The following is a 67777-nucleotide window of genomic DNA, read 5'->3' on the forward strand; positions in this document are numbered from 1 at the left end:
AGAACGTTTATAGCGCCTTCAAGTATGTCTATAAGACGTATATTACTCTTCTAAAAGGCTTTAAGAGAAAGTTCATAAAGCCCTTACAAATTTTGGTACGTCTATGTGTTCTTGTCTTTAAGACGTCTACAAGACATGTATGGGACTACCTTAGGACATCTATAAGATGTCTATATAGGAATATATGAGAACATCTGATGACCTAACGTGCGGGTTCTCGTAAGATGTTTGCAATTTACAAACGCATCTGTCGAGCTGCATGGATGGCAACTGCCGTGGTCACAACTGAGTTTTATCTCCTTCTTCTCAATGCATTAGCGGCTGCGCGCGCTCTTTCGCGAGGACTACCTCATCGTGTTCGGCTTCTTCCACCGGGAGAGCCACGAGCACGACCACGCCTACACCGAGAACGCCATCCGCACCATCGTCAGGTGAGCAGCGTATACGGGCTTGAAAATTCGCGAGGCGAGATCAAACACTTTCCCTTCGTCCCACTTTACGTCATCGTCTGTCTTTACTCAAATGTGCCAGAACAATTGGAAGCGATATACTAGAGAATTAAGCGAAAATGGAACGAGCTGCTATAGTGCCCAATTGTTGCTAATTGTCCCCGAGATAAAGATGTAGCATTTGTGGTCAATGTCTATATGCCCCTATCGTAAGACCCTTGTAGAGACTGAAATGAATTGGTTAATTTAACTGTTTACCGAGTTACGTACGTGGTAGTACCTGGCATGTAGTGTTGTCAGTCTTAAAATGACCTGAGCATGGCCAGATTGAGCGAGTAGAGCTTGGCAGAAGCTGAAGTCCTATAATGTGCGCACAACAGGATGACTCCCTTTTCGCAATGTCAGCCTTTCTTTCTCTTTTCTTTTTGAGCAATCCGACCAAGCTGTAACGTAACGTTGTAGTCCTCCATCTGGACGAGTATCGTGTTCATCGTCCAATCGTCATTTGCGCTGAATGCGAAGTAAAACAATCTCAGTAATTCCTTCCGCCCACTTCCCTGTCGTTTTCCACTTCGAAACGCAGGCTGTGCAGCTTCACCGTGTTCGAGGCTCACGACGTGCGGCCACGGCCGTGCCGCTCCTTCGTGATGAACGCCCTGGACGAGTACCGGTACGCCATCTCCAACGCAACCATCGTGAGTGTGCTGCGGTCACTATTCTTGCCGTATATCTCTTTTTAGTTAATCAGTAGTATTACTTGCGAGTGTCATTCAACAGAAAAAGAAGACGATAAGATATGGCCGAGCGGCAATGCAAACATAAGCAAAGATATATGGATTCTTTTAACAAAGAATCTGCGAGTATGCCGTCGTATATGAACAAGCTGCCGTGAGCCTCGAGATATATCTCGTTGTTGCGCGGCCACGATTGCGTTCGCAGATGTCGTCGCTGGCCGTGATTCGACGTCTGGGCGTGCCACGTGACCAGACGTGCGTGTCCATGAGCCTGGCCGTGATGCGCTTCCTGCTGTACGACCAGCCGAGGCGCTTCGGTCAGGTCTGCCACAACTACTTCCCCGAGTCATACTCCATGGTGAGAACACGCTGACCGTTTCGGTCTCGAAGATACAGCTAATTAAAGGACAGTATCAGCGCAGCAAGAACATACTACTAGCTTAACTGGACGTATATCCGCGAGAGCCTCATCAGGACTGTCCTGTATGTGTAAGCGGAGGTAACGTTTGTGTAGCGCACGCAGTGCATGTAAACGCCTGCCAGAGGCTCTCGACCGTGGGCTCGAATCCCATTCTGGTCGCCATGGCGGCACCATGACTGCCGAGCGCGCAAGGAGGGGAGCGAACAACACAAGCAGAAGTTATCTGCGGGAACGAATGGGTGCAGCTTCATTGCTCGCACAAATGGGCGCTGGGGACATCGGGGCATATATGCATGGTGACAATAGCTACCCACTCTTGCAAATGAGAGGCTTAATTTCGAAATCGAAACCACGCCCTCATATAATAATTTATATTGCTTGGACATGAGCTCAATCCCCACGCAGGCGTCCCAATTCACATCTACTCTGTAATAAAAGAAATGGGTCACGGGAAGGTGTAGACTTCAATAATGTTAATAGTGGCGCGCGAGCAAGGAAAACATCAGCCTGCAGCCAACGTTACAAGGGTCTTCCCTCGATGATTAATGGGTGTTGCTCGAAAAAGATAACATACAGGGACGTATCTTCCCTGACGAGGACTTGTCCCCTTGTCGAAATGTTTGCCATCTGCGGCTTCCATTGCTCGCCTACACTGTTCAACAATGTGTTGACACACACGGTACTCCCGTAAGCACATCGTGGTCTTCGCGCGTGTGTGGGACCATTCTTCGCATTCAGCGACGTGCATACATGAGCCCAAGAAACGCGTTCTCTAATCGGGCAAGAATGACGCTGCAGTCGCTGCTTTCGGTCCCTGTACTACACACATCGCAGCACTGTCGCGAGTGGACCGAGATACGGTACGAGCGGGGCGCCGTGGCCAACACGGCGCTCGTGCATCGGCGTGCCGTGGCCGTCGCCGAGATCATGGACAGCTTCGACAACGAAACCACGCTCGCCCGCAAGGTACGCGACGCATGTGCAGGGTGTCCCACGTAACTTGAGCCAAACCTTATAAAATATGCGAATGCCACGTAGCTGGACGGGACCAAGGTAATGTTGTTGTTTGCCGTCGCTTGGATAGTACTCGACCTTTTTTTTTTTTTTGATTCCGCCTAATTACATCGTTAGTCTAATTAATGAACCTCCCAAATATTATAATTAGATTAAGCGTGTCAATGAGAGAATTGTAGAGCGACATGAAAAACTCCCAATACAGCTTTCTGTTGCTCGACACCTGCTACATAGAAACTGTTTTTTTTCGAGCGTTAGAAATTGCGTCCACTTTGGGCTACTCTACATAAACTATAACTACATAAACAAATGCACTCATTTTCATGTCAATTACGTGCAGCTGGCGTGCTTTCCTGTTCGCGCTTATGCTCGTATGGTACTCGCTGAAGAGACCGCCGTCGCAGGTAGCGGCGCTTGTCCGGAGTTCCGGCATCCCTTGCGTCGCCGTCTACAACGTCGAGCTGGACGACGCCACCGGCACCTGCGACTCCGAGACGCCCTACTCGAGGCTTACCGCGGTGGCCACCGCGTTGCGCGGCGCGACGATCGCGAAGCAGACCACCGCGGTGCCGAAATCCACGCCGCGCAAGGCCGTCGGGCCGTCGGAGACGACTGTGTCGAGGCACCGCCACAAAGTGCGCAAACGAGTCTTGGTGGCCGTTAAAAGGCGGCGCCACTAGCGCTGGGACCGCCGCGATGCCAGCGCCCACCAGATGACAATGCGCACCGAGACACGTCTGTTAGGGTTTGAATCGTTAGCGGTAGTGATGTGTTGTTAGTTTTCGTGCCATCGAGTGTGCTATTCGATATTACGCTATGTATTAGTAAGTTTATACGGCGAATACGGTCCTCATGTGCTTGCCTTCTCTGTAATCTTTCCAATCCCCGGGGTGTATTGCTGCTGTCTTATGGTGAGCTACTACACAGGCGGCCTCCGACGCAGCAACACAATCAAAAGCCACTTACTAGCTTGACTACGATCTATAGCGTGAAGATATAGGTCAGGCTGCACTTAGTGCAGTCAAATTATAGCAACCCCGTCAATTATTGTACATAATGTCACTATAATATTCCACCATCCACGCAGAATAGCAGACTATGAATGCACAGTACCTTCGGAGCCCAGGCTTATTCAGGCTTAGTAAATGTAATTTCCACACATCTCAGTTGAGCACATTATGCTACTACAGAATCACCAACATACGTTGTCAAATGGTGGGGGGTAGCCACTGGGAAACAGTGGCACCAATGTGTCGCATACAACCGGTTACAAAGACCATCTCCTCCATTTTTTTTCAGTGTACTATTCATTGATCGTAGCCTGAAAGCTACTTTGACTGTACATACATTTTTCACAAATGTGATGTTTGTGTGTAACAATATGTGCTACACTCTTGTATACACTGTTCCTTCATCTCGACTTCCTGGCATTAAAATGTCGCTGAAGTATTTGTAGTGTGCACTGCCATTTAATGTATTGAAATGAAAGCATTGTTTGGCACCAGTGAGATTATGAAGTTATTTGAGCATTTAAAATGTGGAGACCCATATTACGTATTGGCAAATAAAGGAATTGTTTGGCACTTGTGGGATTGATAACCAGGGCTTCTCCAAACAGTCTAATGCACCAATTCCATTTACTTCATATTTTCTTAAAGTTTTAAAGTGATGTATTACAATGCACTTTTTGGACACCCACACACAGAACACTGTTAGAACAAATGTACACCCTCTGGGTCATATCTTGCCACAGAACAATAATCATCTGCCTCGCTTGCGTTTCCTTCCTTTAACTTAACACTGCACTCTACTTTCCTATCGAGAATGCTGTGATGCTGATAACGCGCATGCCGTTCGTGACTTGGAAGTACCGAACTTGCAGCGCTAAAGGAAACACGGACAGGACACATGATTATTGTTGTGTCGCAAGATACGACCCAAAGGGTGCAATTTTGTTTAAGATTGTATAGGTATCATCATAAATGTCCAGTTATGTATTCATTACACATTAACACTTTCTTTACTGTGCTTGCCACCAATTTGCAATACCTTTAGCATTCCATAAATGCGAACTACTATTGTCCCAGGCTTTTCCCCAAAGCAGAGCAAATGGCTTTCACTTATCACTCCCACGTAACAAAGGGAGTGTTGGTTACTCCTTTTGCAAGTTCAAATGCACATCCCACATTTAGCTCCCCAAATGAGTGCATTCAACCTTACAATCCCTTTGCTCTGGCAAAACTCTGAACATGCTCCTGTGTTGGAGAGTATGCAAACTCTGCAAAGAGCGATATAAAAAAGTGTTTACTCTGGCAAAAGGTCACACCAGCCATCCCTTTGTTCTTGGAGCGGCGACATGCTGCTATACATCAAACGGCGCCCAAAGGGTCAGCACTTCACTGCTGGATGAAAGTGTGTGAATATTCAATGCCTGCCATGTGCATCAAAGATGGTGCAGGGCTCCTCATTCACACCCACTGCCACTGCGGTGCCGGTGTCAGGGACAGCATGCCCCTGTGCTACGTCCCTAAAACTCGCACAGGGCCGCGAAGCTAACATGTATATGTCATGCACTCCAAATCTCGGCCCTAGGAGAGTGACCAAAAGCAAGGTTGCAGCATGTATACATCCCGGGAAGTGCTGGTAATACGTAATGCCGCTTTCCTTGTAGGATCTGCATAACTACGCTGCACATATATGCAACGCCTGCTGTGTGTCCACACAGTCTTGCGGTGCAAACGGTCAGGAAAGAAAGTTCAGCAGCATGTTACACTCCTGTAACACGTGAAGGTAAAAGCCGGCTACATACATGGTAGTGCGTTAAGTTGTACAATCGGAGGGGTCAGACTACTTCCGATACAATGAGTCGCAGTGTGAAGTGAACGTGCGGCACTGCAAGTTGATCTCAATGACAAATGCGAGCACCTAATGCACCACATAAAGGTTCTTTCGTTCATTCTTTCTTTCATTCCTGAGCCACTGCAATGAGCCACTTGTCTTTCGCCTTAAAAAAACATACTCGAGTGACACGAAAATGCAACACGTACTTTCAGACAGCTGCAACTATTCAGGTGATCAATGGGTCAAGGCTGCCCTACACCCGCAGCGGAATCTCTAGCTTTTGATAGCTTGGTCACAAGCTTTAGTGTCATAGAAAAAGCGAGATTCAAATACCCTGTCACGCGGGAAAACTTAATGTCAAAGTAAACACAACAAGTGACATACTTATCTGCATGGAGCTGGGAGGAGATCCAAGCCAGACATGAATTTAAGATGTTTGCCACAATATGGCCACATGGACAATATTGCCACTGGGGGGGAGAGGGGGGAGGGCGTGAGCAGTAAACGACCAGGTAAAAGTGAAATGTATTGCAAGTTTGGATTCACATTCAAACGAGCTGCTTGGCCTCACATGCCCTAATAATGACGTTAAATATACTTACTTGCTGCAGCATACCAAGGACATTGAAGGTAAATGCCACATGACTTGACGCGAATTACACTAAATTTTTTTCGTTAGATGGCAACTTAGGTTTAAGCTGAGAGTCTTTCAGCAAGGTTCTTTAAATGCAACACTTGGGCTGGGTAAGTGCAGAGATGATACAACTGATCAGACCAGAGAAATCCGAGGACACCTTGAGTTGTGAATGAGAAAGCATTAATGTCCAATCGAACGCCACTGAGCGGTCCTTAAAGTTATGAACTCGTCGTGGGCAAGCGAGCGCATTGAGATGCTTGGCACATTTTGATTTGGCCTTACTGAGGCGCAATTAGAACACAGGCAAGAGCTTGTGCGGACAAGAACTCACAGGTAACAAGCTTCTGTGAGAGTGAGAGATATGCCATCACGGCGATGCCCTCTCCCCTCATGCAACCCTTGGTGCATTAGCACTTCAGCAGGTGTTCTTTTTTGCCCACGCTGCTCCGTCCAGGCGCAGCTCGTGACGTGGCATCACAGCCAATGGGATGTTTGGTGCTGGTTTGCTGCTACACAAGGTCCAGAAGAACTTCAGTTTGGCCTAGTTGGTGTTTACTGCATATCATAATGACCGCAAATAAACATGGGGACAGCAGAAGAGAACACAAAAACGACACGGGTGGAACACAGACAACACGGTTGTTTTTGTGTTCTCTTCAGCTGTCCCCGTCTTTATTTGCGGTCATTATGATATGCAGACTACAAGGTATTTTGAAGGTGAAAATTTCAGCGCAAAACCCAGGACAACCCACAAAGAGACGTGCTTGTCTCGTCTCTTCTTAGTGGGTTGTCCTGGGTTTTGTGCTGAAATTTTCACCTCCGAAATACCATGTACCAACTAGTCCCAACCGAAGTTTATTACAGACTACAAATGCTGGCTTTGTTGCTCAATGGCCATTTGAAGTTGCCGCACCAAAAGCAAGCACATTGGAAGATGTGTTAACGCACAGTGCCCTTACTTTTCACAAGATTCGCATACATATAATCCAGACAACTGCTACAGCCACATGAAGTAAGAATGAACAGAGAAACGAACAATTTATATCCATGGCACACGAAACTAAAATACTCAACCCCCCAAAGACCAACATATTTTTTATAGGCTGAATTTTATGTATAAATACTCTGATTCAAGCCTTGGAAATCCATTGTAGAGCCCACACTATCATTTTTTATATGCTAAAGAGAGTTCTCAGTTGTGGATAGGTCAACAAATTACTAATTACCATACCTAATTAATGCATAATCAATGATCATTTCATTTCCTTTGCACCAATACACTCTCCATGGTCAGAAACAAATGTCCACAAGTTGTTTAACTTTCTTTGATGTGAAATAAGGCTCAGGCTCAGTGGGGTAAAAAAAAACCCAAGTTAATGCTCTAAACTAGCAAGAGCCTACTTTTACCAAGGATGATGGCAGGGTTGCAGAATATATGCATGCCAGGCAACGCTGGCATTACATAATGCCTCTTTCCTTCAAGATATTCCATATCAGCACTGCACTGCAGATGTATGCAATGCCTACGTGTACGCATATGCATTGAACATGATCCAAATTTCTCATTTTTCCAGGTACTATTCATAAGCATGGGCCACATCATAATGAATGAAAAGGGAAAGCAACGTTTTATTTACATGGCGCGCGGAGATAAAATACTTAATAAAAATCTTCGTCGGCTGCGGTTTCTTGGACGGCTGCCTTTTTGTTCTTGATGTGGTCTTGCTTGTTGTACAAGTCTGCAACCTGCAACAATAAGAGCCGTGTTGGCATGATGGAGTTTGCAAATTTTTGTGTCTTAACAGGAACAAATATTTCTTTGTCCCTGCCAGTAATTTAAAAAGCTACCAATTGCTTCTCATATTGGCTCAGAACCCACATACTGCTTGGGTAGCAACCAGGCCCTCTTACAACAAAAACATAATATAGAAACAGCCATACATTTCTGGCCAAGTTGCAAGGCGTTTGAAACAGTCAGAAGAAGGCAACTACTTCATCTGCTAATCCTAATACACATGACACTAGACCATTGAGCCAAAGGAAAATATTTGCAACTCGGCAAGAACTGCCCAAACGTCGACACAATTGGGAGTCTGAAGTAACGAATTTTCCAGAAAACTTCTTTACAATTATTAGCCCCTTCACTGTGACATTGGTCATGACAGTTATTTGCTGATGCTTACAAATTGTGCGGAAGAAAACAGTGCTACGCATGCTTAGGAGTCTCCTAGCATTGCATAACAAGGAATGTAGCAAGCTATCAGTAACATAGGTACGTAGAAACTAAGATATACAGATATATAAATTATTATGCCAGCACTGATTGCAGCTCAGTTCCGGTATATGAAGATCTGGAAAATATGTTTTTTTGTCAATAGAATTTCTGTTGCACAAAATCAGCGCTTTTTCTTCCTCTGAAGCTAATGAATCAGTGACATTAATTTGTACTGAACATCAATGATGAGTTTTTCAGTTTAATACTGGACCTGTGGTTTGCAACAATTGTTTATTTACTGCATAAAAAGTTTTGCTTTCAAGTTTTTTCTCCAAAATGCAGGAGGTCTGTCACAACATTACAGCAGGTGGGTTATCATAAGACCAAGGTGCACGACAAACGAAATGACCGTGTATCACATGACTCGATACCCACTCCTGCGCATATACCTGCGCCGATGGTAAAAAGTAGCCGCTGTCCATGCAGTTTTATTGTCAGGTTCGGTGCGTGATTTGCGACCTGTCAATGATTCTGAAATTTAGATGGTCGCACCAAGCTCGCACCAAATCCTAACTTTGGTCACAGACACCCGTTGGAACAGTGCCGATTAGGCCTATTGGCCTAGGCAGTGCCATATTCAACACAAATTTCCCGCCGGCCAATGCTGTAACGGGCTGCAAGCCGTCGCAGAATGCTTGCTGCTGGTATGTTCGTACGGGTGGTTCATCAGCTGTGCTCGGTCTCGAGATCATGGGTGCAGGTTAGATTGATGGCTGTTGAAGCGGTGCAAAGTTCATCACCGCATATTCAACACGATCCGAGTGTTTATCGGCAGCTAATCGGCCCGATCTTGCCACATGCTTTTGCACTTTACCAAATACACTCTGCTGCTGTTGCCGCACCCTCTGTCCGCATCATGTTATCATTTCGATCGGTCCTGCTGACCCGGATGGACCTTTTACCTACAGAGGCGGCCCCTACCGACGCGGCGCCATTATGTGAATTGCGGCATTTGGGCGCTGTGTGTGCGATCCCGCATCGGGCCTATGTTGGCGAGCGCTCACAATGACTGAAGTTCGCTACCACGTCAGCCAGGCTAGGCCATCCACGGTGTGCTCAGTGCTCCAGTTGCATAGAAAATGAAGTGAAACGATAGCTTGGGCGGCATCAAGCATGAGGGGCTCCGCAACGTACGCGACACGTAGCACTGCGCATTCAGAAACTGGAATAGTAGATATTCTATTCGGAAATCAAATTATTGAAACGTTCACTATTCAGCTCAGTTCCATGATATTCGAGCATAGGCACACCCCTACTATTTTCCCTTTCATGAAGTTACCTCCACCTTGTGGGAGTGTGCAGAATTGCCAGCCCCATCAGTGTGGCCAACACGATTGGAAATCTAGTGACTATGGCAGGTTAAAATAAATGGGATGATGGCATCTGCAACACACACACACACATGAACAGCTGCACAATGTACCCTTTAAACGCTGTAAAAACAATATACAGTCAACAGCCAATTTTCCGGCCGCCCGATTTTTCGCCAATGCCCGATAATTCGCAGCGCCATCACATACCCCGTAGAGTCAATGCATAAGAATGAATGGACGCAAAAACCATTCACTGTCTGATTTTCTGGACTTTTTGCCATGAACACTGGTCCAAAAAGGCGTTATCAAAGCTACCACCGCCGCCATTTTGATTATCTCGCTTCCTCGAGCCAGCGCTCTAACCCGCAGATCCACTGGCAGCTGTAGCCACCACCGCAGCAACGCTAAGCCTAGCTGCTTCGACGTTCGCTACCAAGCTTCTTGCTGTTCGGTGCTGTGGTTTTCATTAAAACAATTCGCCGCTATTATCAATGACATCAACTCTGCCTTTGTAATTATCACCAATGGATTCGAAGCTCGGAATGCACGGCGCATTGCATAACACCGGTTCCCGAAAGTCAGCTTCGCCTCAATACAGCAATGTTACGCGGTGAAGCAACTATTGCGGTGAAGCATACCAAGAGAGGGAAGGGGTAATTGTCACGGGACACCATATATTTCCCTTAGTTATACACGCGTGCACCCGTCGTCTCCTATCATATTACGAGCACCGATATGCCTAATAAGTGTACTGGCAGGCCTTCAGAGCTGTTTCGGGCGTGCCTGTGGCGATTTGAGCCCTCTGTAGCAGGAAAAAGCATGCATTCATTTTTTCAGACGTTTTCATGGCCCCTAGGGAGTCCAACAAATTGGATGTTGACTGTATTCAGAAACCTCAATCAAGGTAAACGATCAAGTAATTCCACAAATTACCAGTCTCCACAAAAATATTTACTATTTCACGCACCTGTTGGGCAGAAGTGGCATCCTCTGGGTTCTTGTCATCTCGTATCCTGATGAACCGGGGAAATCGCAGAGAAATGCCCTTCTCAGGATCAACCTAAGCAAGGAAAGAACATATCAAGCTGATGTTACCTTTTGTCAAATAGTCTGGGCTACACCAGGAGTGAATCTTATTTCATGTGCATAAAGAAAATGTAGTCAGCTATTCGAGTTCAGTTCTTTGTTTTGATGCCATTAGGCATTCGACGCCCTCGTGAGCCACAGAAAGTGTTTTGAATTCTACCTAAGAGATGGTGCCACAACATTTATTGCGGGCAATGTGGAATGGCTTTCTCGCTGATGATGACGCCGTATTATTTCTAGATATAGTACACTCTGATTATAGATATAGATATAGCACACTCTCAAGGCATGTTTTCAACATTTGATGGTCATACGACAGCTGTTAATCAGATAATAGTGAACATTTGTTGCAACTTCCTTTCACGATTTCGGGTCCATGTGGTTGGCCTACACCGCGAAGTGACAGGGTCCGCCTATTGTGTCACTTGTGAATCATGTGCAGGTGGTTGCCCATTTAGGACTGCTACTTTGCAGGACAAATATACCCACCAGTCCGAGGGCCGCCTTGTGAACGGGTGAGACTGAGAGATCGGCACTTTTGATCTCCCACACCTGACAGGGCTCGAACCAGGCATCAGGAGCAAGGCTGCTGTCAAACCGGTAGTATGACTTGGGCGCCGGGATGACGTGCTCCTTGAAGAAGGCGGAGTGCTGGTCCAGCTGCTCTTCACTAAAACCAGTGCCAATCTAGACAAACACAGGCAACCCGGTCATGTGACATTCGCTACAGTTCTATTACAGCTCTGTGTCATGAGCAAATTGTGGTACCGGTCATCTACCATGCCAAAGCGTTCACAAAAAAAAATTGAACAGAACTGAGCATTCTTACTCTTTTACAATGGACATCATTTAGGATACAATCCTTTCAACGAAACAGTTCGACAACCTTTGCTAAGTTCAAGGCATATTATCTGTAGTAAGAACGTTCTGCACTATAAACCTGTGAATACAGTGTTTTCGTGGATGCATTGAATTTGTACTTCTTTGAAAAAATACCAACTGTTGCAGAAGAGGCAGAAGCCACAAAAAGTGAATGGCTCAAGATTTTTGTGGGTGTTACGTGAAATTTTTGAAACATCCCTTTTTCCCAGAGCAATCATTAACTGTTTCACTGCAGGCAATCCCAGTCATTACTGCTTTGCTTCTTCTCCCTTGCCTGCTAACTAATGTCTACTGGTGCACACATAGGCCCTCTTATTTTTTTCATTTGTGATAACTTCAAAATGTTTAAAAGGTGCCTACATATTTGTCAGAGATGAAAGCCCAGTGAAAAATCTCGTAACGGCAACAGCGCGTACCTTGCAGAGCGTCTGGAACTCCTCGTTATCAGGGTCGTAGCAGCCGAGCAGGAAGCAGCCAAACGTGCCCGTACGCTTCCCCTTGCCATGGTAGCCACCAAGGACCACGGCATCCACGCTGTCACCAACGCCATCTAGGTAGTCCTTCTTCAACTGCGCCCACAGAAAAGCCAGAGGAGGATACATCTCATTCAGGCGCCAACTAATTCTCTCCAATGAAAGTTCAGATTGAACACATTTTCTTTTACCTTAAATATCATTAAGGTAAGCAGAAAGCCGATGGTGAACAAATTTGCAATGCTGAAATTTTTCATAAAGTTTTACTGCATTCGTAAATATGGACTACATCCCTATTTATGAAAAATATATGAAGTGCAGGAATTTAATCGACTCTACAAGCTAATTGTATTTGGAAAACAGCAATCTTCATCAGCAATTTGCCTAGAGAACACCATTAGCGTCAAAGACAACAAAAGAACAAAACATTCGCATAGGAAAGCAAGCATACTAGTGCAGCAGCAAACGTGCAGCTGTGTCTTGTGACTTTCTTCAATACACACTTAGGGCACATTCCGTATTTTTCCGCATATAACCCTCACCCCTAATTACAACAGCCCAGAAAGAAAAGAAAACAACAAGAAAAGCCACGGCTTGTACTGCATAGAATGCTCAAATTTTGCAAGAACAGTCTCCATTTGATGATGCACGATTCGGCCAGTGACTCTGTTATCCACCTCTCCCTGGCGGTACTGATCCTTCAGCTTCTGCTGCGCTGTGTGCAGCTCATCATGTACAAGTTATAGCCTGCCAGCACCACGTGAACTATTAACTAACTACTACTAAACGCAAAATGGTGACCAAGGAAAACGAGAATGGGCAGCCATGAAGGCAGGGAGGTGGATGCTTTGACACGCAGGGGTGGGAAGAGGGTGAGGCTCTCTAGGAGATAAGGAAAATAAATGGCGAAAAACCTTGCCTTGAGTTGTGGCTTCAACGGAGCGCGGCCCGCACCGCCGTGAAGCCACATCACAAGGCAAAATTTGCATGCAGTAAACGTCTGTTATTTCGGCTCCATTTAATTCGATTTTTCGCTTAATTCGATTGCAGCCAAAGGTCCCAACTGGTGCCCACGAATGTTTGTGGACCCAAACTTTCGTTATTTCGATCTTAAATACAGCCCTCGCAGGTTAAGTTGAACTCGACCAGTCAGCCTGCATGTGTCTGAACCATTTGGTGACCACAATACCGACACCTTTAGCGGCAGTGTCTGTATCGGCAGAGCTTAGTGGACAGTGAATGCGTTGAGCACATGTCATCTCTTGTCGATGAATGCATATTTCTGGCTTGCCCTAGCAAGATTTTCCTGCAATAAGCGTAGCTCACAGTGTATGATTACGGTATTTACCTGATTTTAAGACTACCTTTCTTAAAAAGAAAATTTGGCTAAAAATTGCCCGGGCTTTGCAGTCGAACACGCAAAAAAAAAAAAAAATATCTTCGCAACGTTGACATGCTCTGCTGCATAACACGGCCGTATTACGGCAAAGCTGAATTTAAATAGACCATGTGGCGAAGCTCACTTTAGTAAAGTGGTCCGCCAATGTGGAACAATTTTTCTTGCTAAACAATTGGATGCACGCTAGATTTCTACTTTGTTTCAGAGCTTTACTGTCATTTTTACATTAGTTTACTACTTTGGACACATTAAAAAGTGGGCGCGTGTTTGATTCAGGGGCGCATTAAAATCAGAAAAATACTCCCAAATGAATCAGTGGTGTGTTTTGTCATTTTTTCTGCATCTTGTTCAATTCAATCCAATTCTATGAATTTTCTCGGTCGCATCAGGGTCGAATTAACAGAAGTAGACAATACAACCTGCACCTTGACTTCACTGTTTAAGATTTTTCATTTTTGCCATGAGACATACACGCAAAAATACGATTATATTACATTTTTAAGAACAGGTAGAATCAGAAATATCTTGCAAGTATCTCACGCATTCAACAAAAAAAATTATTTAAAAAGATTAGTTCTATTTCATAGGAGCTATCCAAGTGTGTACACACAGCACAAGAAGGGCATACTTAAGTTGACTCCTAGGGTTTTATGTTTGCGTCATGTACAAATAAATCTAACAGTAAGACATCTAGCTGCATGCTCATGCAATACTGGACATGCCCACATGTTAAAAAGACACTAAAAGGAAACACTAAACCCGTTAAGAATGGTTAAAGTATTCTTTCAACAATCTATCGTTTTTATTTCTGCAGTAATAGCTTGATCATTAGAAGAGAAAGTAATGATCAGTGCTGCAATATTTAAACTTTGCGCTGAAAGACCAGCGCCAGTACATCATTGTGGCATCATAGATTTCAAACTACAGTAAACCCTCGCTGTAATGAAATCGTTGGGGAAGGAAACTGACTTCGTTGTAAGAGGTATATTGTTATAACAGAAGAAGCTACAAGAGACTCACAGTAACCTGAGAACACAAAAAACTTCAAATAATGCGACATTTCAAACGATTTTGTTAAAATGAGGGTTTACTGTACTTTTTTTGTATTTGGGCCATTGTGGCTTAGCAGGTAGGGTCTCGAAACCTGACAAGTTCACTCTATGGCTCCTTTAGAATACAATGTAGTCCACATTTATAGACAAGGAATAACTAGGTCTGAGAAGCTGCCATCAAAACCCGTAATGTTACAGAGAGCTGGCATGGGAACTTCAAGACAACAGTTGCATGCAATTTTCGGTTCTGCATCTTTTCTGCCTTATCAAGCCTTCCTCTAGCGGTCAGAGTGGGTATTCTGATACTGCAGAAGAGTGACTTACTTATAGTACAGCTGAAATTATTGTTTTCCAGTTAGCGCCAAACATGCGAAACCAGTGCTCGCAAGAAAATGCTGCGCAAGCGTCTTCACAATACCACGAGCCACGCACCTTGAGCCAGTTGTGGGACCGCTTTGCAATTTCGTACGAAGCCCCAGTGTCCAAAGACTTGACCATGAGACCTTCGCAGCTGCCTGGGAAATGGCAAGCATGCACAGCTGTCACTATGCTCAGAGCACACTAGTACAATTGAAACTTGACAAACAAACATAGAAATAGTTGCTTATAGCATATAACTAAGTAAATTTGGACATTAGTTGGCCATGCTTAGTAGGTGCACATTCAACAAGAACAATAGTGGAAAGGCATGCCAGTCAAACAGGTGCAAGGAGAAACAAACTGAAACACCTTAAATTTTAAATATATTTAAAGAAAGAGAGCGACATATGACAGTGACTGTGCAGCACGTGGCCTTTGCCATCACAGTAATTCTGCAAGTACAGTAAACTTCTGTTAATTCTAATCTAGTCAATTTAATCCATTGGTTAATTTGACCCTGACCGAAGTTCCAGGCCGGAGCCCGTGCACTTCTATAGGCCCAAAATTTCAATCCTAAAATTGGCCTTCAACGGATAATTCAAACTTGCCAACAGTCGACATGCATGCCTAATCCCTATAGTGACTGCAATAGTAATCCCTTTGGTCACAGTACCTGTCTCGGGAGAGCTTAGGGGGACAGTGAATGAGCTGAACACACGTCATCTCCCGTCGAAAATGTCTGTTTCGGTCTACGACATGAATGTGCTGCGGCAAAGCTGACTTTAGGAAAGCGGCTGCCATTGTGCAATGTATATTAGATCCTTGCACACTTGCTAAAATATAGGGTGCATGTTAGATTTCTAATTTGTATAGGTGCATTAATTTCATTTCTAAGTTAGTTTTCCACTTCGGAAACATAGAAAGTGGACGTGCGTTTGATTCGGAAGAGGGGGGGGGGATTAGAGACGGGTAAATACTGCCAAATGATTCAGCAGTGTGCTATGGCGCTTTTCTTTTTTGGCATTTTATTTAGTTCGACCTGCCAAATAATTAGATCAGTTTCTTAAGTCCCGTCAGGGTCGATTTTATGGAGGTAGACTGTATCGAATATTATCGCCCAAAGAATACAGCCCAATGCTAGAGTAGTTATGATGTCATGATTGGTAACTTTCCTTACACTTGCATCTGATAATTTTCTGTTTCTTTACTGAACAATGGCGCCTCAAGAATATTGAAATGCCATCTTCTGAATAAGGTCAGTAAGCTGTTCCATTTGTAAAAATTATTTTGCATGACCAGACGATACTATCCAGCTGAACCCTTAAATTACAGTTGGTTAGTTGAATAAAGTAAAGAATCAAACACTGATACACTGATGTCATGATGCTTAGAACAAATGCACCTATTTCCTGCCTGCACTATGAAGCCCGTAGTCCTTCCAACTTTCCTATTCAAGGTTCAAGGCAGCCTTCAGCAGAAAGTTGTGGCTAGGGGAATTGTGCTTTTTTCACTTGATTACATTAACAAGGTTTAATTGCCATGCTTTTTAATTAGCTAAATTTCAATCCATTTTAATAAGCTAGCAGTTTGTCGCTGCCTGCCAAACGCTGCCAGTCAAGCCCCATGTGGCTTCCACAGGTCCGATTCTTGTCCCTTTGATGCATGCAATAAATGAATGGTTTTCAGGAGTAATTATTTAGTTAATTTTTAACTAGCCAAAAATTGTCTAACACCTTGAAAGCGCCGACACCAGCAAAAATCAAACTTACAGAATCAAACTAATCCCACTGTCACACCTAGCACTTCTGATTGTGATCAAGCCCGATCGGGATAAAATTTCTCCATCACGATTGGCTCCTTTCCACAGCTTACACAAAGGAGCCAATCGAGAGTGAGACAGTCGATCCAGGTCAGGCTTGATCGCAACTGAATGTGCCCGTGTGGCACCCCTACAACACCACAATTGGTCGGCGCTAACTTCTTAACCGCCAAACACGTCAGCAGGTGAAAGAAGGGTCACTGACCTTTGATGGACTCCTGCAGGAACTCCTGAATGTCTTCAACCGTCGACAGGTCGGCCGAGCGCGCCAGCTGGGTCTCACCGGGCACCTCAACGAGGATCTTGCGAAGAAGCTCCCTGCGCTTCCGCAGGGCCTCCTTGACCAGGGACTCACCGTTCAGGTACAGAAGGTCGAAAGCGAAGACGCAGACTTGAACCTTGACCTCCTCTTCTGTTGTCTCCTGCATTCCATTTATAAGCCATCTTTAGCCAACCAAATCTCACAGCTGTAGCAGCCACATAAAGAACTGTACACGACCTTATGCACAAGACTACGTCAGATAGTTGGTTTCTTTACGATTTGCACAAAGGAACCGATCGGACACTCAACTCAGAGGCAAGATAAAGTTATGCTTCTGTTGCAAACAACGCCTGTCTGTAAATTCTACCCCAATAGCAGCAGATAGTTGGCTCTTGTGTGTTTTATGTTGTTCCTTCTGCCCAATTCCTTATCTTACTTCACATAACTTTTATTTTCTGCTTTTGCATGTCCAGGCACCATGATGTGCCTACATTCAACGCAAATTCAACACAAGGTTTTCCTTCACTCTCTAATACAGCGTTTTAGATTAGGTGACGCAAGCCCCCATTTGTGTCCCAAATCAAAAACTTTTTAATACTGTCAAGGTCATGAAACCCAAAATTCAAAAGAAAGCAGTGAATAGAAGGTTGAAGCTTTAGGTTTAGCATAATTTACAATCATCCATGCCTCAAATACATGCACAAAGATCTTAAAACTGCCATGGGTCTCCCGGGAGGAAACATCCCCTTACTGCCCACTTTATAATGGGCAAAAGCTTACCAGCTATGTCAAGGTCAGTTTGCATCAATGTGGTCAAACATCATGCAAATGCTCAAGCGTATAAAAGTTACAGGCACAGATGCACGAACATAAAGGACAAAGCAAGAGATGCTTGGTCGGCGATATCGCTGTGGAATCGTTTTTGCGGTACGAACAACTTGAAGTGATTCACTTTTCCACTCGTACCTTCCGTTTACGAGTGCTCAGGGTCTGGAACGGCAGGATGGTCTGGCTGGGACGGTCCCAGGCAACCGCCTCGCTGTCCAAGATGCAGGTCTTTGTGTCGGGCGAGATCGCCGCTCGGATGCGCGACACAACCTCTGGATATTTGCCCGTGTTGTCCTCCTGGTTGCGGCTGTAGATGCGCACGCTTCCGTCTTCTAAGAGGTGGATCTAATAAGACAATAAGTTTTCCAATACTTCAGCATACTAAACTCGCCATACACTAAAAGCCAACTGTAACAAAGTACAGGGCCACATGAAAAGTCTAGTTTTCTGTGCAGCAGTGTCTGCAAAATTTTATGTTTCAAACATCAGTGGATGTGTCATGAAAAGCTTGCAAAAACAGATGCCTCTGATGTGATAGCTGAAAAAAGAAAATTCAACACTGTCATTAGAACTCGGCCCGCCTAAAATTACACGGAACATGGAACATTCGAGAACCAGTGTCCACCAGAAAATTCAGGTGCAACGTGAAATTAGCACACGCAAGGCTCGGGGCACAACCTCCAAGTTTGTCCAGTGTTCACAGTATATACCAAAAATCTGGAAAGGACATGCATACTGAAATATCCACTAAGCTGGTCTCCTTAGGTGCTACTTAAACGCTGTTAAGAAAATTGGACAATTACGAGCTCTGCAGACTTGCCAAGACTGCTTCGACAGTACGCACTAATTTACAACCAATTCAGCCAAAACGACACTTCACTGCCGTTGGCCATTAAACAGTGACAAGCTAAATGTTATTTTCAGACTGGAATACAACGCAGATGCAGTGCAAGCGAGTAAGCGCTCGCAACGACCCCTCACCTGAGCTCTCTCGCCGTCGTACTTGAACTCGCACGTGAAGGCCGACCCCTCGAAGCGGTTCAGCACCTCTGAGATGGCCTTGGTGGGATGGGCGAGCATTGGCTTCAGAGGGATGCCGGGACTCAGCCGGCAGCGCTTGGGAAGCGAGTCGACACCCTCTTCCAGCAGGGCGTTGATCAGTCGCTCATAGTCTGGACACTCACTGCACAATCGCAAGGCAACAAGGATTCATTTGCACAGTCCATCAAGTCAGCAAGACTGGTCTATTTGATAGATCAGTTGCTTGGTTCGACCTTTTCCATGCGAAAAAGGAGTCAAGTCAGTCCACAAATTTGCACCAAACGTGGATAAACAAATGATTGAATATGACGCGTGGAGTCTCAAATGTGCTCATGGGGCAAGAGAACGACAGCAGGGTAGCGGAAACAAACCAGGCATTTACTGCACCTTCTGTACGAGATTGCTAGCTGAATTGCAATGAATGGAACATGCCGATGGGTGCTGATAGATCGAGGAAGTCCAACTGACCACGACAAGATATCGAGCAGATATGTTCGCCCCATGCCGGACACCAGCACCTAATCATGAGCGTGTGGAGTCACATGAACAATGGCACATTTAACAATCGTGTTCATCCATCCCAGTTGCCCGCTACAAAGCCTTTCGTGGACAGGTCCCACAAAGCATGCCAACAAGTGCGCGACGTGTCCGCATGTGCTGCTGATTACAACAACAAAAAAAAAAAAAAATGCCGGGACCATTGTTCCCTCTACACCTGAGTATCCGTGCTGCCAAGTGGCACTAGCATCTGAACACTAACACCATCTCCCGTACCACTCGGTAACTACACTGACTACTGGTGGCGCACTACTACGCGGGAAGTCAGATTACGGGAGCCACAAGAGCCATGCGGAGAAAACAACCTCAGGGAACATGAGAGAGTCGAGCATCCCCACAGACGAAGTAAATTGAAAAAAATTCTGATCAATATCAGCATGTGCCAAATACATCCTTATAACACATCTCAGATGTAGCGAAGGTATTTTTGTGACCTCGTCATAACAAAGTTGGACCGTACTGCTAATTCCGCCTCGTCAAAATTTGATAAAGGAAAAGGAACTCAAATGAGCTAAGCTCACCAGTAAGCCGTCTTGACAAGCAAAGCCGCTTCCTCAAGCCGCTTCTTGGATGCCTTGGGGTCCCCGTGAGGTGGCGAGAGCGCAGCCGCATGAGCCAGGGCGGTCAGCAGCGACGCCTCGGCCAAGCCAATGCGCAGTTTGCCCCCGAGCGAGCGCACAAGAAACCGGGCCTCGCACTGGCGGCAGGCGACGAGCAGGACTTTGATTATGTCGACTTTCTTCTGCTGCACCTGTTGTTAAAGAACCGAAACAATGCAGTAAGTACTGCTTTCCGAGATCACAGCAGTTGGAAAGCGAGCGCCGAATCGGCACACAAATAGCACAACTTGCGTCCCCGTACGTTACAGTAGGACACAAAACCAAAAACGTGATGTTAGCACCTTACTATTAAAGCTAGCATCACTGCCGCGCTGTCATCACAAGATGCTGATGTACTCGCTTAACTGATAAAGTACTGTATATATACTCACTTAATGAACGCACTCGCACATTGGCCTCAGTAGGATGGGCAAGCATTGGCTTCAGAGGAATGCCGAGACTCAGCCGGCAGTGCTTCGGAAGCAAGTCGACACGTTAAACGCACCCCCAGCTTCGCTCTTGAAAATTTGGATTTTTATTTTCCCTCGCCTAATAATCGCACCCCCAACTTTGCTCCTGTGCAGTCCCACGAGCAAATGGCTGTGCTGAAGCTTTTGGGGGAGACTAGAACCTTTTATTCCCACACACGTGTTTAAAAACAAGCGCACTTTCGATGTCCTTTGCTGAGTTGTAAATATTTAATAACAATGACGCCTGAGGAACACCGAGGTCATGTAAACGAAATTCTACAGCTAACTTATGTAGGCTGCACATCCACGCTACCAGCCGTGGCAGCACACTGGCAAGGGTGGTGGGTTTGATGACCGAGAAGCTGACGGCAAAGCCACAACGAGAGAACAGCAGCAGGCAAGCATGCGGTAAGAACATGCTGCGCATTATCACGCCGCTTGGGACCTGACGGAAAGAGTGGTGACGGCAATAACACCCAGACTGTTCTTTGCGCATGCTTGCCACCAGTGCCAACGCAACGGCACCTTGCAGACTCGAAACAGAAAAACAAAAAACACAACTGGCTTTCTGCAACACCAACCTTGCGCAGTTTATTGGCTTTATACTCTGCTGTAATAGGAGAGACCCCGCACGCACGGATGTGAGGCTGAGCGCAGTGTACAGGAGAGTCCAAGTACTTGGTTGGCACGATTGGGCGTAGTGTCGAATTCATGTGTCTGTTGCTCGCACTGTTGCCTGTTTTTTCGTTTCGCTGTGTATGATCGGCCCCAAGTGGAGTTACATGCCTGCTGGGGGACAGAGCTTATCTGCTCAGCAAACATAAATGCTTATCAAACATCGATAAACTGACATGCCAATGAGCAGGACGGTGGAGGAAAGAGGCGCACGCAGTGCGCTCGTCAAAAACAACTTGTGCCAAAAAGCAGTGCTCTAACGCGATGCTTGCGATAATGGCAAACGGCCTGAAACGTCTTGCGAGCATGAGCTGTTGTGGGACCACAATATCGACGAAGCGGCCAACGACCTGAACGACAGGTCCAGTGGTTCCGATGCGAAGAGAAGTGCAATAGAAGCACTGTTACAGTTTGCAAATAATACATGCATACGTTCACTGCAAGGATAAGTTATCTAATGCCCTTTTCAAATCATTACGCGTCACTTTTCAATCTTTGCCATTTAGAAAAAGTGCCCATAAAGTTTACCCCCACATAACAAGCACACTCCGTAACATTGCTTCCATTATTTTGGGGAAAGAAAAGTGTGTTCATTACGCAAGTACAGTCAACGACTGAATTTTCGGACGCCCAAATTTTCGGACATGCCTGATATTTCGGACGTCTTCGCGGCACCGCCACAAGCCCCATAGAATCAATGTATAAGGACATCTGAAGTTTCGGACGCTCGAAACCCCCGCCGTCCAATTTTCCTGACTTTCTGACGCGACGGAAGGTCTTTGGCTCATCGCGCAGCACCTTTGCACAGGAAATCGACTCGCAGCTGAAGCATATCACCACTTTGAACCACAACTAGCCAAACCTAGCCGTCACACACTGATTTGGTCTGGCCACGCTGGCTCTGTTCATCGCCGTACTTCCGCTTCTGCCTCCGGCGGAGTTTCCGGAGCGGCGCCATTTCATTTGTTTGCGTAGGCCACGTTTTGGCTAGCGTGGTTGGTGTGTGGTTGTGCTGTAGTGTCAAGTGTGCTCTGCAACGCTAGGCCTAGGTGCTTCGACGCTCGTCTGCAAACTCCACTGTTCGCAACTTGAGGATTTCGCTTGCCTTCGATGGCCCCCACTCCGTCTTCGTCGACCTCGCCGATGGCATCGAAGCGCAGAAAGCAGTACCGTCGGTTAACGATGGAGAAGAAAGCCGCCATTATTAAGCAAGTCGTGAGCAGCCCATCGCAGGCTGACGTGAGCAAGGAGTTCGGCATGGAGCAAGGAGTCAGGTTCTGGGGGATTCAGAAGACTCCGATGTTGAAAATGAGGAGCCAATGCCTGCGCCGCCTACAAGCGCCGAGTTGACGCGAGCACTGTTGACTCTTTCATCGGCGTACAGTGCTGACACGACCCTTGCTCAGATCGAGGTGAATATGATCGCATGCAACCGGAACGCCGTCCAAACAACAATCAACAAGTTCTTCAAGCCACTGCAGCAATAATACCGGCTGCCCGACGATGAACATGTACATAATAAACCGGCAGTCGGCTGCATACAGAGTTCTTGAATGCGTTTTTTTATAGCCACTTCACTGATGCTTTCGCAGGGTTTCGGAAACCTGGTACTTCGCCCTTTACCTCTAGATCCGAGAAAAAAAAGAAAGAAAAGTGTGTTTTTTGCATGCATTTATTTTTTCGGACTGCCTGAATTTTCGGACGTTTTTACGTTCCCTAGAGGGCCCGAAAAATCGGTCGTTGACTGTATATATGGCATTCGTTCGAAACTCTGTTCTCATTAATTTCACGGTATTAAGTTGATATTTAGAAGAGAAAATCAAGGTCAATGTTGCTCTTCTTGAAGTGCTCGCATCAGTGTGACGTAATGGATTTCGAAGTTGTTACTTTTTTTCATAGTATTTCAGCCCTTGTGGCTAAGCCAAAGTTTCGCTCTATTAGAACACATTGTAGAGCAGTTATTTTTACCAATGAAAAGTTTACTAGGCCCGAGCCGACACTGCCGAAACCCTCAATGTTGCAATGGGCTGCTAATGGAAGTTCAGGGTGACGTCACCACAAGCGTAAAGAGTTCATAGGCCCAGTCAGGCTGTCCATAACAGCTTATAGTCAATGAACCTTTCCAGAATATGTTCGTTCTGGGAAATAAAAATAATTGTTTCTCTTTTGTGTCTTTTTTGGCTCAACAAGCATCATTCTCAGAGTGAAAAGTGTTTTTTTTTTTTTTGTAGAGGGTAGAAGGCACTGTAGAAGGATAATTTACTAATTTACCAACAATGCCCAAATAATTTTTCTATTTATTCTATTTATTGTCCCTTTAACAGACTGCAAAATTCTCTACTACAATTCTGGCAAAAATTGAGTCACCTAACACCATTTTCGCAAAGCCATCTGGCTCGTGACAGAGGTACTTCATCAGGAGAATCAGAACCCGCATCCTGCAGGCATGACTACGCTTTTCATGCATACCTTTACACTGCAAGGCATCTATGTGATGTTGCAGTGAGTTCTGCAGAATTTCAGAGGCAGGCGTTACGTACCGAGTTTCCCGTCATCTCCGCAATTGCACGCAACTTGGTAAAGACGTGCGACAGCATCAGCGGCGGCGGTGGGAACAGCACCCGTTGTTGGCTGCGGCTGCTCTGCAAGCGTTGAAAAATGTACATTGAATGTGACCAGCTGTATAAAGTACAACCTCGTTGATGCAATGCCGTTACATACGAATTTCAGCACCAACGTTTGTGGTTGGGAACACAAAAAAATGACTCTACACAGTTACACTTCTTTTTTTACCGGTTCACAAGTTCCTGGGAAACGCTACGTTTCGGAACCAACGTTCAGTACATCGCTACACTGCTATTGTACGATACGTTTTCCGGCCGCTACATCCGATGTAGACGAGAGAAAAGCCGCAAGGCACGAGCGATCTACAACAGCAGCCACCCGCCACAGCGGCTTCACCGCAATACTCGCCCGCCCGTCTCGCGTGAGAATGGCGGTGTGTACTCAGTTTCCTATTGCTGTACCAGGAAATCTCCTCCCTGGTCATTGCACGCCACAGTCACAGCTATCACTGCAAACCTTGTTGCAACAAGCATCTCCGTCCATCTGTTTCAGAGTGCATTGAGCGTAAGATCGTTGGAAGCGTACCGCAGGCTTTTAACAGGCGATGACTTAAAACGTGCCGCCGTTCCCTGTAGAAGGCAGTGCGAAGTGAATGTAATGTTTCACTCTGGCGGCATCGTATTCCGGCGTCGCGCTCACCAGTATGATTTCGTTTCAACTACACTAGGCAATAGGAAAATGAGAATGTGTCTCCCAGGTTGCATGGGCCAAGCCAGTTGCCAGTCAAAGCTGTCCAGTCAAAGTAATAGTCAGACGTCCATTAATTTAACCCCCTGATGAGGCCGACGAAACTTATAAAATTATCTGGCAGGCTGAATTAAACAAGATTCATAAAATATGCCAAAGCACACCCTTGATTCATTTGGCAGTGTTTGCCAGATTATAACAGGTCTCCGAATCAAACGTGTGCCTGCTTTCTGTGTCCGAAATAGAAAACTAATGTAGAAATGACACTGAAACTTTTAAACAAAAAAATCTAATGGGAGCCCCATTTTTTAGCAAAAAGAATGGGCAAGGGTCTACATGTGGGACAGAACGGCAGTCAGTTTCCTAAAGTAATCTTCGCCTCAGTACATCTGTATCATGCAGTAAAGCATACAAACACTGCGAAGGCAGTTTTCGTATCGTCTGATTGCGCAGCACAGGCTATTTCCAGCCAAACTGTCTTGAAGAAAGAAAAAAAAATAAGAGCGTGTTAGAATTGTGTAAATACCATAATTAGACATTGTGAGCTATGATCATTGCTTGAAAGCTTTCCTAGAGCAAGCCAGCAGGCTGAAAATAGGCGTTCAATGCATTTACTCTCCCATAAGCTCCGTCAAGACAGACGCTACCACTAAAGAGATTGCTATTGGGGTCACCATAGGGATCGGGCACATGTATGCTGACTGGTCAAGTTTGGATTATCTGGCACAGGTCAATTTTAGGATCGAAATAACGATAGTTTGAGCCCACAGAAAGTAGTGGACACCAGCCGGGACCTTTGGGCAAGAACCAATTAACCAAAACATCAAATTAACTGGAGTCTACTGCAATATGTGTGGAAATTCTACAACGTCGAAACTGTACCAAGCAGTGTCCTTACCTCTGCAACAAGGCCAAGGTCGCCTTTGGCTGTGGCTTCGGCCCGCACTTTGTCTGGAGTACGCCCCGTGGCCTCGGCGAGCGCCTTGACCAGCAGTGACTCGCCAATGCCCAACTCAAGACCTTGGTAGTCCGGTGCGATCTTGTTGAGGCAGAGGTAGACGGCACTCAGCAGGTCGTCGGGTGACAGGATCAACACCGAGCGGAGGAAGTTGCTCAAAACTTCCATAATGCGAAGCCTGGGAGAAGACGACGATAGAGGAAGGAAAAAAAAAAAACAAAATGGTGGAAGTTCAAGCTCAAACTTAGGTGAGAATGCCCCTGTCCACCTAACCACAGCAAAATAACTGTAGGAAAACTTGTAACAATGCTTTACCGATTTTGCACCTCGCACTTCAACATATAAGCCCAATAAAAACGATAATGAGTAATCGTTTACAGATAACTCTACAGAGCTGTTTACACAAGAGATCCGTTAGTTGTACAGTGGAACCTCGTTGATACGATTCGGTTTCGTATAATTTCCCGGCTCCAAAGTTTGCAAATGAGAACACAGAACAAATGACCATTTACAGTTATGCTTCTTTTTGCCGGTTAGTACGTTCTCGCAAAACCCAATCTTTCGGCACCAATGTTGAGTACATCTACAAGCTGCGATTGTATGACACATTCTCCGGCTACTAGATCCCACTTGATCAAGAAAAGGTGAGAGGCACGCACGATGAAGAGCAGCAAGTGCCTGCGACAGCAGCTTCAACAGAGTACTTGCGCATCCGTACGTGTCCCGCGAAAAAACTGGCGTGCAATAAGTTTCCTCTTCCGGTACCAGCTAATCTCCTCGCGGGTCATCGCACGTTACACTCACAGCCATTGCCGCCAACCTTATTGCGATGAGCATCTTCAATCTGTTTCATACAGCGTGTTGCGTAGTGCCAACAGAAGTGTGCTGCATGCTTTTAATACACGATAAACCAAACGCGCCACCGTTCCCGGCAGCAGGCAGCGCGAAGTGAGCAACAAGTTTCACTCTGGCGACACAGTGCTACTCCTTGGCGTCTCAAAGCACTACACCGTGGTAAAACGACAAAATGCATTGCTGCCCACTCAGAAACCACTAGCTCGACGCATGTAGTCTCAACGCTGCAATGATTCGTGCAACGCTTCATATTACGTACACGTCAACTGTGGTCGAGCCTACTAAATTTTTCTGTGACTTCTAAGTCGTATGTTTTTCCGGTTAGTACGTATTTTCTCGCATATTCTTCAAGAACGTACAAACTAGGTTCTACTTTATGTAGTTATTAGCTTGAAGTTTTACATGCACCCTTTCTTTTTACCTAAGGCTCGTTGGATTGTTTCCCGTTTCAAGGGCTGTAACTAAGCATCCAGGCTACACACAGACTCACAACACATACAAGAATACAGTAACTTCTATCACCCATGTTGTTAACTCACAGTGAGTGTGTATGTTGCATTTGTACTGCAGATTAATCAGCAGCGCATAATAGACTAGTAATAAACGCAACAAAGCAGGCACTAACCATTCACTAACATTTGTTCAAACTTTACTTTTAAGCACTCGAAACAACCACCTCACCTTATCGTGAATGTCCTTATAAACACCTAACTTGCACCATTTGATGTTCTGCAACACAAACGACCACATACTTGAAAGCAAGAGTAAAGCTTGTGCTAATGATAGCCTTGTCAAGACCATAAATCAGAGATTCTAGCAAAAATTATTCGAGGGAACTGACTCTATAGTTTCTATGAGCACAGCAAGTATGATGGTTCAACCAGCATGGAAATCATAGGTTGTGAATGATTTCGCCTAACTTAGTCCTTGCTTCAAGCGGCTTTGTGACTTGACAAATTGATCATCTTCTACAAGATATTCCTCTACTAATGCAACAATCTGCAACGATTATGCACGTGCACAGAGACTTCTTTTTCTTTATGCCTCTGGAAAAATATGACCACTCGGATATTTAGAAAGAAAAACTGTCATAAATAAAACCACAAGAATGTCTGAATCTACAAGAATGAAAGACTAGGCAAATTCATGCACTAGCAATCATTCACAAGGTAGCTGAACGAATGCAATACCAGATTTTTCCCAGTAATATTTTGCAGGAAGCTCTGTTACGTACGTGGAAATATACAGTAATTTTAATCGTCATATTTGGTGAGCTTAGTGAGTGTGCATGTTGCATGTACATTGCACAACGAGTTACGTTGCCAAATGAGGTTCGTTTGAAAAAAAAAAGAAACACTTGCTTTTTTAGGCTCAGACAACCACCTGAAACCCAACCAATTAGCTCGAACTAGGATTCCGTTCTAGTTAATCTTACATTCGCGTTACCGTCCTCAGGACGGTGCAGCAACTTGCAAACCTACCTGCCCGAGATGCCGTCGATCTTGTCCAAGGTGATGGCAAGGGCAAGGTATGGCACCTTGGCACCTTTCTTCCAGCAGGCGTCTTCCACGGGGTCGTAGTTGGCCTTGCTAGGGTCGTAGTCACATGTCACAGCAGACGATTTCTGGTCTGACTTTGAAGACGTGAAGGCACTGTTCAAGAGAAAGAGTAAGCCGATCTTGCTGTGACTGAGCAATTTTACTAACTAATCAATTAATTAGCCGAGGTTTAACATCCCAAAGCAACACATGTGGCATGAAGTACAACGCAGTGAAAAGCTCCGGATTGATTTTGAACACCCACGTTTCTTTCCTGCATGCACATAAAGTACAGTACATGAACATTTTTACATTACGGTCCATAAAAATTCAGCAGTGGCAACTGGGAATCAAATGTGCAACCTCATGCTCAGCAGCCATTGAGCCACCGTGGAAAGTCATGAAGCAGACGCATTTCGAAAGAACACTCAAGGCAAATATTAGGTCTATCTAAAACAGTAAATTAGTGTTCCAAACTGTATCTGAAGCTCACAATTTGGGCCCATGTGCCAGAAGACAAAAACAGAGCAACAAAACAAAAAAAGAGAATGACAGCTTTCTCTGTTATTTCTTTTTGTCTGTCTGTCTTCTGGAACTTTGGACATATTCATGAACCTTTATGAAGTAGCCCAACTTTCAGTTTTACATGCTCAAAGCATCTTTTTTAACCGATAACTTTCGTGAGCACTAGAACGGTATAAATGCCAGATAGGAATGACGATGCCAAGTGTGAAATATGATACAGTAGGCCCTCGTTAATTTGACTTTGGTTAATTCTATCCCAGCCCAAGGTCCCAGTCAGCACCCATGCATTTCAATGAGCCCAAACCTTCGTTATTTCAATCATAAGGTTAACCTTCGTCGGATAATTAGAACTTGACTAGTAAGCACACACGTGTCTGAGCCTCATGGTGACCCCAGTAGTGACCCCTTTAATGGCAGAGAGTGCCTCGGCAAAGCTTAAGGGGCAGTGAAAGCGTTGAACGTGTCGTTGCTTGCCTAAAACGCCCATTTTTAGCCCCCCCTAGGAAGATTTTCAAGTAATAACCGTAGCTCGCAATGCCTGGTTACGGTATGGACGCGATTCTAACGGCTGCTTTTTTTTTAAAAAGAAATTTGGGCTGAAAATTGCCTGTATGGTGCAATCAGAAACGAACACAAAACCACCTTTGTAGTGTTCGTATGCTTTGCTGCATAACACAGACGTGTTGCGACGAAGCTAACTTTAAAATCCCACGTGGCTAAGTTGACTGCAAGAGACTGGACCACTATCGTGCAACAATGTTTTGCTAAAAGATCAGGTGCGCATTAGATCCATACTTTGTTTAGGAGCTTTACTGTCATTTTTATGTTATTTTCTACTTTGGACACATAGAAAGTGGGCACGCGTCAGGCAACTACGGCCAAATGAGTCGGCAGTGTGTTTCTTCTTCAGTTTAACCTCCACCGGATAATTCAAACAGTTTTGTCAGTCCTGTCAGGATCGAATTAATGGAAGTTGAGTGTAGGTATTACAGTAAGGTCAACAAAATTGTTCCGTTTACAATTGGTAAATTTCAGTCGACAAAGCAAGCCCTTTTACCAATCCAGCCACAGCATACGCTGGTAATTACAGGGGAAAAAAGAAAGCACGAATTTTTCTGCCATATCACTGCCAATACAGCAGCTTTCTATGAACAGTAGTCACACCCAACAACACTCACAAGTTTTGGAGCTTCTTCCCGGCTACGGCCTGCGGCTTTTCTTTGGCCTTCTCGTCCTTCGGAGACGAGGGCTTGGACTTCTTAGATGGCTTCTCGTCCTTGAGTTCTTCTTTCTTTGGTGGCGAGGCTTTTGTTACTTTCTTTTTGTCCAATTGTTCGTTCTCTTCTTTTTCCTTTTTTGGCTCCACTTTTTCATCTGCAATAAAAAGCCACAACAATCCAGAATTAACCTCACGCACTTTTACAAGAGGCTACCAAGTCTACAATGTAATAAAGTCGAACTTCATTACTATAAAGTCGCATAAGACATGAAAATACCTTCGTTATATCCAATATTTGTTTTAACTATAGCATGAATGCAGCGCAAAGCACCAAAGTGCGAGAAAATAGGTGAGTGGTTAGCAGAAAAAGCTAAAAACACAAGCAGTGAACTTATACCAACTTGCCAAAATCACTATAGTTTAACCACGCACGCTGATACCGGCAGTAAAAAAATAAAATTGTATAAAACAGCCATCAAGTGTATGCGATGGTTTTGTTAAATCCAAACTGTACTAATGAAAAGAACCCGTCCAAGTGGGTGTTGGAGCCGGATTCGTTGTGGCCGCTAGAGGAACCAAAATGCCGTTTGCAGGAATCCCTCGTCTACAAAGACAAACCCGGCGGCGCAGACATCTATAATTCGACATCTCATGCCCGAGCCAGTCAGTGAAAACAGAGAGTGTCGACAAAGTTCATTGTGGAGTGCATATGGGGGCCAGGAGGCCTTTCGAATTCTTGAAGCATAGTAGTGATCTGCTACTCTATTGAAATAAAGCACGATAAACCAAAGTTTATATTTACTTCGTTGTATTAGATAATCCATTACATCAAAGTCTGACTGCAAGGAGGGAGACTAAGTTCAGTGCTTGCCTGCTTCAGGTGTAGACTCGGTCTCCATCTCCTCCTGTTTAGGCGACGCAGCTGGCTCTGTCTTGGCTTTCTTGTTGTCTGCAACCAAGACAATTCATGCACTACATGACTTACTGGATGTACCTACAATGTTCTGCCCATGGTGGGCAGCAGGGGAAATGCCTCCCACTGCTCCAATTGACCACCTGACCGTGCGTGGGGGTACTTGGCAATAACAATGGTTGATTTGGTTAAAATTTTTCATTCCTTCTTTTTCCACAATCCTTAGGTGTCCATTAATCGTGTGGGGAAATATTAGTGAGAAACGCAAGTAGAGGCTGAGAAAAACTGCCCTTTTCTAGTGAACTATCGACAAAAATCAGGTAGAAAATCAGGCTTCGGGAGGTGCCATCACACTGCGAATCGCAATGCTTTATTTGTTGATTCAATGCCACCAATCTTACTACCAACTTATATAGAAGAGCTGGGAGCTTGAGATAGCCACAGCAGCAGTGAGGCTGTATTTTGCCATGCAAAAATAAAAGCCATAGAAGCAAAGGAAAAAAGGAAACGGCAAGCACTCTTATTGGCTGATGCAAATTTTCTATCATCATCACCATCATTTATTGTACCCTTAAAGCTCCTTGCAGGTATTACATGGGGCGGGGGGGGAGAGACAACATTTGAAGAATGTTGGCGAACATCACTCATGTGAGTTGTGAAGAACGAAACATTAATAATAAAGCTCCGAGTGAGTAAATGACTCAATTAAAAATAAATAAAATACTAGACAAAAACATTACATATATAACAAGCTCTGAATGTTGGATAGACATTATGGGTGGACAACGTTCGATAAATGTTAACGTACATCAAACATGTTGAGTTGTTACAAGAACGATGGATTAATATAAAAGCTATGACTGGCACACGTTTTGCCCACATTATGAAAGCAGTGCATTCTTTTCTTTCGGTGATGCTTAGCAATTGCAGTAGGCTACATTACTGGTCCATGTTTTTTTTACTAATGTGTCCAAAATGCAAAATTATTGAATGTACCATTAAAAATGTCAGAAAGGAAAAGAAAAGGAATGATAAAAAGAAGTTTACTCGCATGTGTACTCAACACCCCTCCCCCACCCCCTTTTTCGAAAGTTATATATACACACTTCAAAATTTCTTGGGGAGAACCCTGTTGTACCCATCACTTTTTTTCACTAGGCAGTGAAATGCCATGAACTCTAGTTAATTTGAAAAGCAAACACTTCTAACTTGTCACCCGGTTCAAGCAAGACATATTGAGAACTTTATAATGAAATAATAAACAGATAAATGTTAGTTTAGCCACAGGTGTACGGTAATGGATGAAAAAGAGAGAATCAAGACACACACAACATAATTACAGACACAAACACTTACACACATAAATACACATTTACACATACCTACAGACCCACACACCCACATTAAGACACACACACTTGCATGTGCTTGTACGGAAAGTGCCTACCAAGCAGAACACCAGTGCTGCCATTAAAATCAACAGCAACTCTCAGGCTAAGTATTTGCAGCAACTTTTTATGTCTTACTGATAGGACCTGTCACTAACTACCTTGTTACTATGGTAAGCTTGCACACAGCTCGAATTCGGGTGAAAAGGCAGCTTTTCCTGTAAACAGAGGCATTGAGGTTCTGCCTCAGTCGCTCTATAATATTTTTTTTAGAACTGATTTTACATAATGCATGCATGTTTAAAGCTACCATTGTAGTTTGCTGTACTACAAGACATCTGTGTATGTTACCTTGCAGTCATCTGTCGGTGGTGGCATAGTGGAATAATTTTCACTGCGACAATGCTGTCTATAATATCAAACATAGAAGCCAGCCTTGTGGCAAAAGCAGCATTAGGTTAAAGAAAACATGCTTGTACAAAAAGTCTTTAACACTACCACTACTGTTCTACAACTGTTATGAGGGATGAAGGAACATCTAGGCAACCTTCATGTCAGCAACTGTGACAGCTACAGCGGTTCTCTAAGGTACACTAGTTTCTATGGGTCATCTTGGGACATCTCAAGAAATAAAACAATTCAAAGCAAGTACAACAGTTTTAAAATAATAATTATTTAAAAAAAAGAAAAAGCAGAGCAGAGAAAACTATTTATCTTTCCTCCTTGCTCACCCTGTGGAGAAGAAGCCTGTGCAGGTAATGGCTCTTCCTCCGAAGCTGCCTCAGTCTTCGGTCTCTTGGTGCCGGACTCTGTGGACAGCCGGTTGGGCTCGGGACTACGCTTGGCGGTCTTGCGAGCTGTGAAATAAAGGCTATACATGAGTGAAAACTTATTTATTTCGCAACACTGCAGGCCAATGCGGCCCAAGCAGGAGTGGGATTACATGAGTAGGATGCCATGAGAGAGAGAAAAGAAGAAAAAACACATCATGCACACATTTGGCGAAACACTACAAAAGCACAGAAATAATCAGTAACTCGTATGACAAATGGATCAGCAATTCTCACAACAAATTCAAACAAGACATGTGCAGTTCAAGGGCTTCAAAATTAGTTGCCTTGAACACAAATTATGTACAAACCAAATTTCAGCATTCTACCAAAAAAATAATGACGTCAGTCTCAATACCCTCACCTCCCAGTCTCCCGGCAACACAGAAACTAACTACTTTCACAAAGACGTCAGATTCCAAACCGAAGTAGAAAGCACAACGGCTATGATACTGGTGGTCCACGTGTCTGGTGACGGATGACATCCACCGCCGTGGCCGTGAGTGGAACTGGGTAACGATCCCAGGGCTAGATCTAGCACATGTACACAGATACAAAAGAATGCGAACAGGAGGACAGTCGCTGCTGTAGCTCCAATGGACAGTTTTAGTTTAACATTAGCGTAATATATGCACTCCCCCTCAGCAAACGAACTTTGCGAAAAGCGAGTTTTAGTATAGCCTGGTAGCGTTGTTTGCACCCCTGGAGCGCTATTCAATTATGCTTTAAATTTCACATACATGACGCACATTAGGCGATTTTATCTATTCGCCAAGCTTTCTGTGCGCATGCGAAAAAGCACAAGTAGCGCAATGACAGCCGGGCACGTGTCGTATTTGTACTTTCCATGCCTTTCCAACCACAGTGCACGCATTTTGGATTGCATTATTTGAAAAGCAGTGGCACCCCGCTTCGCTGAGTACAGTGAGAAATCTGCACGGGACCACGTGGTGTAGCATAAACGATGGCGCATTTTTGTCCAAACCTGCCGAGGCAAAGAGTGCGATGGAGGTGAATCCCGCCCTCGTGACAGTAGCTCCTTCGGAATAGCTGCATCATCTAATAATAAATGAAAGATGAGGCAACCGTTTATGGCTGTTAGTAGAATTTTGCGCCACTGTCATTGTCTCCGCTATTGTGAGCAGCTTCGTGCCAATGTTTTAATGAACTCTCACAGTGTTGGACTGTGCCATCCCACTTTACTATGAGTGCCTTAGAGCTCCTCTGCTTTGAACAAAATAGCACTTATAACGAAGTCAATTTCCTTTACACATAGCTTTGTTACATTGAGAGTTCACCATGCCTGTTCTTCGTTTGATGATAGTCGTCTCTTGGACGGGTTCCTCAGACTTGGCAGGTGGCGGGGACGGGGTCTTGCTGCTAGACGGAGCAGCTGGCTCCTCATCCTTCTCTGGCGCTGCTTCCTTCTGATCTGTTTCCTCATCGCTGTCGCTGATCATGCGAATGCGCCTCCGCGAGGGCGCCTTCACAGGGGAGGCATGCCTGCATGCAGAACACAATACTAGTACAGAAGCGATTAAATGTGAGCCGGTTGGATTGATGTGGCTGCATAAGAATGCTGGTCTGGCTGGTCCAGTCGGCATATGCACCTTTATCACATTTGGAACTGCTGCAACTGCTAGTTCTTCTGCTTATTATCGTGCTTCTTTGTTCTTTTTAATTCCTTCAGTGAACTGTTGAAACACCTTCCTTCAGCAGACGCCTTCCCACCTGCTATACCCCTGCCACACAGAGCACTTTCAATTGCCATCGTGCCCCAGTGGAACTGAATTTCGCTGTTGAAATTGGCTCCCTTCCCCTACTTGCACAGAGGAGTCAATCACAATCAACAAATATGATAGCAATTGAAAAGTGTCCTGTGGTCCTGGGGTAATATATTCAACTAGTGCCTCAATTGCTTGTAGGTACTACTGTGCCCCTGGGATTATGGCAAATCCTGGTGGGACAGCCTGCAAGGTGGAGCAAAGTTCATGAAAAAGAACAATTGACATCCACCCAAATGTAACAGGAAGCTACAAAGGAAGCCCTTATGGATTTTCCTTTGTAGCTTTGTGCTACAGTCGTGTGGATGACAAGTATTCTTTTTTCGTAATGGCATCATGTAAGCATCAGCAAAAGAAGTATACATGCATCTCATTTTTATCCTCCTTTGTTTCGTGCTCTTAGTTCCTGATTCATCGATTTCGTCTCTTAAGTTTAGACACGCAAACATGCGTCCCACTGAAAACATAGAAACTCGCACAGAGAACACCCCTAACAACCCTCGATTATTGCTAGAAATAAGGCATAGTTGAAAGAGACACTCCGTGTGTGTCAGTGATACATTGTTCCCATGTCTCGTGTCTGCAACAGGGATGGACAGCCCGATTTGTAATGAAAGTCGCTGCCCATTCTTCAACACAGCGTGTCAGCAAGGGCAACGATTATTAATAGTGAGTTCTTCTGTGCAGCAGGGTAGGGTGGTGGCATATGACACAAGATTCCAGCATACTATTCATGTTCACGCCCAACAGGGACGTTATATTATGCTGCAACATCCACTCCGTGCAGTACATGATTACGCCATCCTGCCACCACGTACAGATTTTTATTCATCACTCTAGTTTTCTTATGCGCTACCAATATTCCAAACTGTATCTTGCTCGTGTTTGCCGCGACAATCAGCACCCTCTCAGCACTGTCTTCATTTACCTACGAGTAAGTATTGATCGCGTTTACCAATGTCTTCACCATGAGCGCACTAACAGCAAACATCATGCTCCCGAAGCACGGTGTTTATACAGCGATGCGAGGACAGCAAACGAGGCCGTCCGTCGCCTGTAGCAGCGTAAAACGACAGGACTCAGTGCTCCGCGGTATCCGAAACCTTGGCGGTCCCCTAGCCAACATCAAAGAGCTGTCTCTCACCCGTTGACGTCTTTTACGTCGACGTCTTTCTCGGGCGACGGCGAGGCAGCCGCGGGGGGCTCCTTCTCGGTCTTTGTGCTCGATGAAGCCGGCGCCGAAGTCTTGAAGAACGATCTGCGGGAACAAACGGCCAACCAATGCCGATCGCAGCGATTAATTCTCGGCTTGCTGCAAGTGGAGGAGGCGGCGACGACGCAACGCCACAAGCCAGCTCGAGAAGAGCACGTCCAAAGAGCTCGGACGGTCGCGCCCATCATTTCTTTTTTATTGGCGCCCGAAAACCGAGCGAACCGAGGCGTCTGGCCTCGGCCCGCCCGACGGACAGCGCTACTTACGATATCTTCTTCTGCGACATGTCTTTAGAATAAGTGTCTTCGCCCCCTATCCTCAACGGCAGTACAGGCTGGGGACCGCGACAAGGCGTAAACAGAGCAGCAGGACAGGTTCTCCAAATTCAAACACAGGTACACCATCAAGCGCAGCGAACTACGCGAGAAAACAACCGAGATCGCGCCAAAAATGCCACGTGATGTCAATAGCTGATACTGAGTCGTTGCAAGTTAATTGCCGTATGCAACAAATATCAATTAAAATTCGCACTATCAAAATGTATAATTCCCGACGTAATTATTCAAATACATAAACGCATTCTTAAATATCTTAAAGAACTGTATCTAGAGTTTTTTTGCAAAGGCGAGAGGTAGCAAAAAAATTCAAAGCTCGGTTTAAACAACATTTGTCTGGCTACAGAAAGAATACTTTATTCAGATCATCAAAGTATGTCTGTAGTTTATTAACAAGTGCCGCCATAGCCAGCTTAAGTAAGTTTTTTTTCTAGCAAGGACACCGTTATCAATCATTAGGGGGCAAACCGCCAGTAGGTCGCACCAAAGTTGGCAACAAAAACTTTCTTTCCAACATGGCGGCGCACATGTGCCTGTCCTTTTGTCACGTTTTGCTGGCGGTGCGTGCTTCAATTCCGTGAAAGTCGCCCGTTTTCGGTGTCCTTGCTGGCGCGCCGTAGTGCGCGCCGCTGAGACGGAAAACGAAAATACGAAATGACTTCGATCGGCGAGCCTTTCGTGCTCGCCACAGTCACGAACGAAGCGGACGCGTTTCGCGACTTCTGCGTGCAACCGGGACCCTCGGACTCGTCCGTGATCGTGACGCACGGCCAGCTGTCGGCCTCCCTCGTGGAACTCGAGGGGCGCCCGTTCAAGATCAGGATGTGGCACACGTCGCACGCCGAACCTTTCACGTGCCCCGTCGTGTACGACGCGCTCCGGTCCAGGTACGTGGCCGCGAGCCGCAAGAGTCTGCTGATCCTGCCGCCTCAGGATGCCTCCGGCGATACGGACGAGACACGTGAGCGCATCGCCGTTCCGGACCGCGTTTTCTCGGTCCTGCACCGAAGCGGCGGCGAACCCCTGATCGTGTTGGACAGCGGTGTCTGCCTGACGCTAACGGATCTTCAGGGGTCCGGCAAACGTTCTCGCTCGAAGAAGCTGCGCGTGTGCGGCGAGGACGAGCAACTGGTCGCCGTCCGAGCGGAGGCGGCCATGGAGACCGGCCGCAACGGGTTGGCGACGTCGCTGCTGTCCGTGTCGGTCGCCGCCAAAGCGGCCGGGCCGTACCGGTGCCGTCTGTTCCGCGTCGGAGAGGCGGCCATCGAACAGATCTCCGAGACTTCGGTCTCCAAAAGCGACAGGCCCCCCGTCTGCCTGTTCGGCGGCGATCTGCTAAGTTTGGGCGAGGACGGATCGCTGTGCGGCCGCAAGCTGCCGTTGTCGAGCGCCGGCGAAGCGGCTGGCGCGTTCCTGGCGGCCCTGGACGATAGCCGCGTGCTGGTCGGCCTGCGAGACAGGGTTCTGGTGTGGAACGCGAGGTTCGGCACGCTCGAGGTGTCGAGGACTCTGGAGCAGGCGGCGGCGAAGCGGTGGGCGCTGCTCAGAAACGACGTGGCGTGCTTTGTCGTCGCCGGCGGTGCCGGCAACAACAACAACAACGTTATGTGCGTGTCCGTGAAGCTGGGACGGCCTACTCTCTGTCAGGTCGTCGGGCTCGGAGCCAGAGCAGAAGGCACTGTGCCGGCGGCATCTGCGGTCGCCGCGAAAATCAGCGCCGGCGATGCCGGTGGCCTGGTGGAGGAGTTGGCACCGGTGAGCTTGGGAAAGCGGGTGGAAGTGCTTTCGGTTTAGTTGTTGCTACCTGCGATGGCCGAGAGTGATGGTGTTTTTGCACTTTGGGGGGGGGGGGGGGAGAGCGCGGAGGGGGTTCACAGTGACGTCATTTTGTTTACTGATCAGAGGGTATGTTACCTTTGGTTGCCTAGATCATAAGACCTTATGTTTTCCTGATATGTTGCGATTAGACCTCCTTTCGTGTGCCTATTCTCATTCACATGGTGAAAAAGTTGCTCAAGATTGATCAGTGGGATTGAAGAATGACATCCGGGCTTTTGAAGCATGCCCTGCCTCATTTGTATCGTATGAACTTCTCGTGGAGCCATCCTAGCTGACAGCTTAAGATGAGAGCCGATCCAATCAAATCGTTTTTATCGCAACCTCAGCAATGTCAATAACTGCTTCTGCGGTAAAATGGTGTAACACACTTTAGGGGGTCAGTTGACCAGTGACGTGTACATTTGGTTTTTAAGTTAGAAGCCGTTGTAATCTCTGTCTTGAAATCTATAAAAACTTCGTGGCAGCCTTGCCGCTGTGACTTCCATGACTAGGCGTGCACCTGCTAAACATCACCAGGTTTGGGACATAATATCAGGTGGTGAAGGTAGTTGAAAGCAAGGCGAAATATGAAACTTTGTTCAAGCACAAATAGAATAGCTTAATGCAGCAAGTTTCAACTTGCTCTGTGACCGTCATCTTGTAGGGTGTTTTGGCTGCAGCTGCTTTTACATTAGGAGTTAGGTTTAGGAACATCATTGATAGTGCAAGTATGACACCACTTTTGCACTTTACACGAAGCAGCAGCACAAGGCTAATGCTAGTGCATTTTTCACTGTCAAGGTGTATCCTCAATATGCATTTCTCTTAACGCTGCAGCGCAGTGATTTACATACTGATAAGTGCTTATAGTGTTACTTGTTTATCAGCTGCATTTTACCAAGCGCCTATAGCAAAGCACCCGGGGTGGTGATGGCTGATGATGAGTGCATTCCTCTTTGGAATGAGATGGTAACCTGTGTCACCACACGCTAGCCTAGAATTTCAAGTTCTTATGCAACCCTATTATGTCACCATATCTTCTGATTTTTTTCCTTATTGTCCACAATACATGTGTGGTTATAATTTCTTATGGCCATCTTTAAAACTTATTTGTTACTTAGTTTTATTACTTATGGTCAGCTTCCTGGAGGCTGACCACATGCTTATTTACTTCTAGACATATACTTGCAACTTGAGTTCACGGCCCGCTGTTAAAATTAAACAGCAGCCTCTCTGCTACAACACTCTGCATAGGCCACACATGCGTTCGAGATGTTATAGTCAATCAATGTTCCATCACGTCATTCATGATTCCTTTTCTGCTTGTATGTTTCTTGCAGGTTGCCGACACATTGCCGGAACGGGACCTCGTCATGCTAGTGGAACGCCTGTTCCACACGGGTGCCCAGCCCTCGGCCGGCTCCCCAGAAGTCGCCGTCCTTCACAGCCTTCTGCGCTGTCCTCACACATGTGAGATACTTGTGCAGTGCCTTCGTGACTACTTGCACTCAGAACAGGCCACAGCCCTGTTCGTTTATCTAATCAGTGTCCTTGAAAGTTACTCCCTGGCCGACAGGGAGGAAATCCCACTAGAAAAAGTGATTGACTGGTTGTCGTGCCTGTTGGACGCTCACTTCAACCACTGGGCCCTGGACACCGGGCCGCTCGCCATCGGCGATCTGCTAAGGAGACTGTCGGTGGCGGTGTCGCACGTTCAGGAGCTGTTCGGCGACCTCTGCGAGTTGGAGCAATGGTTGATGCTCATCCTCGGCAGAATGGACACGCTCAAATTCGAGGACCCGAGCTTGTACACAATAGAAATCTTGGAAATATGAACCTCGGGAGTGTGGCTTCCTCTCATGGGGGAGGAGAGTCAGTCGCTGTGCCAACAAGCTCGGCCAAGTCCAGTGCTGGATGACCCAGGCACTGGACGTGCAGTAACGCAAAATCTGGCCAGTTTCGGAGCTGGCGGTCGGGACACTGACACCGCGTTTTGGTGACGGTCGCCGCTCGGGATACTACAAGTGCCTTTCGTAGCTCTCAAAGACTGCTGTGAAATAAAGGTGCTTCTCAGAACTTCCACTTGCCGTCGTGTTTGCATCTGTTTGTAGCAGCACCTACTGCGATAGTGCAACAGGTGTCATTATTCCTGCTACCGAAAAGAGGTTGCGGGTTTGATCTCTGTCAACGGAAGTTGCCAATGTGTGGGGTAGAAAAGATGAAAAGTTACACCTGTACTGCGATTGCAGCACACTACCCACATGATGCCCAATGCAATGTGTCAACCTATCACAAAAATTAAAGGCCAGCAGGCTAGTGCCAACTGTGTAATTGGCTGGACTTACAGTAAGGTGTGCATGTCTCTGGATAATTCTCGCAGTAACAACTATGAAGTATCAGTTTACGGTCATTGCTATAGACTAGAAGGAATCAATTTAAAAGTAGGTGGAATGTATAACTGCGAGTCGGCCAAGTTGGAACAGATTCATCTTAAAACTTTTTGTGCGCAAACAAACAGGGACGAAGAATAGGGGCAACACAAGGACGAGCGCTCGTCCTTGTGTTGCCCCTATTCTTCGTCCCTGTTTGTTTGCACACAAAAAGTTTTTAGGTGGAATGGTTGCACACTTTCTGTGCTCTTTCATTTCAACTAGTTGTGTGGGTACAATACAGCATTGAATGAGAAGGGTAACCAAGGTAACGTGGAACCGGTTATTAGTCACAATTGCATGAAGCCAACAGCTAACTGCTGACTTCATATTGTTATATTACAGCATGCCTCACATCTCTAAGTACTGCTATACCATTGCTGTTTTATGCTCGTTTACTGCTGGCAGACCAGCATGGCAGTTGCATGCTGGTTTCCATAAACATTGATTACAAACGTTCAGTAGAGAATGCACAAAATTGCACCCCCCACTCCTGCTTTGCAAACACACTTTTCAACGCACCTTCTTTACGTGTGCACAGTCGTGACATATCCAGTGTAGTTACTGTCCTTATTTGAGAGCAGAGTGGCAAAAAATGGAGAGAGGGTCGTAGTTTCAGGCCTGCGAGTAGTGACGTCATTCAACCGCTGAGGCACTTTATACAACCAGCATCATTGAAAGCCCATCATCCGCCTTTTACAGCAAAGCTGTATATAGCTACTCTCCGGCGGTTGTCTAGGTCCATCCATCTATACAAAATTTTCATCTCTAGTTTCTCACGAATGCTCTGTAGCTCTCAATCTAATGTAGATATCTTGGGGAAAAAAAATACTGAATTTGGCCGCTTAGACAACTCTATCATTACGCCGAGTTTCATTTACTTGTCATAATTAGTTCATTTACAGCGAAGTTGTAAAGGTAACAGAATTCCCATTTGCTATCAACGCATGGCCGTATACGGAAGGAGTATGGTTACAGGAAATGGCTGTAACTATTGTTTTATCAAAACTATCCTAAAACAAATTATATGGCAATTAGCCTTTAAGACGACTCTAACATTACACCAAGTTTCATCTACTTTTCAATATTACATAGTCCACAGTGAAGTTGTAACTATTGTGGAATTCCCGTCTGCCATGCAGCGGTAGTACTTGCACATGCCACTACTTCATAAAAGAATAACAATAAATCACTCCACGGTCAAAAGGTGTATTCGTTCTGTGCCCTTCAATAAGCATAATCATACTAATAATACCTATATATATATATATATATACGTAGATTCATCGATTGAGGTAAACCAAGCCACAGCTTCGCTGCTCATCCTTCTTCACTGAGTTGAAGGGCTGATGAATTTTTTATTTTCCTGGGCTGCCCTCTGCCACATGCTACTGAAAAGTCTGTGGAAGGGTGCTGGGGCTCTCGCCGGTTTATTTGCGTACCTGCGCCCATGTTGAGCATGCGTCAGTTGTGCGTTTCGTGGGTCACGAATAATCATTAATGGCTTCTCTGGAGCAGCATGTCATTCCTCGAAGCCATGTAATGCTCGCCGACTACTGGGTGAGCAGACCTGAGTTCTGTTGAGCAAACAGTGTGGCTGATGAAGCCACACCGAGTTCCGTCTGTCAACACGGCTGTCTTAGAGTTTGTTTTTGCCGATTTCTGCACTAGGAGTTTGCTTTTTATATTCCTTTTACACATTCTTTAGACGTTTCGCATAAGTTGAGAAGTCTTCGAGCGCAGTCTTCCGCGTCGGATTTTGTTTACACTTGTTTACATCAATATCTACGGCCACATATCATTGTTAGCGTCAGATATTGGGTAAAAGATGCATCGCTGATATGAAATAAATGCAAAACGCAGCAAAAATACACACAGCTGTGCATATGGGCCACGTTTTTCCATCCTGAAACGAGTCAATATGAGCGGCTGAACCACTTGAGTAATGGCAACTGTGATCCTGGTAGATATGTATTGCGTACTATTAATTTATTACTGATTCTCACTTTTCTTTAACTTTGTCATACAGTTGGTGCGTGCGATGAAGCATTATTAGAGAAAACTGTGCCCTCATAAGTGCTCACTTATAGGCCATGTTGTTCTATCATGAAAATGCGGATCGCGTCGACCGCGTTCCCACGAACGCGGATCGATCGTATCGGTCTCGTATCGACTTTGCAGTTTTACCGCGTCTTTAAACGAGTACGTGAAGCCAGGCACGCGCTGCCACCACCATCAGGTGAGGGCCGACGATGCGAGACTTCGTCAGCAGTGTGATGCGTTCAAGTGTTGCCCACGTGTAACGCATGGGTTTTTCGAAATTTTGCTAGCCATCAGTGAAAGGCGGCAACTCGTGGCTTGCCGTGCAGTCCGGACGAAGCCCTGGCCGCTTTCTGTTTTAAAGTGGAGTTACGTACGCTTTCGGCATCGCACCGACGTCGAGCTATCAGTGGAGTTTCAACGCGCTACACAGCATGTGCTTGCAGCAGAGCCATCCAAGGGCTTTTTTTTTTTTTGGGGGGGGGGGGGGGGGGGTCGAAGGGCTGATCCCTCCCGCTGAGATCGGGCCGCGCGTGCGACCCTTTCAAAACGTTTCGCGATGACTAATTCGCTGGGGTAGGTCGCATGCGCCGTGAAAACGGTGGATTGAAAAGGCGAAAGGAAGCTTTCTCATTTCAGTGGTATCAAACGTACGGTCGAAAATTCGCGCCCGTTGCTCCGCTGGGCTAGCATGGGCTAGGGCTAGCATGGGCTAGTTCCAAAACGGCGGGCATAAACGTATCGTGTAGTGATGATAGATTAGTCCACTCACTCCACTACTAAGAGGTAAATGTGTTAAAATTAAATTTCAGCTAGCCTGCGTTGTTCAACCGTGCTTGTCTTTAAATAGTTTAAAAAACCGTTCCGTTAGGTAAATTTGTTCAACTTAACTTCCCAGCGTGCGCTCTGTTTAAACATTCTAGTAATTATAGAGGGCGCCGGCTATTATACCTACTCCCAAAAACCTTGTCCCGGTGGGCGTGGCGTGACGTAACGTGGCTGGTAGGTGGCTTTTCCCGCAAGCGTGCAATAGTCGTGAGGCGAAGCCGACGCACGATTCTGGTCTCCCTTGCTTGCTGCGTGGTCGGCGTGGCTCCCGAAGTTTGAGACCGACGTTTCAACCGAAGGTTCCCATCTAGTCAACACCCTCAAGGATCGTTGCGACGAAACGCTCTGCGTGGCCGCAATGTCTCCCAACGTCGTTTTTCTGGCGTTGTTCATGGCCTCTCTGAGTTGCCTCGCCGGAGCCCACAGCAAGTACAGCGAAGCCCTGAACAAAGTTGGGCCGCCACCCACTGCAGACGCCGAGAAGAAACCGTTTCGCATGCACAAACTCAACCTAATTTGGGAGAAGGCACAGAAGGTAAGCAGTGCTCCGTTGAAATGTAAAGCTATCTGGGTGGATGAGGGGCACAAGTGTTTGCATTTTCTTTTGTATCCTCAACTTCTCGCAGATAAGCGCACAAGAGCTTGCTCTTTTTGTATCCTCAACTTCTCGCCGATCGTGCGTTAATTCAGCCGAAAACTCTGCCGATTCACCCGAAAATTCTGGGACTCCTTAACCAGAAACGTGGATTGTTCAACATTTTCAACATCTCTGAGCTTTTATATATAGTTAAGAAGTGCGTTCCAGTAGTTCCACGTTTTTCCTCTGCAGTATATCTGTCAGCTTTTTTTTAAAAAGGAAGTCTTGCAAGGCATGTTAAAGCATTGTTCGGGGCCTTTGCGTGCTGAGCTCTCGTTTAGGTTCTACAGTTTCGGCACGATTAAAACGTGCACGTCGTCGATGTAGATAAGGCGGCGAGGTACGGAAGGAAGTTCGGTTCAATAACTTGCGAGGCGGCGATATCGTATGAGGTGCCACGTCTTAAACCTCGTTACGTTTTGATTTGTGCGAGACAGCCTGTGTGTGTGTGGGGGGGGGGGGGGTGAAGGGGAGGAGGCATGGCACATGCTTGATGCGCGTATACTATACTATGCATGTACTGTACTTTTACTGGTAAGGTTTCTCCCCATCTAAATGTTGTGTTTAAAAGGAAGCCATTGAATGTGGTTACGTGTGAGCACATGTCTTGCTTTTCAACCACTCCTGAACAGAGGCTAAGCGATGCCAAACTGAAGGGACTCTTTGCCGACCTCAAAGTGCAAGACAAAGAAGAACTTGCGTGGAAGAAAATGATGGGACAGGACAAAGATGGCCTCAAGGAAGCTGAACTTCGAGGCAAGCTCAAAGGTACTACATCTTCAGCTATGCAGCACGACTTATACGTGTGCAAGCAACGGACATGAAGACACATACTGAAAGGGCACTAGGCTGCTAACTCACTACATCGTACTGCATTTGTGGTATAGCACGTAACTGCCACAAATTGGCACTTGTTTAATCATTTCAACATACTTGGCTGCATTCCTTAATATCCTTTTCTTCATATATGCTGATACTCGGACAACGCAAAGTTGCCTCTCAGTACTGTAGATCTATGCACATATTTAGCTCAAAGTATTTACGTGCTCCTACATTGCAAGAGCATTTAGCATCCACTAAAGTCCAGAAACCCTCCTCGTGGCAGTTTTTACATGCTTTGACAGTCAGCCTTCAAGTCCTTGCTGTGCATTTTTCAGTGCCTCTTCTATTTCCTGTCATAATGATAACTCTGTGAATCTGTATGGGTGCATACAGCTGTAACTCTGAGCACTTTCAGTACACTTGAATCACTTGCAGTTATGATTTCAATTGTGTCGCTTCCTTCATACAGCGATCGTGGACAAGTTCGATCTGTCTGATCAGTTCAAGCACCATCAAGATGAACCGCCGGAGCACCCGAATGTAGCTCGTAAGGAAGGCTACATGTTCAGAGACAAGAAGCTCAACAAGCTCTGGATGAAAGTCCAGAAGGCAGGCCTCAGTGGTGAGTTACTCATTGCAATGAAAGACCAGCTGTGTCACATCTAATTACTGCAATGTATTCCCAGAGGCAAAGGCTTTTGAAGCCCTCAGACCTAAAGAAAAACAGAATCACATCGCAGGCAAAGCATATGCGCTCACAAACCAAAAGGTGCTGTAGGGACCTCCTTGTACGACCACCACGTTGCTCCTCGCCTTAAGTTCAGGCAGAATACAAACCTACAATAACTGATTTTCTTGCGAATTTCAAATTATTGCAGCTGGCCTTACTTGTCATCAGTGTAAGGCATCAGGCCTTGTCAGCCCTCTGTGAATGAGAGTTAATGTGAAAATCCCCACTCTGTTGAACTTTTATCGCAGGTGTTTTTTTCTCGAGGTCTTTCGCAGACTTCCATTATATAAAGTCTATGGGAGACTCTTGCCCGACATGGCTCAACACAGGACAGTACACATATAACGAGTTGGCACATACGTATAGACACATGTGCTACACCTGCAGATGTGCCAGTTCCCAGCTCTGTTCTTTACTAGAGTTTCTCAGTGAAACAATAAACGCTGCCTAAATATCTCTCTGTAACAAATGAAGGCCTTCAAGTGCATTGTTCCTTAAATAAACTTAGTTCATTTCTTTGGCTCTTTCTGCAGCTTTAAAGCAAATAGTTTTCTTCGGTTACTTTGGCTGCTTTCATATTCGAACGGGTGGGTCATCACCAAATGCCAACAATCTTTACGGGCACTTGTGGTGTCTGAAAGTTTAGATGCTGCGGTCGGTGGGTGTGCTATGTCATGTTTCTCAAACTCTAGATATTTTCTCGGCTTGTTGTTCTTGCTCTTGAAATGTACTCTGTGTCCATGGGTAATAGTTAATACTATAATATATACATTTCAATGCCACAATACTTGCAAACCTATTTGTGACTACTGTCACTGTTCCTATGACAGTCGGCGGCCGCAGCTTCTGTAGTAACCTAGTTTGGTTCAGAAATCAAATAGTCCTACTTTGTTTTTTTCGTTATTCAAACAATTCAAAGCACCCCGCTGTAGTTTTATGCTGACTCTGAAGCAACTCTGTGTAGTACGATTGTACAGTGTATCAGTGCTCACGCCAATGAAACTTGAAAGTTCCAATTTACTTAGTGGAGAAGCCTTTCTCTGTTGCCTTTCTCGCACTGTGTTGTAGTCATATAAACTTGATGCATGCATGAAATTGAGGCTGTGAAATGGCATTGCAAATTAAAACAAGCACTCGCTAGGTCGACTTGTGTTAAACACCTGATCGTGTAAGTCTTGGAAATGTAAATGAGGTTTTTCCACAGCATCAGAGCCTCAACATCCGACATTGTGATAGGTACATTAAGGTTAGTTAGGTTCATTGCTAACCAAGGAAATACTTTACCTATACCTATAAAATTTACCTATATTTATTTCATTGCCTCATCGCATCTTAATTCAAATTCTATAGTAGTGCCTTTCCTGTTTTGCCTCTTGAACAATGCTTTCTTTGTACACCAGCATGGTTCACCGATGGCTGAATCGTAGTTATTGCTCTTCTAACACATTAAACATGTGACTTAAATATTGTGTCAAAAGTGTACTTCACGTTGAATATTGTGCAGATCAGGAGTTGCTTACACTCAAAGAAGAATTCCAACACCATCAGGACAAGATCGACGAGTTCTATGCCACACAAGACAAGGATGGAAAGGATTTGGGCAGTGAGTACTAAAATGCGCTCAATTTTGTGGCAATCTCTTTACATGTGTCTTGCTTTGCAGTTCAGAAAATCAAAGATTGGTCATTGTGCATTCCATGTTGAAAGCGGGGAAGAAAAAAAATTCCCGAATTGTTGCTTGATTTTGATGTAGCATTTGTGCTGTTACAGTAATGGCGTGTGGTGCATTCATTATACAATAGGGAAAAGATCACAGGTATGAGTTTGGGCTGCAACAGCCAACTTTTTGCGAGGGAAAAGTGCAAAAGAATGCTCAAACACCTATACACATAAAGATAGGTGCATGTTAGAAAGCCACATGTTTTTAAAGTTATGCCATGGCCCTTGACTACTGCATCCTCATAAAGGCTGGTGCGCAACTTAGGGACTCGAAATCTCATCATTTGTTCAGATACTCTAGACCTCCAAAACACAATCTTGTGCTTTCTAGAAAGCTTGAAGAGGTCAGATGGTCGCTTAAGCGAGCGTAGTGCCAGATACGAGGTTTGGGGACGCTGGTCTCTCTTGCGACCCCTGGTGTTTTCATGGAGGGCTCTCACCAGAGCACTTGTGAAGCGACCCTACTGGTGCCATGATAACAGTAGTCCTAGCTGCTTTTCCGCTGTACTTGGCTTCAAGGCAAACACTGAAGGGAATGTTGAGGAGAATGCCATTGTGGAATTTCCCAGCGAATTTTAGGGGAAGTTGCGGGCGTGCATCTGCTCAACCCTCCTCCGATTGTAAAATCTTTTCATTCCCCACTTCCCTGCCTCACGATCCCAAGGAGTAAGTGGACTTATCGTGGCTCAAACACAACTGGCATCTTGCCACAGTTGTTCTTCAGCATGCCAAGGACTGCTACTAGCTACCAGCATGCTTTGTGGCAGCGGGGGTATCGTGGAACTCGTCGTGAAAGCTGCCTACTGCGAAGCCATCGGGAGTAACAGTTAACCCTAACTTGCCTTTCTGTGTGCACCAGACGATGTGGAGCTGAACATGCTGGGCGAGGAGGAGCGGCAGAACGGTCTCCTCTCTGGCGACCTAGAGAAGCAGAGCCACGAAGCCCTGCTCGACTCGTACCGCAAGCTCAGCAGCCGCGCCGAAGATGCCTGGAAGCGCAAGGGCGGCTTCGCTGAGGACAAAGTCCAGCGACTGTGGAAGCTCGCGCAGCAGGGAGACTTCTCGCCCTCGGAACTGGAATCTCTCAAGGTAGGGCTTAATGCAAAAGCAAAAAGAGCAGGTGTGCATCAATTCTTCCAGTATGTGGTGCACGCTCTGCTGTATCACTGCAGCCATAGTAAACTGCTTTGCATCCAGGTCATTGTAGCTTTTGTGTTCTCGGCAGTTGCTCGGCTTACTGGTGTTCTAAAGTGCGCCAATGGAGCGCCACAAACCTCCAATTTAATTAGCGATGAGCAGGTGCTTCTAAACAACAGCAGAAAAAAAATTGCTTACGCTCGCATCTTCTAAAGAGGTTAAAACAGGATTTTCAATGTGTCGGCTTCAACACGAATTTCGAGGTTAATCGCTATAGTTTTGTAATGAAATTACTATATTGAACTTGGGCATTACAATAGTTAATCTACGATGGCAATGATGAGCTGTACATGGATTTAAGCGTCATGCTCGTAGCTTCAGAAGTTCTTGGAACATTATTCTAATTACACTTAATTTCCCTAAATGTTTAAGAAATATTTTTCTAAACACAAAAGGTAATGAAACACTATGCACATGCATAATCATTGCAAACTGTTGTGTATAAATAGTAGTGGCATATCTTATTGAGTGTGATGAATTTGCAAAGTCCTAAGGCCATTTGAAGACAGAAGAACAAAGTTTAGGCAAATTGACGTGCTGCTCACCGTTATACCATAAACCGCCATGTTTGCAGCCCCCCGTAGACACTAGCCCCATATTTCCCTTTAGTAAATTTTTGTAGGAAACGCTGCCATTCCTAGTATTCAAACATACTCGTGACTCTTTCCAACCCATTTTGTTATATAACGAGGTTTGACTGTGTAGCACTTATATCCATCAGCTTTATTGACATCTTTCTCAACTTCCTTGCAACTTTGTTAAATGGTATTGCAGGCCCCCCCCCCCCCCTCCCCTAACCACATGTTGCCCCCTGCATGTTGCAGGAGGAACTGCAACACTACGAGCACAGAATACGAAAACTGGGCCATTTCCAGACTGAACTGGAACAGCATGGGGCTGACCCCAAGGCAGCTCCGGATGAGGACCATGTCAAGACGCTGAAGCAGCGCATCAAGCAGTACAGCCATAAGGTATATAGCTTTTACTTTTTCTGTGGAACTTTCTGCTACAGTACCAGCATTGAAGAAAACCGTATAATTACATCACACAATGAAGTGCACTACCAATATGTCGACGTGAATCACCTATGTACAGGAAAACCTAGTTCATACAGAAGAACTTCAGTTTGGCCTAGTTGGTGTTTACTGCATATCATATATATTGACTGCAAATAGAGGCGGGGACGGTGGAAGAGTTGTTTTTGTTCTCTTCTGCCATCCCAGTCTTTATTTGCGGGCAATGTGATATGCTTGTTCATACGTATTGGGAAAAAAATGCAAGAAAAATTATACTAACTGGGAAAGCATACGATCTGAAGTCACAGAATAAAATTTGTAAGACTCAACTGCACTTGACATCTACGTAATGCGAAGGGTTGAGTAAATCGTTGTAGCATGGGACGACGACACACCGATTTGGCAGTGCCCGAGCGGCCCCGAGATGCCCATCGTCATTTTTGCAGCTTCGGCAAGCTTACACTCGGGCTCCTCGAATTCGGCTGGGTCAGCAGCTTCTTCAGGAGAGGCATTTTGGCTAGAAGTAACTCTTTTTTGTGTGTATGTAATGAGTACTATATCGGACATGGTTTCTGTAGAGCTTTTTTGCAGTGTGGCTGCAAATGGTTGTCTCTATGCTCAAACCTTTCGGAGCAGAAATTTGTGCACATAGTGATTCATACCTGCTGCACGGAATTGATGTGCTGCTGCTGCCTTTGTCTCCTAGGTCAATAAGGTGCACCAGGACCTGGAAGGACGCATCCTTCAGCGACACCTGGAACTCTGAAGTAAGCTGATGCGTTTACATGTTTGAAAAAGTTAGCGTGTTTGCACAAAATTGCGCTTTTCAGAGCATTGCCTCATGTACAGGCCATCCCAATACAAAACGGGACACCTAATCTCTATACTGTGGCGTTGTATTCATGATGTAGTGGAAGAGCTACCAAAGAGAGTCAGTAATCAAGTTCTTTATTGGGTGCACTTGCATGCAGAATTAAAAGCCGCACTCAAATAACAGTAGTAGTAGCGAGCACAGCCAGAATTTGACCTTGCAGGTCAAGTCAGTCTGCTAATGATACGCATGTCATTGTACATTGTAGAGTACTCACTTGTGCTTTGCATACGTTCAGGGTTGTACTAATACAACATTATTTGTTTTATGCCTGCAATCTGATTAGACATGCCCCCCTCTCTTTAAATGGCCACAATGCTCAAGGAATTTCAGCTAAAACAAGCATGTCTTGCACCGAGTGATGACGTTAACGACAGCGATTATCTGGCAAGAGTGCTCGCCAGCAGACAGTAAAACGATGTATGCATGATGCAACATGTCGTAGCACGGAAATAGGGGGGACAAAGGACTAGCGCTTCCTGCCTCGTATCCACACGACACCTCGCTTCATGGAAGACCAACAGGCCCAAACCCTCATTCTTGCGAGTGTACGCATGGCAAAGGCAGCATTAATTGCAATAGTGTTATGTAAATTCTCATTCACCAGTGCCGTGCTTTCTACATAGCCCTCTGCCAAAGAATCTGTCCTTTCGTACATATCAGGTGTTCCCTTACAACTGTGCTCAGTTTTGATGAGAATGGGATTTGGAAATAGCTTAGAAACATGTTCTTCCATGGTCGTTTAAGCGTTTAATTAATCTAGCTCCTCATCTTTTCAGTTAATGCTGTTAATTTTTCAGTACAATTACCCAGGCTTGCTAGAGGGTATCTAAAGGTTCAGTAGCATAACAGCAGTCAATATGACAGCTGTGTTTACGACTGATGTACAGTTAGTTCTACTGTTATAGGGAACACAATATTTCTGCAGTTGAACCCACTTATAACGATACCGGTTTTAGCAATATATTGGGTACAACAATGAGCAGCCGATGCAGTGTCAAGTTTTGTACATGTTTTGTGGCAAAATAAACTGCTTACTACAATGCTCCCTTACCGTGTTGTCGGTTATAAGTTAACAATTAACTCTGGCTACAGGGTGAGTGCTACAAAAGGAAAAGGAAGGCATAATCATTAAAAAAAACTATGAGCACCCTGCTTTGTGACGCAGTGCGCCTTCATTGCAGCCCTCTCCCTTCCAAGCTCTCGTTGAGGTCAGAGGGAAGGGAGACTGGAGAGGGGCGACTACAGCATGCAATGCGGGTGCGCGCGGCACAAATGTGGAGGTACGCAGCACAAAAGTGGGGTTGGCGAAATGGCTCGCATCTTTTTTTCTTTTCCTGGATTTTCAAGTTCCTTTTCTTTTCATTCCAGACACCAAGTATCCGGATTTAATTGTTATAGCCAATCATGCAGTGTTGGAACATTGTAGGAAACAGTTTATTTTACCATAAAACGCACAAAAGTTCAGGGTGTGGCAGCTTCTCAGTCTTACATTCAAGTATTGTTAAAACTGATAATGCTGCGAGTGCTGCATATACGACATAATGCTATAATGACTGTGCTTCTTTCTGTCTAAATGAAATGTCTGGATGTTTGTCCCCTTTGCCTTTTTCTTGCAACTCAGTTATAACAATGGGAGTTTCTTGGCACTTGAATATTGTTATAAGTGGGTTTGACTGTATTGTCATACTGATTAGAACTTGATTTTGAAACAAACACCTAAACACCTTGGCAATAAATTTTTACCATTGCAGTGAAACCTCGACATAACAAACACTGCTATAAGAAATTATCAGATATAATGAAAGCTGAAAATATCGCCACGTAATGAATATGTACATGCTTATCATGAACTTTGGATATACCCACCACAGTATCTTTGTGGTTATGACGTTGTGCTCCTGAGCTCGAAGTTGCAAGATAAATCCTGGCCACGGTAGCCACTTCTCGATGGTGGCAAAATGCAAGAACACTTGTGTACTTACGTTTAGGAGCACGTTTAAAAACACTAGGTGGCCAATATTATACTGCAGTACCCCACTACGATGTGCCTGATAATCAGATCGTGGTTTCAGGTTTAAAGACCTTAGATTTTAATTTACTTTTTTAAGACCGGATGTAACAAACATATTTTCATGTTGGGTGTGAGTTCATTATAGTAAGGTTCAGCTGTGTAGGTCTACCCTACACACAACATCGAGCGTGTTTTCCCCATTAGGTTGATGGTGCGGCCAAGTTATTTTATATTAGAATAATAATCTGGTGTTTCCTAAAATAGTGAACCATACTGTACTTTCTTAATACAAAATGTGCAATCATGGTTTTGGAGGTGCATTATTCTTCTTGTCCTTAGCCCGTTCATCCTGCAGGCTTAATTCATCTACATCGTAGGTTCTTTGGTGCACGGTCTAATTTGCATGGTTGTCCTATCCACTGTTTGAATTGTGGAAGCAAGGGTCCAAACTATTGCTACCATTGAGTTATGTTGCTCAACATATCTAAACTTCTGCTGCCGAGATTCGTGACCAAGCTTTTCTTGTCATCTGTTTCAGATCTCTCTATGGCTATGCTTGGACCAAACGGATGCATTCAAAGGAAGCGTTTCGCCAACATGACTTCCAAAAGCCAAACCCGGTGCCTTCGAGATAAGCTGCTTACGCACACTTGCCACTGGACTTGTCGTGTCCGTATATCCCAGTATTCATGAATGGTACTCAGCTTGGAAGTGTTCCCTTGGCCTCACTAAGTGTAGAGCAGTTCCACTTTTTGACTTCGCTGAGTGCTGCTGTACATTAATGCTCACAGGCAATTCTTATGGTGAGGAGTTTCTTTAAACATGTTTGAGGGCCTTTGAGTAGGTACTGGGAGAGCTTGGTTACTAAGAACTAAATAATGAGAACTATAATGAAGTTAGTTTCTTCCTGTTCAAGTGAACTGCTGTGTGTCATAAATATGAGTGCCAGGTCTATACGACCCTACCTGCTAAACCAATCTCTGCTCAAATTTTTGCACAGGGGTACCACTTTTCACAAAGTTTAATAGCACGTTTTCAGGCATTAATTGCCAGTTTCGTCATAAGTTGGCGATGCCACTCAAAAATGTTCTATTCTGCTGCCATGGAATGGTGGTAGCGTCTGTTACGGATATGGGAAAAAACTGTGTTCACCTTAGCCGTGACAGATGGCGTCACTGTAGACATCCACTCGAGATTTATTGTGGACAAAACTGTGGGTGACGCCCAAAAATGTGGCACTAAATTTAGAAGAGCAGAGAATTGGGCAACTTGGTTAGGATTTTAGGTTGTGGGCAGCACAGGAGACTAAGATGAAGAATGTGAGATGACAAACATGGCAACAGCTGTGGTGTTTAACTAAACTTCATGCCAAGTGGTACTATCTATGAAATGTGAGGGGAGTTCAGCAAGCGGGTTAGGATAAAGTCATTCACAACTGGCGCTCCCATTTATGCGAGAGTCTGTAGGAGCTAGAACCTCACTCTAGTTATGATTGCTTATTCTGTTACTGTACTAGCTGAAGTAACCCATACGGTCACTGTGCTTTAATTTTGAACAATCATGCACATCTGGCACTCTTATTTATGCAAGAGTCTGTAGAACTAGAACTTCACTCTAGTTCTAGTTACTTAGTCCTTAGTATCTGTTACTGTGCTAACTGAAGTAACTGATACAGTCACTGTGCTTTAATTTTGAACTCATTCTAGTTCATTAGAATGAGTTCAAAAATGCTTAAGTACGTTAAATGGTTCAGCTGGGGTACAGTACTACCTGCCTCTTTTAGAGCACGGTGTCGGGTAGAGCAAGTTTGAAGATACAGGTTATAGAATGTGTTTCAATCATGTACCGTTCGTGAAACAATGGGAAAAACGAAAGAGCTGGTACCTGTCTATGCAAGGACTCTTGTAGAGCTTGTCTCGTACATTACAGGTCCCAAGTTGTGCAGGTCAACAACTGCAAGGACTCAGATACTTAGTCAAGTTTGTCTGGTTGTGTCACTCGGTGTTCAAAGCTTGTGTCGTCATGCATTTCTTTTCTACACAAGAAAAATTTGTGCAAGTCTTGCATGTGTCTTCGAATTAAGCATTTGTGTGAGCATTTTTTGCTCTCATTGTTGCTGGCATTTATGTTGTGGCGAGTATATGTTGTTGAAATAAATTATACAGTCTGTTTTTCTACATTCTTCAGGCTTCGACTCCTGCGCCACCTTTATTTTCTTTTTATAGCATGCATTTATCCTGTTAAGATTTCTGTGTGAAATTATAGCTTTGCCTGCAGCATAGCTTGCATTCTAAGCATGAATGGCTAATTAGTACAGTTGCAGTGACGTGGACAGGGGAGCTGCCCCCCCCCCCCCCCCCACCAAAATTTTTCCGCCCGACACCCTGCTCCCTTTTATGTCTGGCACATTGCCTAAGAACAAAGGCTCATATCCTTCGAACGCCTGCACCAGACAAGTAAGCCAAGCACAAGATGGTAGGCGCCATCAGGCAGACCAAGGGCCTGTTCAAAGTAATACTTGTATTATATGCACCAAGCGTGAGAAACTGAACAGAGAATAACAGCCTCCACTGCCCACCCTATGAAATGCAACCTTAGCCCCTCACCCCCCCCCCCTCCCCTTGAAAAAATATCCTGGCTACACACCTGTACAGACGGTGTCAAAAGTTTAGAGATCATGAGATCTGAGAAAATTAATTTCCAAGCAGTTTGCAACCAGAGCCAGTAAAACTGCAACACTGTGTTGTTTGCATGTACTTATGCATACCGGAAATTCGAATACACTGCTGCATGCTTGGGTTGCGAAAATATATTCAGCTAAATTTCAGATCCCTAATCCACAAGCTTTCAATGCAGAGTATGCAATAGTTTGCCAACTGTATGGTTATAGAGGGGGATTCCGATCATATTTCTGTCCTGCACACTTCAAGGCCCTTAGGTGAAATTTTAAGTACGAGTGGTTCTTGCACCTACGAGAAGTGCAAATTGTCGATAAAATGGCTGTACTTGATGGAAGACACTCCTTAGAATTTTGAAAAGTGGCACCTTTCATGCAAAAGTTGCGAAGCTCTCATGCCCAATCGCTGCGCTTAGCTTTAAAATGTGGTGGTGCTAACTTTTGAAAAGTGTTAAGCATTAAAAGTTGTCTGCATGATGGTGAACTTTAAAGTCTCCCATCATCCTTTGCTCGCCACACAATGTCATTCAGGATTTAGCTAGGCAGGAGTCTACTCATTGTGGGAAAGCTGATGCTAGCGATGTCCGATCTGTACTTGAAGAAGCACCAGAGGTTTGCATGAAAAGCATCGAGTGCCCAGATTATGAAAGCGTTCACTTCTGCCTTCACACGCTGTCTACGTCCTGTAAACCTAGAAGCAGCAAAAGGCGCACGAAACTCGTGCATGGCCATTAGCTCTCTGGCACTGTCTCCCCATACTGACTTTGCCACGGAAAAGTGACATGCATATGGCCTTGACTATGTCTTGAGCATGCAATAGGGTATGAGGCCATATGCCAAATGTCCTACAGCTCAAATCTGCTGGAGAATCCAGAAGCTGAAATCACTTTATGGCAGCTTCACATCAAGCCTAAAATGCTTATCACAAGCTGTAAACGATCTCCAGTAATGCTTCTGGAACCTACATCGATTCCCCATTTTGCTTACCTCGTTCTTTATCCAGTCTTGTGACTGCGATGGCCAAAGCAGCTGGCCCTCGGAAGAAGGATGCCAAGTTGTCCCTCCAGCTCCACGGTGGTTGTGCTGCTCCATGGTTCATTGCCCCTAGCACCTTGCTTGCATCGCGCATGCAGCCACGCGCAAAGCTTGCAGCAGCGTCGCTTCGGTCTCGCAGCGAGAGATGGCATTTGGGGCTGCACACTTCACAACCTTCAGTGTACGCTGTTATTTTTAATTAACTGCATTCGGGCTGTTTTACTACTTACACCGTTTCAATAGGAGATTCATTTTGTAATCACTGGTTCTGGCCTCGTGTTACACGTGTTTTACGCAAGCTATTGAGGCACACACACGAGAGCTAGTGCACTATGGTGCGTTTTTGCATAGGACAAGCATCACTGAAGATGGTGCAGTGTGCACGTTCTGTTGCATACCCACAACAGCAATTCGTCAACAGCGCGAAGTTGTAGGAAGCTCATTGGCTGCTGTATCGCACGCCAGGTGTGTAAAAGGCTGCTGGGGACAGCGTTTCTTTATAATTCCCAACAGTTACCATGCATGTTGCATATAACATGTTTGTGGCTTAACCAGAATGTAGCTCTAAAGATCTACATTCCTCCGAGCTGAAGGCCAACAGACCTTTTTTTTTCATTTTGTCTGGAGAGTTCGTACATCGTGGAAGTAACGAAAGAATGGCATCCGAACTACGTTGAGCCGAAATCGGATTAAATTGCGCAGTCGTGTAAAGAAACTGCATACATGTATGTCAGTCGAGCAGATGACTTTTGGAGTGTGCAGCCATATGATGACTGCACTGCGGTGGCTCGCGAGTACATATTTTTGATGTCACCGGTAAGTAGCCTGGCACCAGCAGCCTCGACACACAGCTCGATTCGCGGACACGGGAAGTACCGATCACCATTGTCTCCGAAGCCTGGCCCTTCGTTGCCTCCCGGCACTGCTCTGGGCCCGTCTTCCTCTGCACAAATCGCAAAAGAGGGAGAGTGTTGCCGGAAGCAAGAGGTGGACCTAGCCTTGCAAGCAACAACTCAGTCAGAGCACCACACTTCAACAAACGATTGGGCCAGTTGGTTGTTTATGGCAAAATGATCAAAATCAATGTGCAGGATGGAGACACGAAAATGCACATGGTGCTGACTTTCAACAATGTTTATGGGTAATGCAAGGACTGTGTGTGTGGGGGGGGGGGGGGGGTGAGAAGCAGAGAGAGGTTTGTTCAAAGAAAAAAAAACAACGGGGAAACAAATAAATGTGTCATATCAAAGAAGGTAATAGAACTAGCAGTTTAAAGGCAACGAGTTAACAATGCATGTAAAGCCTTCAAAAACATGATTTAGGTATGTATTCTCGCTTGATGTCAGTGCAGCGGATGGTGAACTAATACAGACTGTCAAGCTTCCTAATATAATCTGCTTCTATAGTTTAACGCGTCAGCTGCGGGGTGTGCCTTGCCAAGACCTCGGAGCCTTGCCAGGATCTCTGAACGCGTATGGTATTTGCATCACGAATAAACAGTCGCAAGTCAGCGCCGTGTGTGTATCTTTCTTTCTGTTGCATGCCCGTCTTCCACACTGTGCTCATTTTGCCACATATTTCAGGTGTGCCAGGAGAGCAATGTTTAGCAGATATAAATGTGTGCATGGATTGCAACCCACTCTGACTCGCGAAATGCAAAAAGAGCTCAAGAAGGTCTAAAATTCGTCGTTAAGGAATAAGCAAAACTACATCAGGTCCTGTAGCTGTACTAACGCCACATTAGCGGACGTCTAGGATAGTCCTTGAAGGAAGATTTTGAAAACTTTATTACAGAACTTTATCTAATAAAGGGAAAATGAGACATCCACCTTAACGTAGCCAAGTGTTACAAAGGAAACCCGTATGGGTTTCCTTTGTAACACCTAGCTATGTTCGTGTGAATGACTCATTTCCCCTTTATTAATTACTTCCCTCCACCTTGCGGGTTTCCGCAGAACTATTACGTCAGAAATTTATCTTTATTTGCAATTTACCCCAACACCAATAACCGCAATTCATTTCGATCAGAAATTAACAAGAGCCATTCCTACAATACTAAAAAAATAGTTCTTGGGCTGGGAAAAAAAAAACGTCTCCACAGTATGGTACAAACTTGTCCTCCTGTTAGTTATAGCCCAAATGCTTTAACCACCAAGAAACATCGGTTAAGAAAAAGGTTAAAGAAACGGAGATAGGTCTGCGGAAAATAAGATGCTGACGACATAAGCACTGGGAACGCACAGAACTTTCAAGTAGGAAATTGCCAAAGAAAATATCTACCATAATTCTAGGAAAAGCTCTTTTTTTGTCTGAAGCCAGGACGTGAGAATTGCGGACGAAGACTTACTGAGTCAAGTATCAAGGGATGGACACGTTATGCGGTGCGTGAGGAGAGGAGGAGGAAACGGCTGAACACCTGGCACTTCTTCGTAAAGGGCTTTGCCCTACAGTTCAAAGTGACGGGGCTGATTTTTTTTTTTTTTTTCAGAGCTTGGGGGGTTTATGGGCAGTGGAGGTAAAATAGACTTTAAGCGGGTCGAAATAACAGAACAGAGGTTATATGAGTGGTGGCTAAAATCAAGGCAAGAGTGAAAGTTCACCCTCCACTAAGTGGAAAATATATCACTAGTCACCGCTAGGTGGCGTGTGTCGCCGCCCGCTTTAATGGGTTTAGTCTTTCCCATCTGTGCGGCCGTTCGGGGGAAAGAAAAAAAGAACCAGCAAGCTCCCCTTCGCGCGGCTTCGTGGTAATGGGGAAGTAAATGGTTCTAGCGGATAGAATGGATTCGAATTGTGCTACATACGTATGCGCTTGCTGCTTCTGAAACCGTGGTGCATTCAAGCCGTCCGCCGCACTCGCGAGTAGTCAGCAACTCCGTTTAACGAAAGACTCCATAAAATTTGTGTGCACCCCCGCTTGTGTGTGCGCGCGTGTTTCTCGTGTTTCGGCTCACTATGCACTCCGACGAAGCTTCGCGTATATAGATTCCAACTCGTTGGATCTGCTGCTGTTTGCTCAGGAATGAGAAAAACTTGTCTAATTAGTTCATATTCTCCTACTTAGCCGTATAATTAGCACATAAAACTTTGTTGGCGACGGAAGAGGAGCCTATGGCCGAGAAAGTAGGTCTCATAATCGTGTATTGTGCCAGCTTCCTTGTTTTTATTTTTATTTTCGCAGCTTGGCTAAAGTTAGCTGGGTCATCCTGCATACGCATTACGTATTGCAGTAATACGCATTACGTGTTGATACGTATTCACAATAAACCGGCAAATATACGTTCAGTTTATGTCAGCTCCACGTTGCGATCATCATCGGCACGAGGCCGAGGGAGGATCGCCGAGGAGAGCTTCTCCTCACTTAGAAAGGTCTTGCGGTGAAGCCAGCTTTCGCGACCCTTCTCTCGCGAGATGCGCGGAGGCATGCAAGGCCACAGGTCTGTAACGTATAGGCGCGCAGCCAACTACTCTCCGCAAAATGAGCTACCGTATGCTAACGAGAAAAAAGTTTGCGCTCTGCGATCTAAGCACTCCCTCAGAATTTCGCGCCAAGGCAGCGGCGTCCATGGTTCCGTGGCAGCCACATCACCATCAGCTGTGGCAACGAAATGAAATTGTGCATACCTCATTCGAATATTCAACTTATTGGCGTGGCTTATTTTTTCTAGCGAGTAATCTGTAATACATTTTCTTTCTTTCACGTCGCGTTTTACCGGCTCTTGCACGTTGGAGGTCTGCTGGAAGTTTGTGCGGCTGTGTCGACGGTAAAAACTGATGGAGTCTGTTCGGCACAGACATTTCAATGGGCCACTCGGGCGACGCTAAGCGCATCTATGATTTTTTTTTTTCGCGGAGCGGGCGCCTCTGCACCTAGCACGTGACGTCAAGACTCAGCTAGAATGCGCAGGCCCGACGATTCCTTTACAAATAATTCAACAATTCATAGTCACAGCGCGGCGATTGATCCGGCTCACCGTCGAACATGGCGTACGTGTAGACGGCGAACAGCAGGAGCATCACCACCGCGCCGGCGAGTCCGTACAAGCAGAGGCGGAGCCTGGAGATGCCCTCCAGGGAACCAGGGCTGATGCCGCCTCCCCAGGAGCCGCCCACCATGGCCCCGCCCCCCTGCTCGCCGCTTTCGGGCCGGCCAGCCGGTGGGCGAGGAGGCTCCGGAAATGGTGCTACAGTTAGCAGAGCGAGACCGCGGTTGTCAAATATGCAGTGTCCTACGTTGGGTACATCTAACGGAGCCAGCACATGCAGCTGGCACCATAGAGTTTCTCACTATAACACCTAGAGGGAAATCTGGCGCCACCGTCTATGTGACAGAGGTAAGACGCTGTGTCTGCGTCTTGCCTCTGTCTCTCGTCCCTTTTCGTGCGCTAAGAACCTCAGTTATGGAATACAACACGCCCTAACCTACGCTCTTTCACGTCTATGGGAGTTTCCTAAGGGGCGCTGTGCCGTCATTGGAATGACGGTATATGTGTATGCGAGGCTTGTGCTGGCTGGTGTTGTAAGAGGCTTCGTCTAAAACATGGATATGGCTACACAAATAACGCGTTCTGAAAGTAAAACCTTCATAAAATGTTTCCATTCGCGCATAATACATCTTGCAGTGACGTTTACTCGCCTGCAATACATAACCAAGCGAAGGAAAGCAAGAACAGACGACAAACTGTTCCAAAGCGAGCACGAATCTTGTCGTCTGTCCTCCAACTTTAGCGGCCCGCTGATGCTTTTTACGTTTCATATACTTGCACGTGCAATAACAAGTTCTCATAGTTAAACAAAACATGGTTTTGTGTAATAATAAAGCTAACACAGCTTTTTGCGTGCTGCTTTAGTAAAGAATGATTCATTGTGACAGACGGAACGGTGCTTGCCTGGCTCTCAGAGAACGATGCCAATCCGAAGTCACAATATACCGGCATTCCCATGCTATAGAACACCATACCCATGCATACCACAGCGCAGCAGCGCCAAATTTCCCGCTAGGTAATGTAGTGAGAAACTCTATGGCTGGCACCAATGTAAGGGGGGACAGTATTGAGTTAATACAACCAACTGTAAAGGAACAGCTCCCCGTAGCGCCGATGCATTGAAATCGGTAGCCGCGAGGGCACCGCCATGTTGCTACTCTGCGAGGGCGCGCAGGCGCAGACGACGAGACGCCCAATCAACGCGACCCTGAGTCTTCCTCGGTGTGGTGGCACCATCTAGTTCAGGTGTCTGCAAACGCATTTTCTTTTTCACACACCGTAAATTTTACAACAAAATTGTTTAAATAATTCATCGGGTGTTTCTGAAAGATATACGCAGTGAACTTCGAACATTGTCCATACGTGCGTGCTAGGCGTAAATGCTTGTTCTTGCATCATATGTTAATATTTTTAGCGTAAAAAAAAATGAGGGGTAGTAACATGGTAACGCCTTTGCGGTTGCCACTTTTCTTTTCGCCCAGTTTTTTCTCTAGAGTTAGTATACTAACTCCATGGTGAACAATGTCGGAATATAAAGTACCTAAGTCTGTTCTGGGGTGCTATACGGGACATTGCCAAATTCCTCCATATTGTCAAAATTGTGTAATAGCGGAATTTTGAGACACTCACAGAGGCCGTAGCAGCCCTCTGAGCCAGTCATAGCTGACAACATGACAAATTTGGCAACATAGCGGAATTCGTCAATGTCCAAAATGACATCCCTGATCTTGTCAATATATTTCAGTAAATCTGTACCTATCAAGACAAGACTATGGTGCTCCAGTGGTGGCCCACAATTTAACCTTAACTCAGTCAGCCGAAACACACAACGTTTTCGGCAAATATCTAGTCATGTCTCTACAACCAGTTGGCAACTATGTAGGGTAAACAATGCCGTAATACTCCTAATCTCGATCCAATCCAGTCAATTCGTACCTTTCGAGACACTACAAAAGGAAGTTTGTGGTACAACAAGCGGTACATGTAGCACTAGCATGAATTGGAACGCGAGCAGAAAAGAACTGATCGCAACGCTTGTTACGCTTAATTACACACGAATGCGATGCGACATGTAACCGCTCTGTAGCCGCTTTCTAAGCCAGGAGTAATCTAAAGTCTACATGTCGGGGTTTCAACGAAGTCTCTGTTACAAATACGGATGAACACGGAAGCAAAAGAATGCACTGCTAGAGTTTCAGAGTTGTTCACCTCTGAGCTTAAGCCTATAGCACATGAACCCATCGGCGGATATCCGAAATAACACTAAGAAATACTGACCCAGTTTAGTCGGATAGCGAATTATTCCAAAAGTCTGCCTTCATCAATGCCGCAGTGACAGGTCGATGACTTTTTTTTTCTGTGGTTTCATGTGCCAAAACCACGATACTATTATAAGGCACGGCATAGTGGTGCATAGTGGGGTTCTTGCACCCAATTCACGGTTCTCGGGCGTTTTTGCATTTCGACCTCATCGAAATCAGGCTGCAGCGGCGGGGATTCGATCCCACATTCTCGGGCTTAGCCATGCAACGCCTAAGCCACTGTGCCACCATGGCTGGGTTTAGTAAGGTATGCTGATTCGTTGTTATTCCACTAATATATGCAATACTCCGGCTGTTGTGGGTGTAATATACTTCATCTCAAAATACTGCCAATTCCAAAAGATTGAGAGCACGTAGCACAGCCCATATGCAGTGGACGATCACGATTAAACATTTCAGTTTAGGAAATACAATGCAATAATTTCCAATAAACTATTATCGTTACAGTTAAGAGTAGCATGGCGAAAATTAAATATAAATAATGCAATAATTAAAATATGACTATGGATTCTAGGACAAATGCTGAAGCTGTCAAAATTAAGCCGGAGTCCACAATTATACGGCGTGCGTCATAACTAGATTGTGTTTTTTGGTACGTAAAACTGTATTTTTTTATTGCAGAAGATGTTCCATGCGTTCCATATGAAGTATATGTTTCACAGAAGATGTCCCGTGTGAAGATGTTCCATATTTGAAGCGAGGTCGATTCATTCGAGATGATTCTGTCTACAAGGGAGGAATTAATGCCCGCAAAATGAACGATTGCTTGCGTACAAGACAGGTCAGAGAGCATGTAAAATTATAAAGCGTACGCCGCAGGCAAACCGCTCACCTCTGGGGACCAGCGGCGGCATCGGTTCTGCTTCCAGCGGCCTTAGGGCTACGGGCGGAGGGTTAGCCCTCGGGAAGGCAGCCGGGGCTGGAACCTGCGGGCGCATCATCTTTCTCGGGGCTCACTTGGCAGCCGCTGTTGCTGCTGTGCCGAAGACGAGTCGATTCGATTCCGCCGATTCGATTCCACCACCTCGGTTGAATCGCTCTGCGGCGCGGCGGGCGAGCACGGTGCGCGACTTCGTTCTTGTTCGCGCGCGATGGCGCTTGCCCACTACGGGGATACTGGCTGATAAACAGCCGATCTTAAGAGTTCTTTTTAATGTGTAACGTCATAACCAAATGAACGTGCAGAATATAAAATATATGTGAGAGGCGTTAAACAATCCACAGATTGGAAGACCGCAGTGATGAATTCTGACGTATAAAAAAATTGCGGCGGAACCCGTTTCGCGGTGACTGTCGAGGGCAATGAGTTAGTCATTAAAGCTAGAGATATGGCAGCACAACGTATTGCCACCGTCGAAACCAGATGCGTAAGAGACGTGTACTGCAGCGCTGTGTGTGTCCCTGTGTGTCTTCTTTTGTCCTGTATTTTAATCGCGCTACCGTACACCCCTTGAAGATGCATAACCTACAAGCCCACATTGCAACCCTCATGCAGCTCTACTCTTCTTTCGTGCTTCCCTAAGAACCCTCGGCGCCATCTAGCGCAGCCGCCACGAAACCTGCGCGTGGCCTCCGAGATGCATGGCGCGCCGGCGCATGCGAACGCTGAGAAACGCGCCGTGCAACAACGGGCCTGCTCGCGCTTCTTTCTGGACACGCTGCGCCATCTAGCGGCACTGCCGCGAAGTCCGCGCATGGCCTCCGAGATTACAAGCGTGGCGCGCAGGTGGCTGTGAAGGCAGAGCACTGTTCCCTCGGTTGGCCGCATACTGAGTGGCATATATACTTAGCGACCCAAATTGGCGAGAGGTTCATTGAAAAGTGCATGCACATGCCAAGTGCTTTGATGGCGCAGCTCGCTAAAGCGTTGGCGAGAAAGGCGCTTATTGAGAGCCGCACATACCCAGTTCAATTGTGGCGCAGCCTGTCAGTGCATCTGGTTGCTGTCCTTGGGGAACCTTTCTTACGTGTGTTTGATTCCGCTCAGCATCGGAGAAATTTAAGGCATCTCATTCGTCATTGTAGAGTGGCGCACTCCCAGTGTTCCAAGTCGGCATCAAATAGTTTCTTCGAAAAACGGTACTTCGCCAGTCCCACTACAGTGACCCAAGTCCGTCCAACGTTTGGCCTCGAGCCCTATTCCTTCAGCACATCAGCTCGAAGCGCTATACCCACTCGACCACGGACTACCTAATGACCCAGGTAGGCAGGAAAACGGTTAGATACAAACACAGATAGACAATAGAACAGACCGGTGGGCTAGTTGGTACTGCATAACTTGAGGCAAAGCGCAAAAATAAAAGACGACAACACAAGGACAAGCGAAGGAAAGGAAGACAACAGCGCTCCTAACAACTGTATTTTTATTCCTCACATGGTTACCACATATATACCATCGTACCAACAGGCCAATATCACAACATACATTTCTTTCCGGCACAATTACCCACTACAGGCCGCTACCGCGATAGAAACATGATTTCTTTTTCGACAGCTATACACAGACGGGCAACTTACAGATTTATCATTTCTAATCATTTCAAATACCTCGATAATCTCCACAGTGACTTGATCTGGGTTCCTAGTTATCACTTTTGATTTGTCGAACAAGGGTTTACAGCCACATCGCAAGCAGTGCGCGGCTATATGGCTAGTCTTTACCAGATTATTAACATTGTTCGAATGTTCCCGTAAGCGATCATTGAGGCACCTTCCCGTCTGACCAATGTAATTAGTTCACACAGTTTAAAGGAATACGGTACACAACTCCTTCCATGCACGAAATAAACGCTTTTCGGTGTTTTTATTGCAGTCATGGTGCCTCTTTGCAGTATTGTTAACTTTCGCGCACAAACCAGACCCAGTCCGTTTGAACTTGTCTAGTTTGTGCGCGAAACCACCTCCTGCCACTACTCAGCATCGCACGTGGTCGTCGATCACACCCGGAGGCCGAATACCTTCCACGGAAGTGCTTCAGAGGACGTCGATGACTGGCTTGACCATTCTGACCGGGTTGCCAACCTCAACGACTGGAACCACGAGCATAAACTACGCTACGTGCACTTCGCTCTTGAAGCTTTCGCGAAAACATGACTTGAGAACCACGAGGCGACATTGACACAATGGGAAGAATGTCGTCGGCAGTTCCTCAATGCCTTCGTCAGGGCGGACAGAAAGGAGAGGGCGGAGTTAGCAATGGAGGCGAGAATTCAAGGCCCGAATAAACGAGTGACCGCTTACGTAGAAGACGTGAATCGGCTCTTCAGACGTGCGGACCCTTCTCTGACTGAAACAAAGAATTGACGCCACCTAAAGCGCGGCGTCAAAGAGGAAATCTTCGCTGGCCTCATTCCAAACCCGCCTACGACGCTTGCAGAGTTCCATGACGAAGCCACTACCTTGGAAAAGGCCCTTGAGCAGGCCAGGCAATACAACAGCGACGCCGTGATTTCAAGGGAGCTCTCTGTCGTTACCCTCGGTAACGACATCGGTGCCTTGCGAGAACTCATCAGGGCTGTCATCAAGGAAAAACTGCAGAAGAGGCAGACGACCGCTGCCCCTATGGGACAACCTTCCATTGCGGAAATGGTGCGCGCCGAGGTCACAACACACACACACACACACACACGCACACACACACACACACACACACACACACACACACGCACACGCACACGCACACGCACACACACACACACACACACTGGGAAAATGAAGAGCTTTAGATCAGGGTGACGCAAGCTATAGCGGGCCCCCAAGTTTGCGTCCCCCGAACCTAAATCTCTCTAATGATTGTGGAGGTTAACGTGTTTCGAGGCTGCGACCTCGTGCTCAGTCCGAGACCTCAGGCACTGAGCGAACGCGACGGGTAACAGCGCATGAACAACCACTCGGTTCAAGAAAGCTCCTCCGGAGCTCATTCACACAACGTAGACAAGCGGACCACCATATGCAAATGACCTGTACAGCAGAGGGAATTGATCGTCCCGCAAGGACACCGGATATTCAGGGCGGAGGCGTTTCGCCACCTCCCGAGTGTTTTTTCTTCTCCAAAATACTGCCCCGTTCGGCGAGTAGTGAAGTTTACCAAGAAATGCTAAACTTTAGCCATCGCGTGATGCGGTTGGTATCCCCCATTGGATATGGAGTGAACTGTATGCTACGATGAACTGCGTGTTCATATGCGCTTTTATCCCCGCACGCTAAAAGGAGACGCTCGGACGGAGCAAATTGTCGGGATACATCTGCAAGGCTACATCCGCCCATAGTTGGCACCATCTTCAGTTTCAGTTTCAGTTTATTTTTCTTCCTCCTTCCCTTTCTTACAAAAGTGCGCTTCTCCACATTATATTTGTTGTTGTGGAGAAGTGAGATTTACAGGCTCCTGCGGCAGCGCGCAGGCGCGTACGAAGCCGCCTCGATTATTATATATATATATATATATATATATATATGTGTGCGTGTGTGTGTGTGTGTGTGTGTGTGTGTGTGTGTGTGTGTGTGTGTGTGTGTGTGTGTGTGTGTGTGTGTGTGTGTGTGTCGCAAGCTGAGAAATAAAATATATTTCTCTTTAAATTGAATGGTCTCAATTTTTAGGGCAGTGATTTAGAAGATTTGCTCTCCCAGCCCGCCTCTCATACTTTGAAGTTTTAAGGAACGCTAAACACAAGGTATTTTTGGAGATCTCTATCTATATTGATTTCACAGATATAGAAATATCATTAAAACTTATAAATAGAGGTCAAAGTTCATTTTTTGGAAGTTCCAATAAACTCCTACACAGGCAGCCACCTCGCACTATAGTGCAATCTAACCACAAAATCAAAGGAATCAGACTGTAAGAACAGCTGGAAGTAAGAGAGGAAGCTGAACTACGCTCGGGTATTTTCTCGCATATGGGCCAATTCGATACTGGAGACATGTTCGAGATGTCGAGTATTACTTCAGTCTAGTCATTCTTCGCAGATAAGCAACTCACCTTTAATACGCATGATGTCGTACAGATCAAGCCCCCCCCCCCCCCGAAGAATAGACGGGTTGCGGGTTCCTTGCGTCTTTTTCCGATTTATCGCAGTGTAGTCGATCGTTCCGCTTTTCGCAGAAACTCAGTTCACTAACACGTCCCTAACGTCGTTGTTTCGTACCACTTTAAACGCTTGCAGCATGGCTTTCTCGTTGTCAGAGTCCCAGCAGTCAATGACCTCACGCCTCTGCGGGACACCGAATGGCCCGCACCCTCGTTCATCTGGAGGTGAGTCTGCACCCGCATACACGCTGCTTCCGAAGCGAGTATTTATGTGGGCGGCGACACACATACAGTGTTCACACGTTCGGAGAGCGCTGCCGAAGTGGCTGAGTGGTTCTCATCAGTTCTACATGTGCAGCAGAGTGGTTCCTGCGTACGAGTGCGAAGTGCCAGTCAAATGTAGCACCGAGGCTTAACTTCTGGCCGATCAAACGGTGTCGTTTATACGTCTGCACGTTGGCGAGGTGCTGTCGCCTTTTGATGAAAGTCCTTGAAGATCAACTTATCTTTTCCCAAAAATTTTCCGAGATGGCTCATGGAACCTTCCGATTTT

General features: G+C 45.7%; 5 protein-coding genes across 5 annotated transcripts in view; 3 read left to right on the forward strand and 2 right to left on the reverse strand.

The window, feature by feature from the left end:
• LOC126525740 (uncharacterized) overlaps window positions 1-2860 on the forward strand; it is a 3600-nt gene extending 740 nt beyond the window's left edge. Inside the window, exons 2-5 of the mRNA XM_055067653.2 lie at window positions 319-431; window positions 1033-1144; window positions 1389-1541; window positions 2439-2860. Of these exons, the coding sequence (XP_054923628.1) occupies window positions 319-431; window positions 1033-1144; window positions 1389-1541; window positions 2439-2603 (543 nt within the window). The 3' untranslated portion in view covers window positions 2604-2860. The remainder of the gene's footprint in view (window positions 1-318; window positions 432-1032; window positions 1145-1388; window positions 1542-2438) is intronic.
• Window positions 2861-7705: 4845 nt separating this feature from the next.
• Window positions 7706-36132, reverse strand: DNAlig1 (DNA ligase 1). Its single transcript, XM_055067812.2, has 18 exons — window positions 35990-36132; window positions 35655-35768; window positions 34030-34229; window positions 32628-32753; window positions 30467-30544; window positions 29555-29750; window positions 27795-27965; window positions 25399-25636; window positions 23729-23830; window positions 19966-20195; window positions 18827-19028; window positions 17984-18190; window positions 16961-17177; window positions 15009-15091; window positions 12069-12221; window positions 11260-11457; window positions 10652-10744; window positions 7706-7842 (listed from the first exon to the last, which is right to left on the reverse strand). The coding sequence occupies exons 1-18, from the start codon at window positions 36007-36009 to the stop codon at window positions 7756-7758; spliced, it is 2715 nt and encodes a 904-aa protein (XP_054923787.1). The 5' UTR covers window positions 36010-36132; the 3' UTR covers window positions 7706-7755.
• A 400-nt stretch (window positions 36133-36532) lies between these two features.
• LOC126525727 (uncharacterized) lies at window positions 36533-39958 on the forward strand. Its single transcript, XM_050173650.3, has 2 exons — window positions 36533-37813; window positions 39217-39958. Exons 1-2 carry the CDS (start codon window positions 36713-36715, stop codon window positions 39709-39711), a joined length of 1596 nt encoding a protein of 531 aa, XP_050029607.1. The 5' UTR covers window positions 36533-36712; the 3' UTR covers window positions 39712-39958.
• A 3393-nt stretch (window positions 39959-43351) lies between these two features.
• LOC126525734 (alpha-2-macroglobulin receptor-associated protein) lies at window positions 43352-54365 on the forward strand. Its single transcript, XM_050173658.3, has 8 exons — window positions 43352-43708; window positions 44443-44578; window positions 45102-45254; window positions 46867-46965; window positions 47941-48170; window positions 49103-49249; window positions 50001-50061; window positions 52718-54365. Exons 1-7 carry the CDS (start codon window positions 43532-43534, stop codon window positions 50058-50060), a joined length of 1002 nt encoding a protein of 333 aa, XP_050029615.1. The 5' UTR covers window positions 43352-43531; the 3' UTR covers window position 50061; window positions 52718-54365.
• An 80-nt stretch (window positions 54366-54445) lies between these two features.
• Window positions 54446-60287, reverse strand: LOC126525745 (uncharacterized). Its single transcript, XM_050173668.3, has 2 exons — window positions 59866-60287; window positions 54446-56834 (listed from the first exon to the last, which is right to left on the reverse strand). The coding sequence occupies exons 1-2, from the start codon at window positions 60005-60007 to the stop codon at window positions 56581-56583; spliced, it is 396 nt and encodes a 131-aa protein (XP_050029625.2). The 5' UTR covers window positions 60008-60287; the 3' UTR covers window positions 54446-56580.
• Window positions 60288-67777: the final 7490 nt, after the last annotated feature.

This window comes from Dermacentor andersoni, chromosome 8 (assembly GCF_023375885.2).
Source record: "Dermacentor andersoni chromosome 8, qqDerAnde1_hic_scaffold, whole genome shotgun sequence".
Lineage (NCBI taxonomy): Eukaryota > Metazoa > Arthropoda > Arachnida > Ixodida > Ixodidae > Dermacentor > Dermacentor andersoni.

Bases quoted from the DNA above. Each gene is read 5' to 3' on its own strand.
- LOC126525745 (XM_050173668.3), bottom strand. From the start codon at position 60,007: ATGGTGGGCGGCTCCTGGGGAGGCGGCATCAGCCCTGGTTCCCTGGAG. The intron at 56,835-59,865 runs GTGAGCCGGATC...CGATTTGTGCAG, and splicing joins CACGTACGCCATGTTCGACG to AGGAAGACGGGCCCAGAGCA.
- LOC126525727 (XM_050173650.3), top strand. From the start codon at position 36,713: ATGACTTCGATCGGCGAGCCTTTCGTGCTCGCCACAGTCACGAACGAA. The intron at 37,814-39,216 runs GTGAGCTTGGGA...TGTTTCTTGCAG, and splicing joins TGGTGGAGGAGTTGGCACCG to GTTGCCGACACATTGCCGGA.
- DNAlig1 (XM_055067812.2), bottom strand. From the start codon at position 36,009: ATGTCGCAGAAGAAGATATC. The intron at 35,769-35,989 runs GTAAGTAGCGCT...TTGTTCCCGCAG, and splicing joins ATGTCGCAGAAGAAGATATC to ATCGTTCTTCAAGACTTCGG. The intron at 12,222-15,008 runs GTGCGTGGCTCG...CTGTGGGCGCAG, and splicing joins GGTCCCACAACTGGCTCAAG to TTGAAGAAGGACTACCTAGA.
- LOC126525734 (XM_050173658.3), top strand. From the start codon at position 43,532: ATGTCTCCCAACGTCGTTTTTCTGGCGTTGTTCATGGCCTCTCTGAGT. The intron at 43,709-44,442 runs GTAAGCAGTGCT...ACTCCTGAACAG, and splicing joins TTTGGGAGAAGGCACAGAAG to AGGCTAAGCGATGCCAAACT. The intron at 46,966-47,940 runs GTGAGTACTAAA...TGTGTGCACCAG, and splicing joins GGATGGAAAGGATTTGGGCA to ACGATGTGGAGCTGAACATG.